Below are 72089 nucleotides of genomic sequence, written 5' to 3'. Positions count from 1 at the left end.
TAACAACTAATTATTACAACATGAACTCATGGGTAGTTAGGTACAATAGAAGAACACCCGCCCTGAGCTTGATTATTGTTGCCACCCAAAGGACATTTTCTACGGTCGTGGCCTGTTTGCGAGCATATACCACATTTGCGTGCATATACGATATCACTAACATCCATTTGGTTCCGTATACGCGTTCTCTTCTGCACCTGTCTTTTACGCAAATAGGACTTGTTACACACCATTTTAAATGGTTCTGGGGGCCAGTAATGCTCAGAACCCACTGGTTGCAACTGACCACTATATGTGTTTAGGTATTTGGAAACACTATATTGTTGATCAATATAGTTGGTCTCTGCATAACCAACACGTTGAAAATACTTGATGGCATGTGAACAAGGCATGTGGTAGATTGACCATTTCCCACATGAGCATAACCTTGTGGATTCATTTACAGTATGTACATTATTACACCGATTATTATGGATAGCGGTGTGAACTTCAAAAATACCTCGTTCGTTATCATATTGCAAAAAGGAATGCCAATGTGCTCGCCATCTGTATTTCTCTAATCTCTTCATAGGCACTGGCATAAATTCAACACCCCTTTCCATCAATTCCATTGCAGCTGCAGACCGTTGTACAAACCTCTCCGCCATCTGCTTGAACGATATACGCACCATGGTTGTGACGGGCAATCCTCTTGCCGACTTTAATAATCCGTTGAAGGATTCTAACACGTTTGTAGTAAGAATTCCCCAGCGTCTGCCACCATCTGCATGCAACGTCCACTTTTCAGGATCATGTCGCGTTAACCAACGATATGCTGCATCGTCTTCTTGCCTGATAGAATCCATATGCCTCCGGAATTTATGTTGTTGGTGGTCTGTTTCTGCCATCCACATCAAATCATGTAGATCTTTTTGGGATGTGCCTTCTTGAAATTGGCCTTAAAGTGCCTCACACAGTAACTGTGGTATGCATAAGGTTCTTGCCAGGCAGGAAGGTTCTCCACAGAACTTAATATACCCCCGTGCCGATCAGATATTAGACAAATACCTGAACGATGTTTGACAACGTGCTCTTTCAAGTGGTTCAAAAACATTGTCCACGTCTCTGTGCTTTCATTTGCACAAATAGCAAAGGCTAGAGGAAATATCTGTCCATTAGCATCCACTGTCACGTTTATCAATAGCTTGATATCGTACTTTCCATAGACATGAGTTCCGTCTATGGATATTACGGGCCGGCAATACGGAAAACCATCAATTGTTGGCTTAAACGCCCAGAACACGTAATTGAATATATATTCCGGTTTACCCGGACTCCGCTCAAGCTTCCATTCAATAACTGTTCCAGGGTTAAAGTGCTGCAGTGCAGCCATGTAGCTAGGTAGATCTGCAAATGACTTATCCCGGTTACCATAGACTATTTCAAACGCTCTTTTGCGCCCAAGATATGTCTTTCTTTTAGTAATTGTGTGGCCATATTCCTGGTAGACTGCTGTAATGCACTCGTTGATTTTATACCTTATGGACGCTTCGATGTGCGGAATAAGTACAAGAGATATCAAGTCAATATCCAAGTTGAAGTGATTCCCGTTGAAAGTGTCCATTTCGCATGTGTGGGTGGGAATGTATTTACCCACTTTCCACATACCTGTTTTCTTCTTCGACGCACGCAACATCCAATTACATGGCCAAAACCACCTGCGGCAAATAGCCTTGTATACCGTCGGACTTGACTCCGATACCTGCATCTCACGACACTCTTTAACATTGTGCATTTTACAAGCCCTGCTTACGCGTGCTTTATCAGGAAAAAGCATCCCCTTTGCAAGCACCGTTGGTCTAGACTCATCCCACATTGTTGTCCGGATTTCATCAATATCCCTTGTGAGAGCTTCCACATCCGGCACGGCTGGCAAGTTATCAATATAAGGAATCTCCCTTGAATGAAACGGCACTTCAGACTCGTTCACTTTTCGTCTATGGGGGGCTCTCTTCAAATCGGGTCCTTCCTCCTCGTCCTCTTCATCACCATCCTCACGAGCAAATGGTGTCTCGTCTCCCGATTCATCGGCATTGTTATCGTAATCGCTGTTCTCTTCCTCACTCTGTTCATCTGCCAGATCCTGATGTAATACGTCATTTTCGGGCAATTGAGTGAGTACGGGTAGTTCAACTTGCTCGTTTTCACTGCACATTTCAACAAAAATATAAGCTACTAAATTAATAAATGCTTTATATATGGCTGTAGCTTTTCACTTACAAGTTGTAATGTGATGACATTCCATGATGGACGTTTTCAGTTAGGTGATGACTACCGGATGGGCCACTTGTAAAATTCATATCCGGCCGGTACCCCCTATTAAATAAATGAGCGTTAAAATTAATTCAATACGCAAAAATATACATAATTAACACAAATGAAAATTGAAGTTTACCACTCTTCTTGTGAATTATGGAAAGCAGGGTATAAATTATTTTCTCGCTGCTCATTCGCCGACGGTGATAAATTTAAATCAAGAAAAAATCTTTCATCTGGAACATGTCCGGCAAAAACTGATCCAGAATAACCACCCGATGACTGGGGGTTATCTCTACTACGCACAACCTCATTTTTTGGAACGTCTTCGACCTTCACGTACATCTCCAACATTGTGATTACAAGAAATTCCCGGCATTCGTCCGGAGTCCTCAAGAAATCACTCAAAGTGTCATCATCGTCGATGTTAAACTCTGAGTAAAAAAGCAACCCCTTGCGGCGTAACGGAATACGGATATCTTCCGGTTACTTTGAGTATCACTGAACATTTTCTCACACTCATTTTTTTGCATAACAACGATATCAATGTTTCGTACTCCATTGAAAGTGACAATTTAACATTACACTTAGCAGGTAAACTGTAGCCCACAGAGTTATTCTCCATCACAACCTCACCCCTCCCCAATATAATGATACTCTTATTCTACGTTTTTCAGACATAATGAAAAAATGCTGGAGAATTTAACAACAATAGAAACCAACAAGAGTTAAAAAAAATTTGTATGAAGTTGTGGCGATTCTACGATGTTTATATAGAAAATGGCTAGCCGGGTTTTTTTTTTTTTGTATATAGCGCCACAAAAAGTGGCTTTATACGCATTTAAATTATTGAACCCAGAAATTATTGGTGGGGTCAGGTAATAAGGCGTATAGCGCCACTATTAATGGCGCTATGTAAGGTGTGTCAGTATAACGCCACAAATAGTGGCGCTATACAGTAACGGTGCAGTTAACGTTACTGTATAGCGCCACTATTTGTGGCGTTATATATAGTTTGGTAACTTCTTTTTTTACACTTATTTGAGTATTTTGAGTAAAAATAAACCACATTTTGGTTCCGCGTATTTGCATTGGTTGTCAGTATATATCCTCCCTCAGATTACCAGCTCCTCATGCCTTACTTCATTTTGTGCAATTTCCTCCAATACCAACTGTCGTCAGAGGGTGGTGAATGAGACTAAACATCAACGTTTTTATCTTCATATACACTCCATGAACACACTTCACCAATAGCACATCATTTTTCCTCACATAAGAGCCAAAATAGTCCCTACTGAAGCCAAATTCCATGATCCACAATCTTTTATGTTTAGTCCCCCAAACGTTTTTAGTAGGCATACCCTTTCCAAGGACACTAGTGCTATTTTCCTCCTCTCTTTTGTACTTCCCTACAAATAGTCCCTACACCTTCTATTCACAACTTTGAGTATGCTCTGTGGCAGTATGAATACAGCTCCCCAAAAATTATGTAAAGAGAACAAAATAGAGTTTTTATCACCTGCACTCTCCCTGCATAGGACAAGTATACAGCAGTGATCTTTTCTGTAATTTTTCTTATTAGTAGGTGACAGTCCATTTTGTTCCACTTTTTTTGTGAGAGTGGAAGCCTCAAGTATCTCAAGACAATAGAGAAGCATGTTATCCTAGGTAATTCAGTTTTAGTATTCTCATCCATCCCTTCTATGTAGATATTTGATTTTTCTATGTTTGCTATCAAACCTGCTGTTTCACTTAAGTGTTGTAATGCTTCCATTGCCCTTCTAATATAGGCTATATTTCCCTTACAAAATATCATTAAATCATCTGCAAAGATAAGAAGAGTTAGTTTCAATCCCTGGCACATAGGATGGAACCTATAGTCAGGCAATTGAGACATCTTGTTTAGCACTCAGTTGATTTGATAACTTCCACATAAAACTTTGTTGATTTGATACTTACCATAACCAACTTGGTAAATTTCCTGGGAAAGAAATACCATTCAATATATCTTCAATAAAATCCTATCTCACCATGTCATATGCTTTCCTCAAATCTATTTTCATCATATATCTTGGGATTGTCTTCTTGTTGTAGTGCCTTAGAAGGTCATGGCACGCCAGAATATTATGGACTAAAGATTTCCCCTTTAACAACTAATGCTGGTAGTATCTCTTTTAGTTTCTTACTCAGTATCTTAGAAATGCACTTGTACATAACAAGAAATTGGTCAAAACTGCCCAAATCAGGGAAACACACACCAATAGTAACACTAATGATAACTTTAAATAAAATATTACAACAAAAAGGATAGCTTTGTACAAGAATAAAGTTCAGATAGAAAATTAAACGATTTAAGGCAATTAGCCAGTTTACAATGCAGTTGCGCCTAGATAAACAAGGAAATTTCATGGTTGCCACTTTACAGTCTTGGTTCCTCTGAATTGTGCACTAACTGCTTCTGCTTAAACACGACTTGCTGAAAAAAAGAACATTTTTGACAAATAAAAAAAACACTTTTGACCAAAAAGATGCTTAGCCAAATAGGCTATTAATACAATCTTTTATGTGTGAAGTAATTAATGCCTCTGAAAATCTTTACTTTCTCTTTATCTTTTACAGTAAATATTGTGGCATGGGATGGGAGGTTAACCCATCTTCACAGCCAAATCAAATGCTTGATCTGTGTAAATGGGTAATAAATAGAGTGCTTAAACAAGCTTTGCTTCACCTCTATAGTCGTCACAGACAGCAACAAGCCAGGCATTCCACTAGACCAGCTCCTGTAATCTTGAGCCAAATTTCGACAGACTGACGCAAGACAAGGACCACCAATATAATGCATGTAACGTACAGCTGCTCGCAGCTCAGACAGGGAATGCTTGTCCCAGTTGACTCCCCTACAGGCATGTGAGTCACATGACATGATAAGTAACTCTTCCGCCATGCCATGCCATGCTCAATCTTATCTAGAAGAGCTTCTATAAGACCCCTTCAGACTGTTGGGAATAAACCCCGTAAAAATAATATTCACGGTATTAGTGATAAATGCGGAACACTAAATTATGGTTAAATCAACAAGAATAGAAATGCAGCAATAATGACACAAAGATTTTACGTGGAAACCCTTCTGAATAAGGGAAAAAACCACGGCCAAGAAGAGCAACTGATATCACTATAGCGAGGAATTTTACACTGTATAGTAACGAGTACAAATACTCTTAAGACCACTATACCCTCAAAAGAAAAAACACTCTTTTGCTTTTTCCACCTTACTACAATATCTCTCACACTCTATTTTTCTTTACAAACTATTTCCTTATAGTCTATAGAATACCTTGCTCTCTCTCACTGGGCTTGCTAATGTAAGCAGTGACTCAAGCAAGCACAAAATAGTCTATGGAAAGATATTTGGCCGGTTGGCCGTATCTCCAAAACTTTGACAATTTACCAAAAAAGGAAGAAGACATCTTCCTTAAAACATGGGGCCGGACCCCACAAATGTCCCCCTCCAGTCCCATTCGCCTGAAGAAGGTAACACCAGAGATTCTAGTTTGAGCGCATGCCGACAAGTTCTTTGCAAAGATCGAACTTGTCTCTTGTTACTACCTTGGTTAGCATATCCGCAGGATTTTAACTCGTGTGAATCTTTTTGACCTGTAAAGATTCGTTCTCCACCTGCTCACGAATCAAATGATATCTGACGTCGATGTGTTTTGTTCTCGCATGGTACATGGAGTTTTTGCTCATGTCTATTGCACTCTGATTGTCGCAATAGACAACATACTCTATCTGTCACAATACAAGTTCTTGAAGAAATCTCTTGAGCCATATCATCTCTTTTCCAACTTCAGTAGCCGCAATATACTCCGTTTCAGTTGTAGATAGTGCGACATACTTCTGCAACTTCGACTGCCATGATATAGCTCCCCCTGAAAAAGTAAACAAATATCCAGTAGTAGATTTCTGTTATCAAGGTCACCTGCCATATCAGAATCTATATAGCCCTTCAGAATTGGATTTGAACCTCCAAAACATAAGTATTCATGTGAGCTTCCTCTTAGATACCTGAGTATCCACTTTACAGCTTCCCAATGCTTTTCTCCTGAATTTTTGAGAAATCTGCTAACAAATACGACTGCATGAGCAATATTTGGTCGAGTGCATACCATTGTATACATCAAACTTCCGACAGCAGAGGAGTAAGGAATCTTGGCCATTTTCTCTTTTTCCTCCGTTGTTGTAGGACACATCTTCTTACTCAACTTCAGATGACCACGAAGGGGTGTGCAAACCAACTTAGCACTTTTCATATTGAAGTGCTCCAGTACACGTTCTATGTACTTCTCTTGTGACAAGTAAAACTTTCTTTCGTTTCTCGAACGAGTAATTCTCATGCCCAAAATCTGCTTAGCATGACCCAAGTCTTTCATTGCAAAAGACTTATTCAATTGTTTCTTCAACTCGTCAATCTTGGAAGCATTCCTACCCACAATCAACATATCATCCACATATAGTAAGAGGATGATAAAGTCATCATCAGAAAATCTTTGTACAAACACACAATGAAATGAAGAAGTTTTCTTGTAGCCTTGCTCCCCCATAACAGACTCAAACTTCTTGTACCGCTATCTGGGACCTTGCTTCAATCCATATAGACTCTTTTTAAGTTTGCATACAAGATTTTCTTTACCTTTTACCTTGAAGCCCTCAGGTTGTTCCATATAAATCTCCTCTTCTAAGTCACCATGAAGAAAAGCAGTCTTCACATCCATCTGCTCAATCTCCAAATCAAGACTAGCAGTCAAACCAAGAACTATCCAAATAGAGGACATTTTCACGACAGGAGAAAATATTTCGTCAAAGTCAATACCTTTCCTTTGACCAAATCCCTTGACAACCAATCTAGCTTTGTATCTGGGCTTCAAACTATGTTCTTCAGCTTTAACTTTGAACACCCACTTGTTCTTCAAAGCTCTCATGCCCTTAGGCAATTTCACCAACTCATAAGTATGGTTCTCATGCAGAGATTTCATCTCATCTTGCATGGCTTAAATCTATTGATCTTTGTGCTCATATTCTATGGCCTCCGCATAACATTCAGGTTCTCCACCATCAGTGAGTAATACATACTCATTGGGTGAATAACGAGAGGAAGGAGTATGAGGTCTAGATAACCTCCTGAGTGGAATATCTAACTCGTCCACAGCTTCATGAGTAGGAGCATCTGCCTCATCAGCATTAGCATTGTTATCACCATCACTATCAATATGTTGATCTGGAATATGGTTCTGGGCATCACCATCATCATTGAGTCCACCAACGTCATCCGCATTTGTATGAGGAATTTGATCAAGATTGACTAAACATTCAGAACTTGGAGATTTTTGCTTCTTCGCTTTGTTAATATCTTCAATGGTTTGATCCTCCACGAAGATAACATCACGGCTTCTTACGAACTTCTTCTCAATTGGATCATATAGCCTGTAACCAAACTCATCAAGGCCATAACCAATGAAGATGTACTATCTTGTCTTGGCAGTTAATTTTGACCTCTCATCTTTAGGCACATATACAAAAGCTTTGCAACCAAACACTTTCAAGTGGTCATAGGAAATATCCTTGCCATACCAAACTCTGTCTGGAACATCACTTTGCAAAGCAACTGCAGGGGATAGATTAATAACATGTGCGGCGATCAACAAAGTCTCACCCCAAAAGGAATTCGGCAACTTTGCTTCAGAAAGCAAACATCTGACTCTTTCCATCAAGGTCTTGTTCATCCTTTCTGCTAAACCATTAAGCTGAGAAGTCTTAGGAGGAGTCTTTTGGTGTCTGATACCCTGTTTCTTGCAATATTCGTCAAACGGTCCACAATATTCATCATCGTTATCAGTACAAATACACTTCAGCTTATTTCCAGTTTCTCTTTCAACTGAAGCCTGAAACTGCTTAAAGACACCCAACACTTGGTCTTTAATCTTCAAGATGTAGGCCCAAAGTTTCCTTGAGCAATCATCAATAAAGGTAACAAAATAAAGTGCACCACTCAAAGTCATTGTCTTCATTGGACCACATAAGTCTGAATGCACTAACTCAAACAACTCTGTCTTTCTTGAAGGAGGATGAGATTGGAAAGAAACTTTTTTTTGTTTTCCAGCCAAGCAGTGCTCACATTTTTCTAATTTTGCACATTCACAATTTGAAAACAATTTCCTCTTGGTCAGAACATTTAGTCATTTCTCGCGAATGTGGCTAAGTCTCTTATGCCATAACATTGAAGAGTTATGGCTCTCAACGGCATTCACCACATCAACACAGGTAAAGGTCGTAGTCTAGTATAGACCACGACGTTTTTCCCCACGAGCCACAATCATGGAACCCTTAGTGAGCTTCCACTTTCCAGCACCATTGGTACTGACATATCCCTCATCATCCAAAACACCAACAGAGATCAAGTGCAAACGAACATCAGGTGTATGTTTTACATTGTTTAAAACTAGTTTAGTTCCAATACTAGTTTCCAAACAAATCGTTCCAACACCAGCCACCCTAGATATAGTCTCATTACCCATACTCAAAGTTCTAAAGTCATCCTGAGTATAGGATGAGAAAAATTCCTTCCTTGATGTCACATGAGATGCGGCACCACTGTCCACAACCCAGTTTGACTCATCACAAGCAATATTTATCAGATCCATATCAAGGACGGTAACAAGATCTTCTATAGTGACGATGGCCATATGATTGTCATCTTCTTTTTGTTCTTCCTTGTCTATATTCTCCTTTTTCAAAATCCGGCAGAACTTCTTTGTGTGCCCTTTCTTCCCGCAATGATAGCACTCAATATCTTTAAGTCTACTTTTGGATTTGCTTCTATTATGTTCTCTATTTTGAGAACCATGATTCTTGCTTCTCCCCCTAGAGTCAGTCACCAAGACAATTGATGAGGAGGAACCTTGAGATTTTCTTCTCATCTCTTCATTTAAAAGGCTGCTCTTGGCAAGATCCATAGAGATCACACCATCCGGAACAAAATTTGATAATGAAGTTCTAAGAATTCCCAAGAATCTGGTAGGGAACCAAGTAGAAATAGGCCTTGAATTTCTTCATCAAATTTAATGCCCATAGCAGATAACTGGTTCATGATCCCTAAAAATTATTCAGATGATCTGTCATTGCGGAACCATCATGGTATTTTAAACCCAATATTTGCTTTATCAGAAACATCTTGTTGTTTCCAGTTTTCCGAGCATACAAACTTTTAAGGTGCTCCCATAGGGTCCGAGCATGTGTCTCCCCAGAAATATGGTTCAAAACATTATCGTCAACCCACTGTCTAATAAAGCTGCAAACCTGACTGTGTAACAGATTCCACTCTTCATCTGATTTATTATCAGGCTTTAAGTGGCGAAGACAGGTTGATGAAAATTCTTGACATAGAGCAAATCTTCCATTTTGCCCTTCCAAATGACATAGTTTGTGCCATTCAAAATAACCATTCTACTCGTGTTGGCTTCCATCATTTATCACAAATACAAATACTATTTATTATGAGACCAAAGTAATTCTTTTCTGATGTGGAAGTTCAAATTGTGCTGCAACCACAGAGCATACTCAGACAGAACCTTAGCTCTGATATCATTTGTTGGGAATAAACCCCAGTTTTAGTGATAAACGCAAAACACTAAATTATGGTTAAATCAGCAAGAATAGAAATGTAGCAATAATGACACTAAGATTTTACGTGGAAACCCTTCTGAATAAGGGAAAAAACTACAGCCAAGAAGAGCAACTGATATCACTATAGCGAGGAATTTTACACTATGTAGTAACGAGTACAAATACTCCTAAGACCACTACACTCTCAAAAGAAAAAACACTCTTTTGCTTTTTTCACCTCACTACAATATCTCTCACACTCTATTTTTCTTCATAGACTATTTTTTTATAATCTATGGAATACCCTGCTCTCTCTCACTCAGATGTATTGTCTGAGATTTTTTTGGTGTATCTACAACTAAAAATATGCATCCCTATTTATAGGGGAAAATGGGCTCGTTGATGTAAGCTGTGACTCAAGCAAGCACAAAATAGTCTATGGAAAGATATTTGGCCGGTTGGCCATATCTTCAAAACTTTGACAATTTACCAAAAAATGAATAAGACATCTTCCTTAAAACATGGGGCTGGGCCCACACTGACTTCATAAAAGTTACTATCAGTTTCTAGATCCAAAAACAGGAAAACACTATTTCTCAAGATTTTCATGTAGATCAAAAAGCTATAGTGATTATAGATCCAAAATATTAATATTCCACCTTACATTGTTACCTTCTAAGTTAAAATTATTTATTAAAGAAAAGAAAGTAAACAACCACCATCACTCAATAAAGGGGACTCGAGGAACAAGAAAACTAATGTCAACAAGTTGGATCCTAGCTTTAAAATGCTATCATCACAGATTGAGCAAGGAACCTAGTATAAGTACAACATACATAAGATGACCAAAATGAAAGAAACGAACCTAATACGTAAAATAGAGTTGTGATCCTATAGAGCATTAGGAGAGATTTGTAATTTCTAATATTTTGCTACTCATTCCATTCTTTTCCATACAGTACCAAACTTCCCAATCTTGCATCTCATTAATAGCTGATAACGCCCAACTATGCCTTATAAAAAGGACTAAGCGGTTGCTGCAAATATAATCCCATTTTAAGTCCGGAATCGAATCCTCGGGGAACTAACCTATCTATTACACTCTTCGGCAATGTTATTATCAACTCAATCAATCTCTAGATGCAAGATTTTTGATCAATAAATATTGGGTTCTTCTTTAATTACTTCAACTACTATTAAAAACAACAGTAAGCTAAAACATATAATTCAATGGTAAGAAGGTCTAGGGCAGTGATTTCCCCAATTATTTGTTTAGGTCTTGACTCATCCACTATAATCTCGCCGTAATACTCTATGAGGATTAAGAGTTATGGGTTATCGTAATTATCTCTCGACCAACTATGATAATTTACTAGAGCATTCTCTCGAACTACTCTAGCTGACAATAGTTATGCAACTCTAAATTATCCCACCAAAGTTTTGTTATCTCTAAACCCACTTTTAAGTTCAAGTAATGAATCTCTTCAATTACCCAAAAGTGGTGTTGTTCAACAGCTATCTAACCTAATATTCTTTCTCAAGCAATATAAGGTAATTAGATACGATTAATCAAGGGCCCATTCAATTAATCACCATACAAAACATAGTTGAATAATTATATCATAAATCCGGCTCGATTATAACAACTTGAATCAAAATTTCAACCAACAATTGGTTCCATCAACTCTAGATAAGTATTTAGCTACTCATAACAAAATAAGAGAAAACTACTAAATTGTTCATAATGTAAAATTTGCAAGAATTAAAAGGAGATAGAAAAACTCTAATGTTTGGTTGATCTTCTCACTCTTGTTCTTGCCTCCAAAAGTAGTCTAAAATCAGCTTAGCTTAATCTTGGGCGAGTTTCTAAAGCATATAAGGGTTTTACAAAAGTTTCCCCGATTTTACACTTTGGTCCTCAAACTTTCCAGCAGCGTGAATAGTGCACCGCGGTCGCGGTCGACGCGGTGAATGCTGACCTTTCTGCCTCACGTTGTTAAAATACCGCGGTCGCGGTGGCCTTCTTGCCCAGGCCATTTATGATTTTTTGTGTTCGGGTACTTCTCGAGTGGGCGTTTTTCTTCACATTATCGCCTCCAAAACACTCCATGTTGCTTCCTCTCATATAATATTCCCTGCTAAACAAAAAAAACACTATTTAGAGCATTTTGTTGGCAATTTATCTATAAAACAACAACAAATTATGGTCATATTAAGGTGTAAATATCAACTATATAGCCTACTATAAACACCCCACACTTAAGTTATTGTTAGTCCTCGAGCAATCCACCACACTCCATCAAAATTCCTTCCCTAAGCTTTCCCTTACGACTCACACCATGAACATTTTACAAAAGTTGTACCTAGTAGTGAACAACCTTTACCTCAAGAGTCAAACCTTTTATGCCATGCAACATCAACACTTACTCAAACCACTCTATATAAGAGTCAAGACTTACCTTTCCTTCGTGAATCACATGCCCTCACATTACACAAGAGAGTAGTTCCACATATGATGATAATTAGAACAAGTTGGAACTAAGATAGACAAAATTCGCTCACTCTCAAAGAGAACGTTCACATGCCACAAAGATGCACCATAGGCTTGCCCGTAGTGTAATACTTTACTAATTGAGCTCATTCAGTCTAAGATCAATAGGACTTTACTTGGTTGTAATGTAGGCTAAGGGACGGGTAGAATATATTTAGATATAGTGACTAACCTTCCTGAGCACTTTTAATACAATTACATTAAACTTAAAGATCATAGTTGTGCCAACCAAACACTCCACCTCATTTGTTTAAAACATCCCCATCCATTAGGTGCAATTTGTACAAGTCACCACTTATCAACCATTATAATTATTTATAACCCATATTTTTTTTACTTTTCTTTTTTTTTCGTGGTGTTTTTTCTTTTATGCTTCAAAATTCCACACATTTTCTCTATCTCAATGGTTCCACTCAAAAACCAAACTACCACCCCACACTTTTGCTTTTGCATATTTTCACTATCATTCAAGTGCTTATTGGGAGGTAAAAGGGTTCAAACGGCAAGCTATTCAAACAACTGGGTGAGTTTCGCAATGTGGTTGCCAAAGAAATAGGCTTATACTCTCAACAGGGTTAACTAAGATGCATTGCATTCAGGTGGGTTTACTTTATATGTTTGGTTCAACAAAGAAATGCCTATATCACTTCTAAAACTGAAAGAAACTACTATTTCGCTTTACAGTTCTAGGCATCAAATATGAAACATGGAACACAGTAAAACTCACACACATATGGCACATGACTCACTCCGAATTGGTTTATCAAGATATTCTCTTTTGAGTGTTCAAGTTAGATACAAACGTACAATTTTAAGGCACTCTAACAGGATTCAACCAATGAAGCTAGGCGTTATACTCTAGTGTCTATTGTGCTCAGGTGTATCAACACTAAGTGTTTTCCTTCGAATTTAGCTCGTAGCCCATTAGTCCTACTCTAAAAACTAAAAAAAACAAAAATAAATAAAAACTACCTATACCCGGTTCAAGCTAAACCCTTGGAAAAGAACTGTGGCCTAAAGAAAAACCAAGGGGGAGTTACTACACTACCTAACAATAAAATTAAAAAAATCTTTTTGGTCTTTTCTCTAGGCTAACTTCCCTCAAGAAAATTGTCTAAAGGATCCGTCGTAAGGAAGAGTCTCCATATTCCAAAAAACAAATTCTCTCGACTTAGTCCCTCAAGAACCCCGCCGAAAGAGATTCGTCGTCGGGACAAGTCACTTACTATTTTAACTTTCCTAATGAACTATTACTCTAATATCAAAACAATCAAAGCAAGACAAAATAAAGAAAATCAAACAGTCAATTGTTACAATTGCAAACATACAATGAAGTATCCCCCACCCCACACTTAAAATGAAGACATGTCCCCATGGCTTACATATTTAAAGAACGGTAAGGTTAAGGAACTTCCCTGAAGGCTCACTCCTGATCGGAGACAGTATCTGGGTTCACGTTGCACGCACGTCCCACAGCTCTCAACCAGCCCAAGAATTTCTTCTCCAACTTCACTTGCCTCTCAGCCACCGTATCAACACGGGCACCCAAATCAGTGACTGAGGTACGCAACCCAGCCATATCCTGCTCCAAAGCTGTCATATGGGTGCTCCGGCGTGGCCGTAATGGGCCTGCCACATCATCTCTCGGAGGAGGAGGAACCGCAGCTACCTCAGCAGCAGCAGCATCATCAGCTGAATCATCATCAGAGTCATCAACATTCACCATCGGCTCTCGTCCAATTCCAATTTTTCTTGCCCGGAACGGGGCTTTTAGTGGCGATCTCCCATCAACCCGAGGGTCTTCAGGGACTCGAGCATTACAGCACAGCCGGGTGATCAGTGAAGGGAAGTAGTGGCCCTTGGTTAGCTCAGGTGATCTAATGAACATCTCTTCATGGATGAGCCGGCCACATCAAAATCACTGTGGGACATGAAACAGTGGATTGCGGACGCCCATGGTAGATTAACATCTGTCGTGTTGCTGGATGGAAACAATCGACTGTTGACAATGGTGAGCCAATACTTAGCCTCCCAATTCAGACAGTGGGAGTTGAGAGTAATCCTGTGCTTAATCCATCGGTGTTCTCCGTCCGGCACACAGATAGTATCTAGAAGAGTTCCCCACAAGGCCCATGTACCGCTAAAAGTACGATAAGGATCAAATTCACCCCTAAATACTGGCAGCCTGTATACTCTGCGGATGGTGTTGAGGGATGCATTTACCAGGGTGTTGCGCACCGTCATAACCCCATTCTCATGCTCTGGCAAGTTCGCATAGAACTCCTTTACTAGTTGAACATTAGCCTTCTCTGGTACCTCGAAGAAGATGTCCAGCTGACACCGCCTCAGCTCATTAAACATATTGGGCATTCCACCTCCAAAGTTGTTCGATCAATTTGCACCTTAGGTTGCAACTTCTTAGCGTTTTTCTGGTTGTACCTATCCTCCGCTGATTTGGATACAAACCGAGTGTTATCGAACTGAGGTGCACTGGCTTGGATCCTAGCCTGTGAGGAGCCTCCCGGTCCGCTAGTGGAGGGTCCGGTGTTTCGTCTCTTCCTGGAAGAACTCATTGTACCTGTCATACAACGAAACGCTTATTAGTGAGTGCGCAAAAATATGTGACTATGGATGGTTACTCAGACTTCACCATAACCATGTCACAATAGCTATTTATATCTCCATTGGGGCAATTTCCCAAACACCTTGTGAGCAAGGCACTATCCAAGCATATATAGCCCTCATGGGTACATCAAAGCTCCTCCCCAATCAAGTATACTACCACACCAACACACCCCACACTCGTATCATTCAATCACCCACCAACAAATACCGTTCCAAACATTAATTGCACAGCCCCTTCACCAATCATGGTCAAAAACGAAATTTAATATAAAAACAAAAAGAAACTACAAAAATCTACCAACAATTACAACACCATATCAACATAAAACTACATAAACTACAATACAATACCAAAGAAAAGAGAGGAAATAGGTGAGGAACATACTGTAGTTGAAGAATGGGTGAGAGGAATGGAGGTGGGGGATGTTAGTATGAGGGAAGAAGAAGAAGAGAGAGAGTATTTGGGTGGTTAGGTTTTAGAGAGAGGGAGATATTGAAAATTTGAGGGAGGGGATCGGGTATTTTGGGTTTAAGAGGGGGGTTTTGGGTTTTGAAATTAAAAGAGGAAGAAAAGAGAAAAGAAAAACGCAAAAAAAAAATTAAAATACCTGGTACCCATCGCGGTGGGTTTAAAATCTTGAGGCAGAAAGTTTACGCCTCACTGCGGTTTATCGCGGTCCACCGCAGTCGCGGTGAGATGAAAAATTCGAGGCAGAATGTTTGCCTTCCACCGCGGTCGCGGTGCTGATGCTTTTTTTTAACACACTAATAACAACACTCGTGTGTTTCCTCCCACGCAGCGCCTGAGTTAACATCGCGGCACGACGCACGCATTTGATCATCACTCCTCATTCGCGTACTGGGGCTCTTCCAAAGTGATTACTACTCTATCCCTTTTTTCTTCAGCTATTCCAAGGTAATGTTTCAACATTTGCCCATTTACTGTGAACCTATTTGTACCATCTTCTGATTCAATCTCTACAGCTCTACTTAAGAACAATTGCACCACTCTGAAAGGTCCTGACCATTGGGACTTTAACTTACCTGGGAACAATCACAATCTCGAGTTGTATAACAACACTAAATCTTCGGGTTTGAAGTTTTGATCCAAGATGTGCTTATCATGTATTAATTTCATCCTTTGTTTATATAATCTAGCAATCTCAAAGGCCTGGAACCTGAATTCCTCGAGTTCATGTAACCCAATGATTTTGTTAGTCCCTGTTGTCTCCATGTCTAAGTTTAACTGCCGCAATACCCAAAGTGCTTTATGCTCTAGCTCAACTGGGAGGTGGCATGCCTTGCCAAACACCAACTTGTACGGTGACATACCAATTGGAGTTTTGAAGGCTGTGCGGTACGCCCATAATGCATCATCCAATTTCTTTGCCCAGTCAGTCCTTGTTGCATTCACTATTTTTGTGAGGACACTTTTAATCTCCCTATTGGACACTTCAACTTGCCCGCTCGATTGTGGGTGGTACGGGGTGGTCACTTTATGACGAACTCCATATTTTTTCAACAGCCGTGCAGAAAGCTCTATTGCAGAAATTGGTTCCGCCATCACTGAGTATAGCTCTTGGGGTACCAAAACGTGTGAAAATGTTCTTCTTTAGAAAGTCTAGTACCCCTTTAGCATCATTGGTTGGAAGAGTCACTGCTTCGACCCACTTGGAGACATAGTCAACTGCTACCAATATGTACTTGTTACCATACGAGCTGACGAATGGCCCCATGAAGTCAATCCCCCCCATGTCAAAAATCTCCACCTCCTGAATTGTGGTCATTGGCATTTCATGTCTACGAGATATGTTGCCAGTTCTTTGGCATTCATCGTAGCTTTTAACCCAAGCATGGGCATTCTTGAACAGAGTAGGCTAGTACAAGCCTGACTCTAACACCTTAGCTGCTGTCCGAATTCCTCCAAAGTGTCCACCATATGGTGAAGCATGGCAAGCCTACAAAACAAAATGTTGATCGTTCTCGAGGATACACCGCCGGATCATGTTATCTACACATATTTTAAACAACAGAGATTCATCCCAATAATAATACCGATAATCACGAAAGAACTTTTTCTTTTGTATTGAGGAGAGTTCATAAGGTACTATACCACTTGCTAAATAATTAGCAATATCAGCATACCATGGTGCCTCCTCCATTGTCATTGCCAGTAACTGTTCATCCGGGAATGTCTCTATTATATCCTCAACCTCTACCTTCTTTTCATCTCTTTCTAACCTTAAGAGGTGGTCAGCTACTTGGTTCTCTGTCCCTTTTCGGTCACGTATTTCCAAATCGAATTCTTGTAACAGAAGAACTCAGCGAATCAAGCGTGGCTTTGACTCCTTATTTTCTATTAGGTACCTAATTGCTGCATGGTCAGTATAAACAATAACTTTCGAGCCAATCAAGTATGACCTGAATTTGTCGAATGCAAAAACAACAGCCAACATTTCCTTTTCCGTCACGGTGTAATTGAGTTGTGCACCGCTTAGCATTTTGCTTGCATAGTAAATCGGGTGCATCGGTTTATCCTTTCGCTGCCCCAAGACTGCTCCTATGGCATAGTCACTTGCGTCGCATATGAGCTCAAATGGCTGCTCCCAGTTAGGTGTAACAATGATGGGTGCAGTCGTCAATCGCTTCTTCAGCTCCTCAAATGCCAACATGCAATCATTAGAAAACACAAAGGGGTGATCCTTTTCAAGGAGTTTGCATAATGGGTTAGCAATTTTGGAGAAATCTTTTATGAATCGCATGTACAACCCGGCGTGCCCAAGGAAACTTCTCACCGCCTTGACTGAAGTGGGCGGTGGTAGTTTTTCAATCACGTCAACCTTAGCATGGTCGACCTCAATTCCTTTACTGGACACTCGATGCCCCAGGACTATCCCTTCCTGTACCATAAAATGGCACTTCTCTCAGTTCAACACTAAATTTGTCTCCACACATCTTTTGAGAACTCTTCTTAAGTTGTGAAGACAGTCCTCGAATGAATCTCCCACCACAGAGAAATCATCCATAAAGACCTCCATAATATCCTCCACCATGTCTGTGAAAATGGCTAACATGCACTGTTGAAATGTCGTCGGTGCATTGCAAAGCCCAAAAGGCATTCTTCGAAAGGCGAAGATGCCATAAGGACAAGTAAAGGATATTTTCTCTCTATCTTAGGGATCTGATTGTACCCCGAATATCCATCCAAGAAACAGAAGTGCAATCACTCGGCCAGCCTGTCCAATATTTGGTCAATGAAAGGCAAGGGGAAGTGGTTCTTCTGGGTGGCTGTGTTCAATTTTCGGTAATCCATGCAAATCCGCCATCCCGTAACTGTACGAGTTGAGATCAACTCATTGTTCTCATTTTGCACAACAGTCATTCCCCCCTTTTTTGGCACACATTGGACAGGGCTGACCCAATTACTATCAGAGATGGGGAAGATGATTCTCGCATCTAACCATTTGATTACTTCCTTCTTTACTACCTCTTTCATGTTCGGGTTCAGCCTTCGTTGATGTTTTCTGGAAGGTTTGTGCTCTTCTTCCAAGAGAATTTTGTGCATACAGAAGGCTGGGCTGATACACTTTATGTCTGCCATGGTCCAGCCAATGGCAGTCTTACTTTCATGCAGTACCTATAAGAGTTGTTCTACTTGCACATCTAGCAAACCGGATGATATAATAACAGGCAAAGTAGAATCAGGGCCTAAGAAAATGTACCTGAGGTGAGCTGGGAGTGGCTTCAGCTCCAACTTGGGTGGTTCCTCTACTGATGGCTTTGCTGGAGGTGTAGCCCTTTTTTCTAACTCAAGGGACTCGAACTGAGGTTCGCTTTCCAGAATCCTTGGCCTTCAAGTTCCATGACCCATTCAGCTAATCCTTTACTATCCATTTCTTCTAAATTTGTCAGACATGCCTCCAATAGATCTTTAGCAGTCAGGGTCACACCATCTTCTTGCAGGATCACATCCACTGCCTCCACTAGAGAGCAGTTAGCATATTCACTGGGTCTCCTCATAGATTGCTGAACATTGAATATGACTTCTTCATCATTCAATCTCATTTTTAATTCCCCAGTTTCACAATCGATCAGTGCTCTCCCAGTGGCCAAAAATGGCCTACCTAAAATAATAGGTATCTCCTCATCTACCTGACAGTCCAGAATAACAAAGTCTACAGGGAACACGAACTTCCCCACTTGTACCAACACATCATCAAGAATCCCAGTAGGCCTTTTTACCGTGCGGTCAGCCAGCTGCAGCAGCATCAAAGTCGGTCTAGCTCTACCAATGCTCAGTTTGGTGTATACATCCAGAGGCATCAAATTTATGTTGGCTCCCAAATCACATAATGTCTTTGCAAAGGCATAACTCCCAATTGTGCATGGAATAGTGAAGCTACCTGGGTCTGACATCTTTTGAGCCATCGGTTTGGTCACTACTGCGCTGCAGGTCTGCATCAGAGTTACTGTGGATAGGTCTTGAAAATCAAACTTCCGTGAAATTAGGTCTTTCATCATCTTCGCATAACCTGGCATCTCCCTCAAGGCATCCATCAAAGGAATATTCAACTGAATTTGACGCAGCATCTTCATAAATTTCTTATATTGATCTTCCTTCTTTTGTTTTACCAGTCTCTGAGGGAATGGTGCAGGTATCACCCTTTGTGCATTGTTTGTTGGCTTCTCTCTATTGGGGTTCTATGACACAAGAGGCACCACCTGTTCTGCAGTTTTTTCATTTACCTTGGCCTTACCCTTTCATCTTGACCCTGTTCAACCACCACTTTAGTCAGATTTGATAGTTCATCTACCTCTGGTGAAATTGGAGTGGCTGGCGTAGTCTTTTTGTTGTCTTGTGCAACCTCCTGCTCTTTGTCTAAATCTCTCTCATTTCGGAGACTTACTGCCATCAGCTTATTCGGGTTTTGCTCCTTGGGGTTAATATTTGTGCCCGCTGGCAATGTTCCCTGGGGCGGTTGTTTAAAGCCATAGACAACTGCCCCAACTGAGTTTCAATGTTCTTTATAGCTGAATCATGTACTGCCAACTTTTCTTGCATCTTACCATTTGTCCCAATGAGTTGCTGGAGCATCCCTCTGATCTCTACCATGTTGTTATCTTGCTGATATGTCAATTGTTGTTGGTTATGTTGTGGGTAGCACTGTTGTCTCTGGTGGTATGGCACCATTTGGCCTTGAACTTGCATGCCCCCAGGCTGAGGCATATTGGGTCTGTATTGTTGATTTGGTGCCGGTCTCCACTGTTGTCCTCCTTGTCTCTGACCCCCAAAGTTGTTAACATAATTCATATATTCCCTTACCCCTTGATTTTCACCTTCTTCGCTCCATGAACACACATAAGACTAATTAAAACAGGGTGTGCACAATCCTCCATTTGTCGTGTCAACAATATGCACCTGTTTGGTACCCATCTCATCTATCTTCTTTGTCAAAATATTCATCTGAGTCATGAGTGTGGTCATGTTGTCTGCATGCGAATTATTTGGGTCAAGAGGAACTGAATGTACTATGGGTTCCAGTGTTGTACCTCTAGTCATCCACCCCGAATTCTAGGACATCTTGTCAAGAAGGACTTTGCACTCGGTGAATGTCTTACTCAAAAATGCACCTCCAGCTAAATCATCCACATTGGCCTTTAGATTGTCGGCTAACCCTATATAGAATCTCTGGCCAAGTATCTGGTCTGGAATGCCATGGTGAGGACACGTCACCAGTATCCCTTTAAATCTTTCCCAAATTTCTTGCAAGGTCTCAGTTGGCTGCTACTTGTACTGCAATATTTCATCAATCTGCCTTGCAGTCTTGTCGGGCGGGTAGAACTTATTCAGGAACTGCTTTACTAATTCCTCCCATGTGACAATGGAATTGATTGGCAGCGAATTCAGCCAAGTTTGAGCTTCCCCAGCCACAGAGAACGGGAACAGTAATAGCTTGATAGCTTCTGGGGTCACATTTGGCTACCTTTGAGTCACACAAATTGACAGAAAGTTTTTCAAATGTTGCTGAGGGTCTTCAATGTGTGATCCGGAGAACAATCCTTTATTATGTAGCAGATGCAGCATGTTGTTGGTGATCTGGAATGTCTTCGCTTGAATTGCGGGCACAGCTATGGCAGCTGCCAGGTTGTCAGCTGTGGGTTGAGCCCAATCATAAAGTGCAGCTTCTAGCACAAAATGTGCCATCACTCTGACGTTTGGGTAAACTGGCTCATCCCTGATGTTTCCATTGACGTTCTCTACGTCACCCATGTCAATTTTAAGCTGGTGTAGTTGTTGTGATTGTTGGATCCTCTTGTTGGCACGGTTCAATGCCCTGAATATTTTCTCGGGGTCTGAAAGTCCTTCAAGCAGTTCTCCAGTCCTCGAAGAATTTCTAGGCATACACCTGAATTCCACAAGAGTTCAAACGTTAGAATTTCAATGAAAATTGTTTAACACCTTTGGAAATTGATTTGAACTAATAATTTTAACACTACTTCTAAGTTATAATAAATAACATCGTTAATTCCTCAGCAACGGCGCCAAAAATTGATAATGCCCAACTATGCCTTATAAAAAGAACTAAGCGGTCGCTGCAAATATAATCCGGTTTTAAGTCCGGAATCGAATCCTCAGGGAACTAACCTATCTATTATACTCTTCGGCAATGTTATTATCAACTCAATCAATCTCTAGATGCAAGATTTTTGATCAATAAAGATTGGGTTTTTGTTTAATTACTTCAACTACTATTAAAAACAACAATAAGCTAAAACAAAGATAATTCAATGGTAAGGAGGTCTATGGCAGTGATTTCTCCAATTGCTAGTTTAGGTCTTGACTCTTCCTCTATAATCTCGCCGTAATACTCTATGAGGATTAAGAGTTATGGGTTATCGTAATTATCTCTCGATCAACTACGATAATTTACTAGAGCATTCTCTCGAACTACTCTAGCTGACAATAGTTATGCAACTCTAAATTATCCCACCAAAGTTTTGTTATCTCTAAACCCACTTTTAAGTTCAAGTAATGAATCTCTTCAATTACCCAAAAGTGGTGTTGTTCAACAGCTATCTAACCTAATATTCTTTCTCAAGCAATATAAGGTAATTAGATACGATTAATCAAGGGCCCATTCAATTAATCACCATACAAAATGTAGTTGAACAATCATATCATAAGTCCGGCTCGATTATAACAACTTGAGTCAAAACTTCAACCAACAATTGGTTCTATCAACCCTAGATAAGTATTTAGCTACTCATAACAAAATAAGAGAAAACTACTAAATTGTTCATAATGTAAAATTTGCAAGAATTAAAAGGAGATAGAAAAATTCTAATGTTTGGTTGATCTTATCACTCTTGTTCTTGCCTCCAAAAGTAGTCTAAAATCAGCTTAGCTTAATCTTGGGCGAGTTTCTAAAGCATATAAGGGTTTTACAAAAGTTTCCCCGATTTTACACTTTGGTCCTCAAACTTTCTAGCAGCGTGAACAGTGCACCGCGGTCGCGGTCGACCGCGGTGAATGCTGACCTTTCTGCCTCACGTTGTTAATCTACTGCGGTGCCACCGCAGTCGCGGTGGCCTTCTTGCCCAGGCCATTTATGCTTCTTTGTGTTCGGGTACTTCTCGAGTGGGCGTTTTTCTTCACATTATCGCCTCCAAAACACTCCATGTTGCTTCCTCTCATATAATATTCCCTGCTAAACAAAAGAAAACTATTTAGAATATTTTGTTGGCAATTTATCTATAAAACAACAATAAAGTATGGTCATATTAAGGTGTAAACATCAACTATATAGCCTACTATCAATAGCCAAAATGTTTTCTCCCTCAGATAATAGAGTTGGATTTTTCATCATTATATCCTCATCTGAAAATATAATATTTCTTCAAATTTGTCACTTAATTTCCAAACACAGACATTGAATAATGCTCTTCTCGTGGGCATTCTCAACCATAATTATATAAACAAATCCATCATCTACAAGTCTACAACCATTTTTCCACTGAAGTAATGGCACCGAGGTAGGGTTGGTAATTTGAGCCCAAACATATTCGATCCGCTTAAGGTTGGACTGATTATTGACCCGCCCATTTGTTAAACTTAATCTCTTTTTGACCCAACTTATTTCAACGCATCAAAAGTTGGGATGATTTTTAGCCCAGATTGATTCAAGAGTAATTTGGCTAAAACATTTTTTAAATATTTTTTGTTTTTGTTTGATATGTTATATATTACCATAAAAAAAATATGTTATTTGATAATTAAACAATTCATAAGAAAATCACCCACATTAATTAAAGTTTGGTAAGAGTTGAGCAGGTTGGGCTATGACCCAAATTTTAGCCCAACTTCACACAACACATCTCAACCCAAGCTATTTTTGAGCGGGTTAATTGACTTAGCCCATTTTGACTCGCTCAAAATCAGCACGCCCCTTTGACACCTCTAGTAGCAGGCAAGGAAACGCGGAGACTTACAATATAGAGTATGTGTTATTATGAATACAGAAAGTTGCAGAAATATTCAATCAATACTAGTACATCACAACTCCAAATTAGTCGAGATCCATTATTATTCAATCAACTCTGGATAAAAGAGTCATAACATTCTGGCTAGTACAATACATCAGTAAACTGACATCCTAAGCAGACACGCCAAGAGTCCTTAAGGTAAAAACTGTAAAAACTGTAATAGTACTTTAAGCAGGTGTTTGGACATAAGAATTGTAAAATTCTAGAAAAAAGTGGGGGGATCAAGTGAAAATGGTATTTGAAAATTAGAGTTGTGTTTGGACATGAATACAATTTTCGGTTATTTTTGAATTTTTCTGAGTGATCTAAGTGAAATTTTTTGGAAAAAAAAAACTTTTTTGGAGTTTTTCAAATTTTCGAAAAATTCTGAAATATATCTTCAAGTGAAAATTGAAAAATTATGGTCAAACATTGATTTTGAAAAAAAATAATTTTTTCATTTGCACTCTAAAATAGGAAGAAAACTGCTACAAACTGATTCCCATACTTAAACTCCTTAAATTAGACTGTTCAATCGCTTACAATGTTCTCTGGCATTGTTGGTTAATCAAAGGGCCACTATATTCACTATACAAATTCCATACTTTAACTAAGCTTAGTGCAAACTACCAGCATTATACAATGAAAAAATTTGATCAAATAAGTTAAAACAAAATTTTCTACAGAAGCTACTGCATTTGAAGATGCTCAATTCTTCACACCTAACAATGGCTTTGTACCTCTATAGTCCACAGTCTAACTACATCCATCTTCCCATCTTCATTGACATCATTTTCCCTTTTTTTTTGACGACCGAGAAATCCGTCTGGAGCCGATCCTCGGTAGATAATGGGTCCGCCCCTCTGTCCTTCTCCACTTAAATACCAGGCTTTGCTTTGCATGGTGTGGGGGCTTGAACCTGTGACCTAAGACACAAATCAACCACCCTTTGCCACTTGAGCTAGGCCCCAGGGGCGACATCATTTTCCTTTTCTTGTGTGCTTTATGCTTTTCGGCGATCCTCAGCTTTCTCTTGGCATTTCTCATTGGATTAACCACAGCAATGACCTTCTCTTCTTGTTTCCTCTTATCCCTCTTGGATTTGAGAGTCTTCCTTATATGACACTCTGCACTCCTATAACATTGTTTATGCTTCTGCGCACTTCTTCAGCCGGTTGTTTCGCGTCATCTGTGGAGTAGATACAAACGTAATCAGTATTTTCATCTTAGCTTTTTTACTTTCGTATTTTTGAAACCTGTTTTGAAAATGCTTTTCTTGAGCGGAATTATATCTCAAATAGCCTCTCTACCTCACATAAGATAGGGGTAAGATCTGTGTACACTTACCTTTCCCAGACCCCACATATGAGATCAAACTGGGTATATTGTTGTTTGTTGTTTATTACCTTTAAGGTTGTCTTGACCGCTAAGGTCAGACACAAGAGATAAATAATGTTTTTCCCTTTCCTTGAATCAAGTTGTTGAAAAGCCTTAAGTAGAAGACCTTGCTCAGTGCTCATCATGTTCAATGGTGGACCAGAACTTGTTTTGATGCTTACATTCATTTTTTCCTAAGAATGAATACTGGCGCAAATTGAAAAGATAAGGAGTGTGTTTGGTATAACGGAAAATGTTTTCCGTGGAAAATATTTTTCAAAAAAATATTCTCTTGAAAAACAAGTAGTAATCTTATTCATTTTTCGGTGTTTAGTACGCAAATTAAGGAAAATGACTTCTGAAGAGTATTCATAAATAATTTAGATATAATAAACATGAAGCTATAAACTTTCAAACCAATAACCTTCCGAACCCACAAATTTCATAAACTTTTGAACAGCTAAACTTTCGAAATCGCGGAATTTCGAATCTGTAAACTTTATAATTTCTAAACCCGTAAACTTCCAAACACATAAACCTCTGAACTCATAATTTTGGAACTTCTAAAATTTTAAACCTTTAATCCGATAAATAAACAATTAAAACTAAAAAATATATTTAAAAAATATTTTTTTTGGGAGTGGGGAGGGGCAGGGGCCGGGGGGGTTGACAGTAAAACGAAAAAAAATAGAAATCTAAATTACAAAAAAAAAGTAAATATTTTTTGTGCAGGTGGGGGGAGGGCAGGTGGGGGGTGGGTGGTGCCGAAAAACGAAAAAATAGAAATTTGAAATTGCAAAAAAAAAGGTAAAAAAATAATTTTTTTTGCGGGAGGGGGTGGGGGTGGAGGGGTAGGGTGGGTGGTAATGGAAAAAACTGAAATTTGAAGGAAAAAAACCCTTTTTTTAAGAGAGGGGGTGGGTGGGTTGGTGAGGGTGGAGAAGGTTGACAATAAGTTTTGGAAAATGTTTTCCCTTCTCTTGGTACGGAAAATATTTTCTTCCAATTGGAGAAAAACATGAGAAAACTGAAAAACATTTTCCAAAAAATATTTTCCTTCCTACCAAACACACCCAAGATTTCGAGTAATGAGATCACTGGCAACATTATCAGTCTGCAGCACCTTCGGTTGACAACAAAGAGAAGTAGCTATAAAGAAAAGTCTACTTGGCCTCATCAAAAAGTAAGTTCCTTGAAAGTTTTTGGGTTCTGAATTTGGCATCGAATCCATAGCATATTTTAGTTACTGGGTTCACAATTACATATTAATATAAACTTAATACATTTTCTAATATAAATACAAGGGTCTATGCAAAAAGTTACTGGGTTCGGCCAAACCCACAAACTGTATCCTGCCTCCGCCCCTGCACCACGTACATGTAATAAGTTGGACATATTATGGATGACTTGGTTTAGCTCTCCCACATTTTAGGACTATAGCTAAAATAACAAAGTACAACAGCAATAGTGCATCTGATACCCAATGAGTACAGCAGCAACAACAGCACTAATAAAGCATAGAGACGTAAAATATTGCATCTTTTTTCATTCTACAGAGACAAACATCCATTCTATAGAGGATAGATACTGTATCTTTTTACATTCTACAGAGACAAATGTACAAAGAAAAATTTTCAAAATGCCCTCAACCAGTTATGAATATCCATTAGCTCCATGTAATTCCAGTAGAATAGGTCCGGATGGCAGGCAAATTTTATGATCGCTCATATTTACAGAAGTAATCACTTAGTATAGTAATCAGTACAATAGTAACTTATAGTTTCAAATAGAAGACTAAAAGAAAAGGAAAAATACCTCAAGATGAAGTCGTTGCATCATTTGTAAGAACACTAACAGCAGATAGCAAGATGTTTCTCAAAACAGGCAAGAGACTATCAATATACTTTTGGAAACCATCCTTCACCACTTCAATGAGTAACCCCAAAACCTGTAGAAGAAATGATTAAGCCTTGAAACATTATTTTTCTATTTTTGATGAGGAAGAAGTTATATCTCATATTCATGAAAACCAAAAAAAAAATTAGAGGTCAACTCGTCCATCTTCCTCTCGTCTAATTCAATGTTCATACATAAATGAAAATGAAAAAGTGAAAGACATATGGAACTTCTATTCCTCAGTTTTCCCAACTTGCTCCTCTATGATAACACACCCAAACCAAGTTGATCCAACATAATGTACTTGAAATAAAAGAACAGTTTGGGACTTTCACCCCTTCACCTGTGCTGCAGTACTCCACAAATGTGGTTTATCTCCCAGGTACTAAGACCGACTAAACTCAAGAATACCTAAGGATTGGCTCAAGGGATAGTCTCCCTTTCATGTCTAATCTTGAAAGTGTGGCAATATTTTAAACCATCGTTGACAAATGTTGTAACGATCCGACCGATCGTTTTGAGCTTTTAGATTTCGCTCGCCAGTTCTCGGGCATGACTAGCCCCGTGTGATGTATTATGACTTATGTAAATCGTTGGTTTTGGTTTTCAGGGTAATCATAAAGAATTTGGAAGAACAGTTATCAGTTTGAAGCTTAAAATTTGAAAGGTATGATCAAGTTTTGACTTGTTAGTATATGATCTCGGATTAGAATTTTTATGACTTGGTTAGCTCCGTTAGGTAATTAAGGACTTAGGAGCGTGATCAGAATGTATTTTTGATGTCCGTGGAAGGTTTAAGCTTAAATTGGCGAAATTGGGATTTTTGGCGTTTTTCGGTTGATAGGTGAGATTTTGATATAGGGGTCGGAATGGAATTCTGGAAGTTGGAGTAGGTTCATTGTGTCATTTATGATGTGTGTATAAAATTTCAGGTCATTCGGATGAGGTTTGATAGACTTTTAGATCGAAAGCGGAATTTGGAAGTTTTTGGAATTTTTAGGCTTGAATCCGATGCAAATTTAGTGTTTTAATGTTGTTTTGAGTGTTACGAAGGTTGGAACAAGTTTGAATGATGTTATGGGATATGTTGGCATGTTTGGTTGAGATCCCGAGGGCCTCGGGTGAGTTTCGGATGGTTAACGGATCAATTTTTGGACTTTGGACTTGGCAGATTTTCTGGTATTTTGTTGCAGAGAAATCCTTCTTCACGTTCGCGAGAGGGTTCTCGCGCTCGTGAAGGGTTATTGAGAGGGTTAGTCAAGTTGTTCTCTACGTTAGCGATGTAGGTCTCGCGTTCGCAAGGTGTATGAGTTTAAGGCTATGCATTCGCGACCTGGGCCTCGCGTTCGCGTAGAGTCTACGGTCATGTGGAGTTCAAGCAATTAAGCCTACGCGTTCGCATTTGGTGTTACACGTTCGCGTAGGGTCGAGTTATGTGGTCATCGCATTCGCGTGTGGGCCCTCGCGTTCGCTAAGGAGAGAATTTGGTCAGTGAAGCTTTGAGCTTTGCGAACGCGAGGGTGATGTCGCGTTCGCGCTAAAGAATACATGGGCAGTCACTTTATATTATTAAAATCGAGGGTTTGATCCATAATTTCGAAATTCCATTAGAGAGTTTGGGAGAAGGTGAACTTTGAGGAGATTTTCAAGTGGAGCTATTGGGGTAAGTATTCTTCACTCATATTTGGTTTAATTCCATGATTTAGTCTTGAATTTCATTATTTAATTTGAAAGATTAAAGTGAAAATTGGGGGGGGAAATGGAAGAAAAGTTTGAGAATTCTTTTTGGGATTTGAGGGGCCATTTGATGTCAAATTTTGATAATTTTGGTATGTATAGACTCGTGAGAGGATAAGGATTCTATTGATGTGACTTTTATCGGATTCCAAGACGTAGGGCCGGGTTTGGCCAATTTCGGGATTTTTGGTATAAATTGAATATTTTCGAATGGGCTTTGTAACCTTAGCATATTTTGATGGTGTGAATCTGCTTTTGGCTATATTTGAAGCATTCGGAGGCCGAGTCGAGAGACAAAGGCATCGCGGGCTAGAGTTTGGACCGGATTGAGGTGAGTAATGATTGTAAATGTTGTCCTGAGGGTATGAAACCCCGAATTTCACATTATTGTGCTATATGGAGGTGACGCACATGCTAGATGACGAGCGTGGGGTCGTGCACTGTGGGGACTGATACTTAGTCCATCCCGAATGACTGTTTTACTGCGTATTTGATTGAAAACTCTTTGTTATCATCATGTTTTAGGCTGAATGCTATATTTGGGCATGGTGCCAACTATTTTGGACCCTTAGGATATTTTTACTATTATTCCCCACTGTTTTGACTTTACACTTGTACTCAGTCATGCTATATTTTACTCTTTTCATACTCAGTCATGTTTACTCTGTTTTGACATATTAAATGATAATTTGGGTTGAGCATCATATTTTACTGTGCTCGAGTGTCTTTTAGAGATTTCTGACTGAGTAGGGCCGAGGGCCTGTGTTATGAGGATTATTATGGGATCGGGCTGCACGTCACAGTAGTGTTGTACTGATTATGATTATGAGGCCGAGGGCCTGAGTTGTACGCCATAAGGTGGCTTGGTATGAGGCCGAGAGCCTATTGATTATGTCACGAGATGACTTGATATTGTGCTTGGGCCGTAAGGGGCCCCTCCCGGAGTCGGTACACCCCTAGTGAGCGTGGACACCTAGTGTGTTATGTGATATAGACCGAGGGGCTGATGTTATTCCATGTTAGTGCCCGAGGGGCGGTTCTTGATTTATGTTATGCCCGAGGGGCTGATTGCGAGTGATTGTGAGGTAGCCTGATAGGCTGGTTCTGTTGATATTATGCCAGAGGGGCGGTTTATGGTACATATTTTGCCTGAGGGGATGTTTACATTTCTATCATGTTTATTCACTATTTTATCACTCGTTTGAAACTATTGAAAATTATTTTTAAGAGGTTTTTACGGAAACTGAGCATGATTTACGAAGTAAATAATTTCTGTACTATGTTGGGAATATCATGTATTTGTTGTAGCTTTTTTACATGGTTTACGTGTTTTCTTACTGCTCAGCTTTCATTTACCTTTATTACTCACTGAGTTGGAGTACTCACATTACTCCCTACACCTTGTGTGCAGATTCAGGTATTTCTAAACCCGGTAGTGGGTGTTGATTGCTTGGAGGCAGAGTCATCAGAGTTTAGCAAGGTAGTTGCCCGACGTTCGCAGCACTGCTTTTCTCCCTCTTGTCTTCCTTAGACTATATTTAGTACATTCTTAGACTCTTGTTGTATTCAGACCTGAGTAGATGCTTGTGACTTTTGATACCCCGATGTCGGGCTTGTATATTATTTCTGCACTGTTCATTTAGACTTACATTATGAGATATTTGATTAATTAAAAAGCTTAGAAATGAATTATCATTGATTAAATGGTTAACTCGGGAGTTGTGTCAGCTGGCCTAGTTTCACGATATGTGATATCACGAACGGGTCGGTTTAGGGTCGTGACAAGTTGGTATCAAAGCCTGGGTTATATAGGTCTCGCGAGTCATGAGCAGGTTTAATAAAGTCTTGCGGATCGATACGGGGATGTCTGTACTCATCCTCGGGAGGCTGCAAAACCTTTAGGAAATCCCACATTCTTGAATTCTTATCGTGCGTCCTTGATTCAGCTTGAAATGTAACTCTTGAGATTCTTTCCACGCATTCATGTGCGTGCATGAGCACTCAGTATCATATGTGCATCGACGGCTTGTGATTCCCTGATCGAGGGGCGAGATGAGATCTCTATATGTTAATGTTGGACCAGTCTGAAGGACTTGAGGTCGGGTTTTGCCGATAGCTTGAGCAATGAGGTGTTGATTGTGTAAGCACGTGCTTTTTGAATTTATATGTTCGGTAGCGTCCCTATTAGTGGAAGTAATGGCTGGATGACTATGACCGCGAGATGTGTTCATATGATTTGGAAGCGACGAGAAGGGTATGCTTGGGGATAGAAGAACTATTTGGTACTTGATTTTCATCTTGATTTGATGTATAGCCCCAAGTTATGGGAGTGTGAAAAATCTTTTCATGTTTTCTAGTTGGGGAGTGAAGTAAGTTTCATGTTGCGATATGAGTTCAAACTTAGGAAGATTAAGTGACTGCGTAATGTTTATGATGGTGGAAGGGTATAAAGAGATGTTAGTTTGAGGCGAAGCAGGTGGGTTATCTCCTGCGGGTGTTTTGAAGTTTGTGTGATCCTTATGTGGTTTGTTGGAAAACCTCTTTTACCAGTAAAATGTATGTGTTGCAATTTGAATTTGGGTTGCGTAAGAGAGTGGGCTTGACTGCTACGAGGGCGAATGCGAGATTTGTGGGAGATTTGAGGGACTAGATGGTTTGTGTTGTACAAGCTTATGAAGGATTGAGTTTAATCTCACTATGGTATTATGACAGTAATAGAGTATATGCATTATGAGTTATTGTGTGTTTTGATCTATGGCTTTGAGCCAAGTGGGGGAGTCTGCTATTGATTAGTTGATTGCACGGTTATGGGCTATGTTGGTTCCAGTATGAGGCGTACTAGTGAATCAATTGTGGCTTGCGAGGGTCGAGATTGAGAATGGTTCGAGTATAGGAAATTTTAATAAAGGTTATGTTATGCTTTATGGGTGTATGAGAACCATGGAATGACTTGGGTTGTTATTGGTAAAGGATGTACGGTGCATAGAGCAGGAAGTTGCTTGGTTGTAGGTGAGGTTACATTCTGTAGTGTCGGAGTGATAATGGAGCACAGGTTATTCGGTTCTTTTGATCAGTCTAATTGTAGTTTGAGTAGAGAGGATGACTCTCGAGAATGGTTCTAACGGATTCAAGATTTTACATGTAATAATTGTAGATTTTCAGGTTGTATGTTTGGCTAGAAACTGAGGTTTGCATTGGAGGGTGTCAAGACTTGTGGCATTTCTATACCAATTATGGGATTCTATATATTAGTATCAGAAAGGTGAAGGTAACGACTTTGGATTCGCAGGAAGTCCCTTCAGGGTAGGTATTTTTGAATATAGTGCTTTTGGGGAATATTTAAGAGAGTATTCAGCGGCTTATGAACCTTAAATGGTGTGGTTTTATGCTTGGGTCTCGTATAGTGAGTCTGGATTGAGGAATTATGGTATTATAGCAAGAAGAAGTATCAAGTTGAAGGTAAATCAGAAGGAACTTGGATAGATGGGATAGCTTGGTAGTAGGCCGGATCGACATGGTAAGGATATAATTAGTTCTTTGGATGCTTATGAGGTAATAAGTTTATACAAGTGTTTCACGGCAATGCTCTTGGGTTTTAGTGGCCTGCGTAGCTTGGTTGAGTTAGAAGGATTCAGTCCTGACATGTTTGGTGTTGTGCAAAGGGGATTTGGGGAGTTCTTAATGATTTCTGCCACGGTTTGGAGGTGTATATTTCCTACTGGCATGAGGAGCATGGGATGTATAGTAATTTTCTCATAGATGTGATTAAATGGGAGAGTTTTTGGCTAGTTGAGTATGTAGTTTCTTGCGGCTCGGAATGGGTATGTAGTTCTCATGTTTATCCTAGGATGGTATGGTATATGTGGTATGTTGCGTAGGATTGAGATTTGCATGTGTAAGGTCACGATTCATTTTGAAAAGAAGGTCACAAATTCTTAGGTAGTGTCACACCTCCTTTTTCCCACCCGAGGGTATATAAGGGAGTTTTTCCAATTAAAGTGATAATAACCGAAACGGAATTATTTATTCAAATTCAGAGTCGTCACTTGGGATAATTTATAGTGTCCCAAGTCACCAGTTTAAAATCCCGAATCGAGGAAGATTGACTCTATTTACGGTCTGAGAACACAAAAATCCAGGTAAGGAATTTTATTAATCCGGGAGAAGGTGTTAGACATTCCCGGGTTTCGTGGTTTTAGCATTGTCGCTGAACTATTAATAATTGATCTAATTATCTGATTTAGTACATGTTTTAAACCTACGTGCATTTTTAACTTTCTAACTGCTTTCAATATTTTTAGGAAAATTCATGATCATCATACACTTGCTTATTTTTGAAAACACATCGTAAACCACGCTACATGAAATGCACCCGCTGTTCACGACATGTTTAATTATTAAACGTTATTGAAAATTAAAGTCGGGTCACATGAAATGTATACCCGGATTTGGAAATTATATATTGTAATTATGTCACGGGAACCGTACCCGTAGCCGTGATGATTCATTTACGCGCCTAGAGCAGACTACGAAAATTCATAAATTATTTTCCTAAGACTAGTTTGAAACTATTGTGAGGCTATAGACTATTGACCCAGTTGTGAAAGAATATACATAATAAACACTCAAGTGCAATTCTTCCACCTTATTCACATCCACATAAGGAACAGATACATTTACACATAAGAATTACTAAGTATATGTCTTCCTTCAGGAAAATACTAGGTCCAAACATATATTAATCATGTAAGGCCAAGAGGTAAAATTGCATTAAATTTATCAAAACCAGCTGGCGTGACTAGATACAAAAACGTAAGAACACACAAAAAGAAAAGGGAGGAAATTAACCTCAATAACTGATAGGATCGATAATGAAATGAACTAAAAGAAGACTTTTGAACCAAAAGCCCAAACTCGAGCCACTGATCACAGACCTCGAACAGAACCTCCACAAGAAGCTCCATCAAATTTCGACGGAGTTTTGTTGCTCGGCTCGACTATCCTGACTCGAACTCTTCTTGTTTAGATGGGTTTTCGAGATTGTTTTTCATGGTTGTGTTGCTGCGTTTTCCAGCAAGAAGAAGCTGAAGAGTTCGAGATCCGTCTATGGTTGCTTCCTTGTTTGTAGAAGAAGGTCTAAAATGGTTATTTGTGTTCAAGCAGAATATCGACGTGGGGGTCCTTTTTGTATTGTTGCGGCTGCTTTGAAGAAGAAGGCAACCCTGAAGGTTTTCTCTTTGGTTGTATATCAAAATCAGAAGGAAACAGCTGCTTTCCAAAAGTCTAAAGGTCTTTCTTTTGTGTATTCACGGTTGTGTTCCCTCTATTGTGTTAGAATGCTAATGAAGTTAGGGTGTGTGTGTGAGGAAGAAGTTGTTCGCTGGGGGGTCTTGGTGTAAACGGCGGATCTGAGGTCTTTAGGTTTTCTAGTGTGTCCTCATGAAAAAGATGACATTTTTTTGGGGTCCCAAATGGCTGAAGGCCTTCCTTTTGTTAGGTTTTTTTAGGTTAATTTATGTGTATTCTGCTAAAGGGGTGTCTAGGTTTGGGCTTTTTAATTAATGGGCTAAGAGATTGACTTAATTGGGCTAAGAGCAAGACAAAAATTAGTCCAAAAAAATTTAATTATATTCCCTCCTCCCTTTTTGTATGTAAAAATAATATAGCAAACAAGATAAACTATTTAAAATACTAATTAATCCTACTTAAGAAAATAACTATTAAAATAATACTAACTATTAGAACAAACCTATTTTTGGTATTTTTTTCAAGATTAAAAATTACTACAAATCATTAATGAAACTATTTTTTGTAATTTTTATTTTTTGTGATAAAATAAAGTAAAAGAGTCAAAATTAGTTGAAATAACTATATTAGACCTAAACTAAGTATTTAAATGCTAAAATACATAAAATCTTGGGGAGGGTCAAAAATCACATGTCTACAGCTGCTCCTCTTTGACTGGAAATACAAAGTATTTTCAGACAAAAAACGACTAGACAGGCTTTTTGACCCAACCCTTATTTAGGGAGACCAAAAAGTAAGAGAAAAGAGAATGTGAACGAGCCATGGTATCTGAGCTGCCTACATATACTTGGCTATAAAGGAATCAGGCCACGTGTAGTTCAAAAGTGAATGAAGTGATGGAGTATACTAAGGTGGAGAGCCGGTCGAGGTGCCGTTCTATCGAGGTTCCGGTCTGCGGTCCTATTATTACATCAAAATCAAAAAAAATGAAGAAAACTAACTAAGCCTGTCAACTATGAGTTACAAGATTCCTATCTATAAGTCTTCTGAAGCTTAATCTTGAGTCTTGAATGCCTCTTCGTGCACACTTTAGATTTGAACCTTGACGCTTGCTAGCTGCAGGTGCTAGTTCATTCTTCTTCGGGTCAAGACCGGACATGCAATGCTCGTGATTTCAGCCATGTCTTGAGCAATTTACATCTTTCTCTACTTCTGCATTTTGGATTTACTTCTTCCTTTTTTTTATTCTGGATTGTGACTAACTTCTATTGATCATCTCGGACTGTTGACTCGCATTCTTGCCGTGAACTTCTGCTACTTCTAACTTGAAATGAATTTTGAATGGACTTCCCTTGTTCTTCAGGTGGGTGCTTGATTTCCAAAACTTTAACTATATTCCCTTGTTCTCCAGGTGGGCGCCTGATTGCCAAAAACTTGAACTGTATTCCCTTGTTCTCCAGGTGGGCGTCTGATTGCCAAAACTCGAATTATATTCCCATGTTCTCCAGGTGGGTGCGTGATTGCCAAAACTCGATTTGTATTTCCTTGTTCTCCAGGTGGACGCCTGATTGCCAAAACTTGAACTATATTCCTTTGTTCTCCAGGTGGGCGCCTGATTGCCAAAACTTGAACTGTATTCCCTTGTTCTCCTGGGGGCGCCTGATTGCCAAAACTTTAACTATATTCCCTTGTTCTCCAGGTTGGCGCCTGATTGCCAAAACTTGAATTGTATTCCCTTGTTCTCTATGTGGGCACCTGATTGCTAAAAGTTGAACTGTATTCCCTTATTCTCCAGGTGGGCGCCTGATTGCCCAAAACTTGAACTGTATTCCCTTGTTCTCCAGGTGGGCGCTTGATTGCCAAAACTTGAACTGTATTCCCTTGTTCTATAGGTGGGCGCCTGATTGCCAAAAACTTGAATTGTATTCCCTTGTTCTCCAGGTGGGCGTCTGATTGCTAAAACTTGAACTGTATTTCCTTGTTCTCCAGGTGGGCGCCTGATTGCCAAAACTTGAAGTGTATTCCCTTGTTCTCCAGGTGGGCGCCTGATTGCCAAAACTTGAAGTGTATTCCATTGTTCTCCAAGTGGGCGCCTGATTTCCAAAACTTGAACTGTACTCCCTTGTTCTCCAGGTGGGTGCCTGATTGCCAAAACTTGAACTGTACTCCCTTGTTCTCCAGGTGGGCGCCTGATTGCCAAAACTTGAACTGTATTCCCTTGTTCTCCAGGTGGGTGCCTGATTGCCAAAACACGAATTGTATTCCCTTGTTCTCCAGGTGGCGCCTGATTGCCAAAACTTAGACTGTATTCCTTTGTTCTCTAGGTGGGCGCCTGATTACAACAAAACAAATAAAACAAAAGAAACCTTTCTGCCCTAGTTTGGTATCTTGGCACATCTGTGAGTGTTAACCGAATCATGTTACCTATGAAGAGCTATAAGAATCTGAAAGCTAAATCCCATTATCCAGGAGGGCCCTGAAAATTTTTAAACTAAATCCCATTATCCAGGAGGATCCTAAAGAGCCGAAAATGAACTTACCTGAGCCATGGTCTCTTCCTTGACGATCTCTGCAGAACGAACAAAATTCGTTGCCCCTGAACTATGCTTTCCTCATGGAGTGTTCCTGCAGATCTAACAAATTTTCTTTCCCTTTCTCAAACCGCCTTTGTGCTGACAAAAGGGCACGACACTTGAAAAATTCAAGCTTTGATTTGGACATAGTCTTTGTCCCTGCTTCAAACAAAGAAAACTTGTGAGTGGTTGGTTTGTGGCCTTGACTTTGAGGGCGATTGCTCCTTCACTTCCCATGATAACTTTGATTTCAACTCGAAAGACCTTGCTTGTTTATTGACTGACCACTTTCTCTGTCACCCTTATCATGGAAAATACCTCTGATCCGTTCAAACCCAATACCATTTATTTGTTGTGTTGTGCGCATGCATTAACATATACCGAACCTTTATGTTTCACATGAATCCCAAAGCACGTCGATTGCCACCCACTCAGTGCGCGTACTGTTCTTTCCTGACTTAAACCACTTTGATGTACTAGCCAGACTCCGCTTTGTGCAATTGGAAAGCTGGTAGGAAATTTTGAAGTCATTTCTCACTTGTTCTGACCAAACAGACTCGGGAAGAGGAAGTAAACAAGACAAAAGGAACAGAGTAAGGACAATGGAAAAGAGATGATTCCTAACAAGAAAATTACAAAGTAGAAACTTATCAGATGTGGAAACCAACTCTAATGACCAATGACATGCACCTTTGGATTAAGTGGCCTAATTTGTCAAGCAAGTCTGATGTTCAATTCTTGTTATACCCCTAAACCGTGAAACTGGGCTTCAATGCTCCGATTATCCAATCTGATTCACGATCCTTATTCGACTTATAGTGTCTGAAGGGTTTTCACCATCAAGCCTCTCTCATTTTGTTCTTTCTCTCAACTCATCGTTGCCTTATGGTGCCTGTGAATGTTTTCACTAATAAGACTCTCTCATTTTATTCTTTTCTTCTTATTTCCTCTTATTCTGTAGATGGTAAGGCATCAACCATGGTAAAACCATGTGCTCCTGGCATGGCTAACTCGGCACTCTCAAATTTTATCTGGGAGGTCTTTTTTAGACTGTAATGTGGCTTTTGGACAGGGTTAGAAAGAAAGGATATCATAAAGGCTCAAAATAACTAAGACAACGGGGTTAATTTATTTATAACTTTTGGAATCCATTCTAAAAGCTTTGCCCCAATTTCTAAAACAAGGGAATTTGATTCTTTTTTCTTTTTCTTTTGATGGAGTTACTAAGAAAGACTGCTCCACTCTCGACTTCGTGGGATTATGAAATATTTTATTTGGTATGACCAAACCGTAAGCTTGCCTACGTATCTTGTGGTGACAAGAATCAGGTCAAACGTAGTTCACAAAACTACTTTTGTTACTATTTTCCTTTTTCCCTTTTTTTCTTCTTTTTTCTCTTTTTTTTTCTTTTTCTTTTTTTTTCTTTATATCTATTTCATTTTTGATTAATTCCAAAAGAGGGGAGTCAAAAAAGTTAGCATAGGCTCAAAAGGGATACCGAAGGTTATAAAGTGTTTGGGTAGCTGAAAAGGAGCCTCCCAATCCCTGAAAATGTCAAGTACAACACGTGCAACTTGAGAATGAAAAAGGAATATGATGCACAACATTTCTTTTGCTGCTTCGGTATTGATATCACTGATATGCCTTCCACTTTTTTAGTGCCTTGTCAAGTACAAAACTCTCGTTGGGTAATTCCCTCTTCACAATGGATATCCTCCGTCAATTCGGAGCAAACTCTCTTGACTTTATCTTGTAAATTGAGGTGCACTAGAACTTAAAGTTGCTCGCTTCAAATTGTCCAGAATGCACTCTCCTTTAACGAATTCTTGTCACCCTGTTAACTTACCAAATTATCTGCCCCAGTTTCATATGGTTCGGGCTTCAAATGATCTCGAAATGTCCAAATCTGTACTTATTTCCCTCAAATGTCCCTATCAACTTCAAAATTGCTTTATTGCTTCATGACTAAACTAACTTTTAAGACCAAGCCTAGAATTATGCATGCATGTCATGTCACTAGAACCAGCATGAAAAGAACTATAAAAGGAGAAGAGAACTAAATAAAAAGAATGACTAGAAATAACAGAAAATAGAAAATTGCACTAGACAGACGGTGAAAGGGTTTGAATAACAGAACAAGCAAAATAAACTGGGGTTACAATCCTAAAACAAACCTAGACAACACTAAACGAGTTACTACGACTAAATGAACTAGGCAAAATAAAAGGATAGAAGGGTTTGAGTCACAAGACAATATCCAGATCACAACCCTGAAATAACTCGAACAACAAAAATGACAACAAAATAAACCACCAGAACTCCTCCTTGACTAACCAAGAAGGGAGCGTCTTTCCAATTATCAAGCTCGACATCTTAACCACTGAGTTCCACATCAATATTACCAATATCATTACCAATTTCAATCACATTGACCTCAGCAAATAGCTTTTAGGTCCCTTTTGCCAACTTGTTCTTAAGATCAACTTTTGGAACTAAGAGTGATAACGCTGAAAACTTTGCAACAAGTGGCCCTCCGAGGATCTCGGAAGAATTCTCATATTCCTTTTCAACACAAATCATACCCACCATATGCGTCTCATTATGAACAGGCGATGGACTTTGGCTAGTGTCTACTGCATATAGATTTTGCACGATAATGTCACCTGCATAAATAAGCTTCTGAACTGCTCTTTTCAGATGCCAACACTTTTCTATGCTGTGACTCGGGGCATTAGAACAATATGTGCACCTTTGAGAATAATCAAAATTCTTTAGAAGAGGTTCGGCATTTTTATCTGAATCGCTTCAACATGTCCAATTGCCTCAACTTTTGGAACAAACTGGCATATGATTCTCCAATAGGAGTGAAAGTCTTTTCTTTTTCCTGTTGTCTTTTAATTTTGTACTCTGGCCTCGATTGGAACCTCCTACGGGTAGGTGGTTGACATGCTTGAGGAAGTGGGTATGATATTTGTGGAGGCGGTGCAAGCCATTGCGGGTCTCGTGGGTGTGGAGCATATGGCGGTGCATTGTGGATAGAGTACTGGGAAAGTGAGGCATGACCTTGGTGATTTTGTGGAGGAAAGTAGCACTGGGAAGGATTATCTGGAGTACGAGGATATTCATGGGTCGATATTGAGGCTGAAAGCATTTAGCAGGAATGCCCACTAGATCTTGTCGTTGGCGGGACTCAAACGCATCTTTTCTATCAATCGGAGAACTGACCCGAGCAACTTGTTCGTTCCATCTGAGCCAAAACTCCCTAAAACTTCCCTCGGGTTTCTTTTCCATCTGAGATACGGAAGAGTGGTATGGGATAATGCCTATATTATACTTATAGTGTCGAACAAAATCTTGAGCCATATCACCCCATGTATGCCACTTACTGACATCTTGACGAGTAAGCCAATCCAAGGCTTCCCCACTCAAACTCTCACTGAAATGTGCCATCAACCATTCATCTTTCCCGCAAACACTTCTCATTTCACTGCAATAACCCCTTAGATGGGCTACTGTATCTCTACGTCCATCATACAAATTAAACTTTGGCATCTTAAGCCCTTTTAGCTTTCTGGATATCTCATCTTGCTCCACTGTCTTAGCAGGCTTTGCAGTCTCACCGGGAGGCTCAAAATGAGGAGCATAAGAGTATGGACCTGAGACCTTGAAAATTGGTTCTGAAGCATAGTGTTGGGCATCGGGGATTTTGAACACAGCCTTGCTAGAGGATCGAGGAAAGGTAGCAGATGGATGAGCTACAAAAACATGAGTGGTAAAAGGAGCGGGATATGAGGTGGTTTTGGCGGGTGGAGTGTGAAAAGGTTGTGGGGAGATATTAGCAGCAGTGGGAATTTGGACTTGTGACAATGGCGGAATGGTAACAAGGCTTTTAGGATAGTTAGTGGGAAATAATGGTGGAGGACTCCCACTAATCCAGGCTTGGTATATTTCGGCCATCTGTCATTTCAGCATGTCACGACCAAGATTTTCCACCCTCGGGAGTCGTGATGGCGCCTACTCATAGAAGCCAGGCAAGCCGAATATTATAAAATCATTACCCTTTTTACTAAACATGTTCGACAATTTAAAATAATAAGTGATTAAATAGCGGAATAAATTAAATAACCGGAAATGCGGAAGACGAAAACTTAATAATTCTACCAAACACTGCTACATAATTTGAAGTATAATATTACCCAAAATTTGGTGTCACAAGTCACAGACTGTCTAAGAATACTACAAATAAGATCTGAATGGAATATATAAATTTGTCTCTGAATAAGTAAAAACAGAAAGAGAAAAGATAGGAGGAGACGCCAAGGCACGCAGACACCTGCAGGACTACCTCGGGTCGCCTGAATGGACTGAAGACAGCACCCTCACTACGGTACAAACGCTCTAGTATCGGTATCTACACACAGTGCAGAGTGTAGTATCAGCACAACTGACCTCATATGCTGGTAAGTGCCTAGCCTAACCTTGGCGAAGTAGTGACGAGGCTAGGACTAGACTACCAAATAAACCTGTGCAGTTAAATCATATACAACAGAAATAAAAGAAGATAATTATAGCTAAAATTGGGCGGGAAAACACGTTGCGGGGAGTAACAAATAACAACAGAATAATAGTAAAAAAATATAAGGAACGCCATAAATCAATTACCAGCAAAATATAAGGAAATAGAGAAAACAAGTACACATGTAATACCGTTGCAGGCGTGCAACCCGATCCCATTTAATATAGTACCTTTGCAGGCGTGCAATCCGTTCCCCTTTCATATCTTACCGTTGCAGGCATGCAACCCGCTCCCATTTTATATATTACCGTTGCAGGCGTGCAACCCGCTCCCATTTCATGTATTACCATTGTAGGCATACAACCCTCTCCCATTTCATGTATTACCATTGCAGGCATGCAACCCGCTCCCATTTCACATATTACCATTGCAGACATGCAACCCGCTCCCATTTCACATATTACCGTTGCAGGCGTGCAACCCGCTCCCATTTCATATATTACCGTTGCAGGCATGCAACCCGCTCCCATTTCATTTATCAACACCAATCATAAAAGAATCCCAGCAAGAGAACAATAGTATAACAACAACATCCCGGCAAGAGAACAATAATGTAACAACAACATCCCGACAAGGGAACAATAATATAATAACAACATCCTGGAAAGGGAACAATAATATTACAATAACATCCCAGCAAGGGAATAATAATATCACAACAACATCCCGGTAAGGGAACAATAATATAATTCTCATATGAAGCACGAATAAACCACAATATAGTCATAAAATTTCAATACAAGACTCAGGGGCATGCTTGACACCGACATATAGATACTCATAATCATGCCTATACGCCGTACTCCACAATTAACATGTAGCAAATAAGACACAACTCTTAATTCCTCAAGCTAAGGTTAGACCAAACACTTACCTCGATGCCACGAACACAATTCAAGCCTCAACTATCGCTTTACCTCTTGATTCCACCACCAATTCGCTCGTATCTAGCCACAAGTTACTTAATGATATCAATAAATGCTAAATGAATCAATTCCAATGCATGAAAATAGGTTTTCTAAAAAAGTTCTCAAAAAGTCAAAAGTTGCCCCCGACCCACATGGTCAAAACCCGAGGTTCGAACCAAAACCCGATTACTCATTCCCCCACGAACCCAAATATAAAATTTGTTTTGAAATTGGACCTCAAATCGGGGTCCAAATTTCCAAAATTTGAAAAACCTAGGTTCTACCCAAAACACCCAATTTCCCCATGAAAACTTTTGATTTTGAGTTGAAATCAGGTGAAAAGATGTTAAAGATTGAAGAAAACAAATTAGAATTGACTTACAATCGATTTGGAAGAAGAGTTGCCTTTGAAAAATCGCCCAAAGATGTTTAGGTTTTGAGAACCCAAAGATGTTTAGATTTCAACACTATCCAGTTGGATAAGGACTTGTCCTATGAGGAGGAACCGGTAGCTATTCTAGACCGGCAGGTTTGTCAGTTGAGATCGAAGAGTTTTCCTTATGTTCGTGTTCAGTGGAGAGGTCAGCCTGCTGAGGCATCAACTTGGGAGTCCGAGTCCGATATATGGAGCCGTTATCCCCATCTTTTCCCCGACTCAGGTACTTCCTTCTTATGTCCGTTCGAGGAAGAACAGTTGTTTTAGAGGTGGAGGATGTGATGACCCAGGGTCATCACTTGTTTTAGAAACAAATCCTTTGTTCTGAGGCCTTAAAACCTCCCTTTTTACCTCACCTCGATTTGCGTGCATGGTCCGGACCTATATTCGGAAAGCCTTTTATGTGAAAAATAGGAAAAATAGAAATTTCTAGAGTTAAAATTTGATTATGGTTGACTTTGGTCAACATTTTGAGCAAACGGACCCAGATCTGTGTTCCGACGATCTCGGGAGGTCCACATTAAAATATGTGACTTGGGCGTATGTCCGGAAATGAATTCCGAGGTCCCAAGCCTTAGAAATCAATTTTTGAAAGAAATTATTTGGCTGAATTATTTATGAAATAAAGAAAAGAATTAATATTTGAAATCATTGGTATCGGGTCCGTATTTTGATTTCGGAGCCTCGTACAAACTTGTTAAAATATTTAAATGATAATTGTGAAATTTGGTGAAAAATGGAGTTTATTTGACGTGATTTGGACCTCTGGTTGAAGCGTTATGAACTTTAAGTGTTCTTGATGAAAATGATGAGTTTTGAGGTTTAATTCATAGTTTTACATGTTAATTTCATGATTTTATTACACGAACAAGTCCGTATGATGTTTTTAGGTTGTTGTGCATGTTTGGTTTGGAGCACCGAGGGTTCGGGTGAGTTTTGGATAGGCCACAGAGTGTTTTGAACTTAGGGAAAAACTGTTGTGTGTTGCAGGTCTTGCGAAGCCTGGCTCGCAATTTCGAGCTCGCATTTGCGAAAAACCCATAACATTTGCGAAGACTGGGCTGGGAACGGAACCTTAGCAGGCACCGCATTGCGACCAATGAGTCGCATTTGCGAAGTAAGCAGAGTTAGGCATCCTTCGCAATTGCGAGTTCGCATTTGCAAACATATCATCGCAATTGTGATACCTGCGCATATGTAAATCATAACTTACCCGAAAATTTCTCACTTTTCAAATAAAAGGCTTTCTGGATATAGGTTCGGACTGCGCATACAAATCGAGGTGAGGTAAAAAGGAGGTTTTAAGGCCTCGGAACACACGATTTGTTTCTAAAACAAGTGATGACCTTTTGGGTGAAAAGGTCATCACATAACCTTAAGACCTTTTCTTTCAACTTAGATTCTGATTCAACCATCTCCTTAGACGGATCAGTAATACCCGTGTTCAACTCTTTGCTAGCCATGATTAGCTTGCTCTTTGACCTTGTGTTGTATAGATGAGTTACCTTAAGAACCACAAACCAACCACCCTTCTGCTCAATGAAGATAACAAAAGGGAACAAAATTGGGTCATCCTGTTAGCATTAGGACATTTAACAGCTAAAAATATTACATTGCCTGCAATGCACCTAACAACAATTAACGGTTCTAGAATGACTTCAAGAGTCACCAGTTCACTTGACATCATCTCAATTTTGTTCATTTCAATCTTCTCTTTTCTTTCTTTGCTAGCACTTCTTAGCTTGCTCATTTTCCTTCCTTTTTTTTAATTATCACTCTTTTCTTTCCTCTCATTTCTCACATCCCATAATTTCATCTCTTTTTTTCTTTTCTTTTTTTTTCTTTTTTTTTTCTTCTTTTAATAATAAAAAAAATGATTCGATCAAACCTTATGTAGGTTGCCTACGTATTATGACGCCACATGAATCAGATCTTTGCGACGTTCGGGAAGAACGAGAATAAAGTAAACAAACTAACATTCTCATTTTTTTTCCTTTTTTTACCTTAATGACTACTCTAATGAGAAAAAGGAAAAAAGATCTTTTTTTTAACTTAATGTTCTATAATCTATTCTAAACTCAATCTTAAACGAGAATATATTTTTCTTTTCCTTTTTTTTTGAAACATATACCCTGTGAGAAATTATTAAGGAAAACCCCTATAAGAGAAAAATATTTTTTTGTTTCTTTTTTTAGGAAGGAAATCTAAAGAATAAACCAAAGAAAAATGTTTTGAATTTTCATTTGATACCCTGAAGAAAGATTTCGAAACAAGGAATGAAAAAGATAAAAAATATTTTTGGATTTCAGTTTTTGATTACCTAAGGGAGAAACTCTAAAAATAAACAAAAGATAAAGTATGTTTTTTTTTCTTCTATGTACAGTTTCCTCAAGTTTTAGTGAAAATAAAAGGAATATACATATATATATATTTCGCAAAGAAGAACCTCAAAAGAAAGTCTTTTTTTTGGGATTTTTAGAATTAATATCTTAAGAAAACTTCTAAAGAGGTATTAAAAGAAAATTCTCTTTTTCTTTTTTGAATCTTTTGTCTCAATATACTAAAGGAAATATAAAAATAATTTTTTATTTTGAGTTCTAGCAATTAATTTCCTAAGAAAACCACAAAAGATTTTTTTTTTGAACTTCTAGAGTTAGTATTCTAAAGAAAACATCTAACCGAAATATAAAAAAGCAAAATCTCTTTTTTTCGATTTTTGATTTATAACACATCTTTTTTCAAATACAAAATAGGAAATACAATAACAAAAGACTCGACATTATTGTACAAAACTAGAAGGTAAAAGACGACATAAAAGAAAAACAGACTCAAAACATAAAAAATAAAAAAAATCTCCTTAAGCAACTCCTGAATGAGTGATCCTGACTGGATGGTCCCGGGGTGTCTGTCATGCTCAAACTCCGATAAGTAGATCCATACTTGAATGAGAAAATTAAGACCAAACAAAGTTAAAGACCTAGAACACTATGTGAGACAATAACACTTCCTATTGGACACATGCAAGACATGATTGAGGCTATTTTTGCAAAACTGCTTATGTAGCCAAAAGGTGTCTCAAAGTGCAAACTTGACACAAGTGACCTCTAAGAGATGGAAAAATTACTTTGCAGAAATGACCCATTTTATAGAAATGGTCTATGTGGACAAAAATGGGTAAGCATGCAAATTCAACACAATGGACCTTAGACAGAGAGAACACCTTGTTGTGGACCTAGGACTCTAAAACATGGGTTAATTGAACCACTTTTGCAAAAATGACCCCATTTTGCAAGAACGGCCGATGCAACTAAAAGCGGCTAGACATGCAAATTCGACAAGGACGGACCTTAAAGTAAAGAGACACCTAATTGTGGATTCAAGACTCTCCAAACAATTAAACAAATATCTTTGCAAAAATAGCCATATTTTGCAGAATGACCGATGTGGCCAAAAGTGGCTAGACATGCAAGATTTGGCTATGACCCCCCGAAGCCAAGAACCTAAGACTTACTAGGAAGACTGGACCCTATGTGGGTTGCCTACGTATCCCGTCCCGAGAGACGAGAATCAGGTTCGCGTAGTTCGGGAAGATTGGATACAAGCGAGAATTAAAAAAAAATAACTAATTTAGAGAAAATTAATTTTTTGTCTTTTGTTTTGAAAAAATGATGAAATATGTAAACTATTTTTGTATTTTCTTTTCCTCTTTTTTGATTTTTTTAATTTTTTATTTTTTTGGAAAATGATGGGAAAGTACAAAATCTTTTCGAATTTTTCATGTTTTTTTTTTCTTTTCTTTTTCTTAAAAAAATGTGAAAGAAAACCATAACTGGGCCCTACTTGCTTTATTTTTTGCACTTCACCTTTTTTTTCTCATTTATCCTCAAACCTCATTGGTCCACCAAATGACCCCTTTTACCCTTGAAAATTGCAACATGTAGCACATAGGATGCATCAGGATGGTCTTTTATTTTTTGGGTACACTTGTCCTAGACGGACCCAACCCCTGTGTTGAGTCCCCAAAGTCAAATGCACATGATGCAAACAAGTGTTCCTACTAAGGATCCGGCATGAGGCTATGTTATTCTAAGTTTAAAAACCTGGTGTATTTGTTCTAGACCTGGCTTACTCGAGCGGATAGCCCGAGCCAAGGGGGGCAGCGTACCGGGAATACAGAAGCTTCATTGGCTTTGCAACTTGTCCGAACCTCGTTCTAAAATTGGGATATGACTCTAACAAAAGAGAAGTCACACGAAGTGCACCTTTCCCAAATGATTTAGAAGACTCAAAGAGAGGAGAGTTTCGTAACAATTTATATACAGTCCAAATAATATCAAAGCGGTAAAAAGCGGCAATTAGCACATTAGGCTCAAATATATAAAAATTAGATAATAAATAAAAGTCAACTATAACAGTTATTCTAAGTTCAAATTATTGAACCCTGAACCAGAAGTTCTGGGTTCTTATTCCCAGTGGAGTCGCCAGAGTTGTCACACCTCATTTTTCCTATCCGAGGGTATAAAAGGGAGTTTTTCCAATTAAAGTGATAATAATTGAAACGGGATTATTTATTCAAATTCAGAGTCGCCACTTGAGATAATTTATGGTGTCCCAAGTCACCAGTTTAAAATTCCGAATCGAGGAAAATTGACTCTATTTACGGTCTGCGAATATAGAAATCCGGGTAAAGAATTTTGTTAATCCGGGAGAAGGTGTTAGGCATTCCCGAGTTCCGTGGTTTTAGCACGGTCGCTCAACTATTAATAGTTGGCATAATTATCTGATTTAGTACATGTTTTAAACCTACGTGCATTTTTAACTTTCTAACGACTTTCAATATTTTTAGGAAAATTCATGATCGTCATACACTTACTTATTTTTGAAAACACATCGTAAACCATGCTACATGAAATACGTCTGCGGTTCATGACATGTTTAATTATTAAACATTATTGAAAATTAAAGTCGGGTCACATGAAATATACACCCGAATTTGGAAATTATATATCGCAACTACGTCACGGGAACCGTACCCGTAGCTGTGATGATTCATTTACGCGCCTAGAGCAAACAGCAAAAATTCATAAATTATTTTCCTAAGACTAGTTTGAAACTATTGGGAGGTTATAGACTATTGACCCAACTGTGAAAGAATATACATAATAAACATTCAAGTGCAATTCTTCCACCTTATTCACATCCATGTAAGGAACATATACATTTACACATAAGAATTACTAAGTATATGTCTTCCTTCAGGAAAATACTAGGTCCAAACATATATTAATCATGTAAGGCCAAAAGGTAAAATTGCATTAAATTCATCAAAACCAACTGGCATGACTAGATACAAAAACGTAAGAGCACATAAAAAGAAAAGGGAGGAAATTAACCTCAATAACTGACAGGATCGACAATGAAACAAATTAAAAGAAGACTTTTGAACCAAAAGCCCAAACTCGAACCACCGATCAGAGACCTCGAACAGAACCTCCACAAGAAGATCCACCAGATTTCGACGGAGTTTTGTTACTTGGCTCGACTATACTGACTCGAACTCTGCTTGTTTAGATGGGTTTTCGAGATTGTTTTTCATGGTTATGTTGCTGTGTTTTTCAGCAAGAAGAAAAAGCTGAAGCATTCAAGATCTATCTATGGCTGCTTCCTTGTTTGTAGAAGAAGGTCTAAAATGGATGTTTGTGTTCGAGCAGAAGAACGATGTGGGGGGGGGGTCCCTTTTGTATTGTTGCGGCTTCTTTGTAGAAGAAGGCAGCCCTGAAGGTTTTCTCTTTGGTTATATATCAAAATCAGAAGAAAACGGCTGCTTTCCAAAAGTCTAAAGATCTTTCTTTTGTGTATTCACGACTGTGTTCCCTCTACTAAATTAGAATGCTAATGAAGTTAGGGTGTGTGTATGAGGAAGAAGTTGTTCGTTGGGGTGGGGGGTCTTGGTGTAAACGGCGGATCTGAGGTCTCTAGGTTTTCTATTATGTCCTCATGAAGAAGATGACATTTTTTTTTGTCCCAAACGGCTGAAGGCCTTCCTTTTGTTAGGGATTGTTAGGTTAATTTATGTATATTATGCTAAAGGGGTGTCTATGTTTGGGCTTTTTAGTTAATGGGCTAAGAGATTTGCTTAATTGGGCTAAAAACAAGACAGAAATTAATCCAAAAAAAAATTAATTCTATTTCCTCCTCCCTTTTTGTATGTAAAAATAATATAGCAAACAAGATAAACTATTAAAAACACTAAATAATCTTACTTAAGAAAATCACTATTAAAATAACACTAACTGTTAGAACAAACCTATTTTTGATATTTTTTTCAAGATTAAAAATAACTACAAAATATTAATGAAACTATTTTTTGTAATTTTCATTTTTTGTGATAAAATAAAGTAAAAGAGTCAAAATTAGTTGAAATAACTATATTAAACCTAAACTAAATATTTAAATGCTAAAATATATAAAATCTTGGGGAGGGTAAAAAATCACATGTCTACAAGTAGCATGGATAGTTTCAGATGACTAGATAGATGAGATCACTGATTGGTGTGGCTTGATGAGGGTATACATTTTAGAAAGGGCGATGTGTTTGGGTTGAGGATATTTCATTAGTGTTGTGGCGCTCTCTTGTTGGATCGACTGTTGATATTCGAATTTACTGGGTGGCACAGAAGAATTATAGGAGTACCTCTCGTGGGATGACTGGGTATTAAATGTGTGTTCTATATTCGGATAATGGAGTTGGGATCGGATATGGTGATTCGCGTGCTGTATGGATTTGGAGACTGGGAGTTCTCATAGACAGATTAGATAATGATTGTGGACCGCGTATATTGGTCTTGTGTGGTAACTATGGGAGGTTTGGAGACCCGAGTGGATCTTTTGTTGCTTATTATGGCAGATTTTGATGTGTTATTGGGTACGTATTGGTGGCCTCCGTGTTGTGCTATTGTGGATTGCTGCGCTAAGACAGTGATGTTGGCTATGACGGGGATGCCACGGATTGAGTGGCAAGGTTCGACGGATTATGTTCTCAGTAGGGTGGTTTTATTTTTGAAGACCCAACGGATGGATGGGAAGGGTTGCCTTTCTTATTTGGCCTTCGGGATGGGTGTCAGTGCACAAACTCCTACTATCGATTAAGTTCTAGTGGTGAGGGATTTTTCGGATGTGTTTCCTACTATCGGGCATGTCGCCGGATAGGGTTGTTGATTTCGGTATTGATTTGGTGTCGGGCACTGTATCGTATGGCACAGGTGGAGTTAAAGGAGTTGAAGGAGCAGTTTCAGGAACTGCTTGATAAGGGGTTCATTGGTAGGCCAATATGGATATGTGTTATTCATCGAATCGGCTTGGTTGACTCCGAGTTGTATTGTAGCGAGATGCGTTGATTCAATTGTTATTGAGCTTATTAGTGATCGGGAGAGATCTATGAGTTACCTTTCCGTGTTGCGCGGCATTGGAATTTGTTGGTTGTAGGCACGTGTGGTGCGGTTTTATTGGGGTCTCTCAGCGGAATTTGAGATGGAGGAGTATTGGGTATGGTTCAGCGGATGGCATATCGGTTGTGTCCTTTCGGGTTTGTGTAATGTTATGTAAATTGCTTCGCAATAGTTATGATGATTGCTTTGGTTCCAGACATCAAATTGCGCGGGGTTGTCGATTTGAGCATAGTGACTTGAGATATTTCATGTGGATCAGTGTTTGGATAGGGTCGTGTATTGCAGCGAAGTTATGTAGAGGTATGACCCTTCGGGTTAGATTCGTGTGTTCTGGTTCTACGGCGTGTGATGGGTTCCAACATTGTGTTGTGGTGGTACTAGTGAGCTTGTGGTACAACTCTCTCATTTGAATCATTTTTAGTGATTTGAGTACGTTCAGATTGTTGCTTATTGGTTTGTGGATTGCACGAGTTGTGGCTTTAGATGGTATTGATGTGTCATGTCACTAGAGTAGTTGTGTTGGATTAGATGAGATCGTTGGGATATAGAATGATTACAAACGGATTCGATTTCAGCATGTTGGAAGGATAATATCGACGTTCGACTTAGAAATTTGCTATAGTCCTTGCCAAAGGAGAAGTGGCTTCACAGATGGTTGATCTGAGGAATGGTTATGACTTTCTATGCGTTTCATTTATCATTGGCAGTATACGGAAGTGTTGGAATGATGCTTTATTTGATTAGAGGTTTATTATCGATATTCGGTTGTTCTGAGCAACTACTGTGATTAGAAGTTATCGCTACGAGAGTTTGAGCTATGTGGTATATCATGTAATTGCATCTGAGGTTGCAGGTATGGTTTGTTACAGCTTGTCTGGACTTATTCAAAGTATAGATGTGAGATTCTAATCTTATAGATGATTTCAGAAGTGGAAATGTGGTTCTAAGATTTATGGGCTAGATTGGATTATGAAATTTCAGTTACATTGTGTTATTGGACCTATATAAGATAGGGTGACGTGGGATAACCCCCAGGTATGTGCTTGGTAAGGTTACACATCGATTTGATGGTTTTCAGAACAACTCTGAGCACGTTCGAGGACGAACGTATGTTTAAGTGGGGGAGGATGTAACGACCCGACCAGTCGTTTTGAGCTTTTGTATTTTGCTCGCCAGTTCTCGGGCATGACTAGCCCCGTGTGATGTATTATGACTTATGTAAATCATTGGTTTTGGTTTTCAGGGTAATCAGAATGAATTTGGACGAGGTTTGATAGACTTTTTGATCGAAAGCGGAATTTGGAAGTTTTTGGAATTCTTAAGCTTGAATCCGATGCAATTTTGGTGTTTTAATGTTGTTTTGAGTGTTACGAAGGTTGGAACAAATTTGAATGATGTTATGGGATATGTTGGCATATTTGATTGAGATCCCGAGGGCCTCGGGTGAGTTTCGGATGGTTAACGGATCAATTTTTGGACTTTGGACTTGGTAGATTTTCTGGTATTTTGTTGCAGAGAAATCCTTCTTCGCGTTCGCGAGAGGGTTCTCGTGTTCACGAAGGGTTATTGAGAGGGGCAGTCAAGTTGTTCTCCATGTTCGCGATGTAGGTCTCGCATTCACGAAGGTGTATGAGTTTAAGGCTACGCGTTCGAGACCTAGGCCTCGCGTTCGCGTAGAGTCTACGGCTATGTAGAGTTCAGGAAATTAAGCATGCGCGTTCGCGGTTGGTGTTACGCGTTTGTGTAGGGTCGAACTGTGTGGTCATCGCATTCGCATGTAGGCCCTCACGTTCGCAAAGGAGAGAATTTGGTCAGTGAAGCTTTGAGCTTCGCGAACGTGAGGGTGATGCCGCGTTCGCGATGAAGAATACCTAGGCAGTCAGTTTATATTTTTAAAATCGAGGGTTTGGTCCATAAATTCGAAATTCCATTAGAGAGCTCGGGAGAAGGTGAACTTTGAGGAGATTTTCAGTGGAGCTATTGGGGAAAGTATTCTTCACTCATATTTGGTTTAATTCCATGATTTAGTCTTGAATTTCATCATTTAATTTGAGAGATTAGAGTGGAAATTGGGAGGGGGGGGAGGAATGGAAGAAAAATTTGAGAATTCTTTTGGGGATTTGAATGGGCATTTGATGTCGGATTTTGATAATTTTGGTATGTATAGACTCGTGAGAGGATAAGGATTCTATTGATATAATTTTTATCGGATTCCGAGATGTGGGGCCGAGTTTGGCCAATTTCGGAATTTTTTGGTATAAATTGAATATTTTCGAATGGGCTTTGTTTCCTTAGCATATTTTGATGGTGTGAATCTGCTTTTGGCTAGATTTGGAGCATTTGGAGGCCGAGTCGAGAGGCAAAGGCATCGAGTAGCTTTTAGAGATTTCTGACTAAGTAGGCCGAAGGCCTGTGTTGTGAGAATTATTATAGGATCGAGTTGTACGTCGCAGCAGTGTTGTACTGATTATGAATATGAGACCAAGGGCCTGAGTTGTATGCCACAAAGTGGTTTGATATGAGGCCGAGAGCCTATTGATTATGCCACAAGATGGCTTGATATTGCGCTTAGGCCGTAAGGACCCCCTCCCGGAGTCTGTACACCCCCAGTGAGTGCGGGTACCCAGTGTGTTATATGATATAGCCCGAGGGGCTAATGTTGTTCCATGTTAGTGCCCGAGGGGCGGTTCTTGATCTATGTATGCTCGAGGGGCTGATTACGAGTGATTGTGAGGTAGCCCGAGGGGCTGGTTCTGTTGATATTATGCCCGAGTGGCGGTTTATGGTACGTGTTTTGCCCGAGGGGCTGTTTACATTTCTATCATATTTACTCACTGTTTTATCACTCGTTTGAAACTATTGAAAATTATTTTTAAGAGGTTTTTACCGAAACTGAGCATGATTTACGAAGTAAATGATTTCTGTATTGTATTGGAAATATCATGTATTTGTTGTAGCGTTTTGACTTGGTTTACGTGTTTTCTTACTACTCAGCTTTCATTTACCTTTATTACTCACTGAGTTGGAGTACTCACATTACTCTCTGCACCTTGTGTGCAGATTCAGGTATTTCTGAACCTAGTAGCAGGTGTTGATTGCTTGGAGGCAGAGTCATCGGAGTTTAGCAAGGTAGTTGTCCGACGTTCGCAGCACTGCTTTTCTCCCTCTTATCTTTCTTAGATTGTATTTAGTACATTCTTAGACTCTTGTTGTATTCAGACCTTAGTAGATGCTCGTGACTTGTGACACCCCGATGTCGGACTTATATATTATTTTCGCACTGTTCATTTAGACTTACATTATGAGATATTTGATTTATTAAAAAGCTTAAAAACGAATTATCATTGATTAAATGGTCAACTCTGGAGTTGTGTCGGCTGGCCTAGTTTCACGATAGGCGCCATCACAACTGGATCGGTATAGGGTCGTGACAGATGTCTTGAACAAGACCATGTGGAAGCCCTTCTAGAAACCATTAGAAAGATGACAAAATGCATTTGTAAAGTGGCAAAATGCATCAGCCACTTTCTTGCCATGCACAACTAGTCTTCATGCAAATAAGACTATAAATAGCCATTACCAATCACTCCTTTCTAATCAATTATCATTAGCAAGACAAAAAAATGCTTCTACTACTTTCCTTCTAATTTTTGTCTTCATAACCTTTCCTTTGTTGTTTTTCCTTCTCAAAGTTTAGTAGTCTAATTTCTTTTGTTCCCCCCTTTTAAATAGTTGGTTTGTAATATTTAATTTTGTTGATTCCTGTATCCTCTAAATAAATAGAGATGGGCTTGTTTAATCCTGGGGAAACATTTCACATTGCTAAAATAGTTTCTTAGGATAGTGCCCAGCACGACTCAAGCCAATTCGTGTATCTAATTACAAATAATATTATTGCATTATTATTATTGTTATTTTCAGGTATCATTTCCCTATAGAAAGAAGTTTTGCGACTATCTGTTCTTTGTGCAGTATAATTTGTGGTAGCGTCTGTACCAAGGGAAATATTTCCTCGTAAAATAAAATAAAATCCTCGGCAGTGTTTAATTCCTGTTATTTTGTCCAAGAAAGAAAAAGAGAATTAGGAAAATCAAAAAAAGAAGAAAAAAACATCCTTAAAAAGTAGGAATAGCACAACCAGTAGTAGAAAAAACCAACTACAAATTCAAATGGCAAAGCAGTCAAAAGCTATATTGCATAACTCTTCATTTTCTTAGGCATATCTATTTTGAACGGGGTGTGATGCCTATGGGTACTTCTTACATGTCCTTCGAACTAAACTAAAACTTTTCTAATAGTTGAATGTACTTGAACTGGATGCTTGTACATGCTGAAACCATAAACAAATCCACGTACACAGTCCAAAACTTTTGGACAAAGGAGAAACTTATAAACTCTAAACCAACTATTTTCGTGTTTTTGTTTAACAACCTGATAGGGAAAAGAAATCGTGCTTGTACCCTTATGAATTGTTTGAATTTTCTTATACAAAACGTACACATTATCAACTGACCAAAAATATGTAAACACTATCCAAAACCAAATTCTCTAGGTAAACTTTATGAAAAGATAGCCTCTTCCCGTTTCTCAACAAAATTGTTCCGCTAACATTTTCTGACAAACATCAAATTCAAGCCCCTACTAAGAATCTTCAAACAAAAGACATGAATGTCACCCTAACAAAACCAAAAAAGGGAAGTTTTTTTAACAAAGAAACTCTTCCAAAACTACAAGTTAACCAAAAGTTCAACAATTTTAACAAAATGGTATACAAAAGTATCATATAAAATACATACTCTCCATTCCACAAGGCAATCTCGGAAGAAGGAGAAACTTCAGACGACTCAGCTTTTAAAGGGTCAAGACTTCTATACACATCAACGTCAACATCTTCAATCCGCTCCGAAAATGTCTTGACCTGCACCATACATAAAATTCAATAAATTCAATTCTTACAAAAGAAAAACAGCAAGGCGCAACAAAAATGGGTACGAACGGTTCATGTAAAAAATTTAGACAAAGCAAGATGCTTAATTGTTATTCAAACTTTTTGCACCATAGACAAAAAGAATATAATCAGTAATAATACATTTAGTAGGCTTGAATACAAGTGACAGTGCAAAATACAACTAGAATGATACAGAGACAGATTCTTAAGATTGAAGAAGAAGAAGAAGAAGAAGAAGCAGCAAATAAGTTGAGGAGTTCAACTAGTTGACTAGAAAAACAACTACTGGAATAATTTTTTGTTATGAGCTAAAAGCGCAAAATAATAACAATAGAATAATTTCACGAGCTGCAATAAAATACAAAATTTGAGCTTACAGTAAAGCGGAGGCGACCAGGTGAAGAAATTGGCTAATTATAGAGCTCAGCCATGGACGTGAGCTCAAGATCTATGCTAGCTATGGAGAAGAGAGGGAATTCTGATGGAATGTTCTAGAAGAGTGGGAAATGAAAAATGTAATCTATCAACTGTATATTTATAAGTGTAACCAAACACATATATATAGAAGAATGAGGAGGAGGATTAAAAACTAACTACTGCTAACTCAGCTCTAATGCTAACTCTAGTTACACCAACTCTACTCTAGTGTAAGTTAGTTATAACTAACTATAGGAACCTAACCACCACTAGCACTACTAGTCTCAACACTCCCCCTCAAGCTGACGGGTAAGAATAGGTTTTCAATCCCCAGCTTGTTAAATAAATAGTAGTGATGGACCTTGCCTAATCATTTAGTGAGTATATCTTCTAACTGAGCTTTGGTGCTGATATGGTGAGTTTGAATGAGACCCTTCTACAACTTTCCCTCACAAAATGACAATCAATGTCAATATATTTTGTCCAGTCATGAAAAATAGGATTTGCAGCTATTTGAATGGCTGCTTTACTGTCATAATGCAGGGCAATAAGCAGCTGGATGTGGACTCCCAACTCTTTGAACAACCCTACTAACCATAAAACCTCTGCAACTATGGAAGCCATGCTTCTGAACTCTACTTCAGCTGAGCTTCTAGAAACTGTGTTTTGCTTCTTAGATTTCCATGAAATTAAAGAGTTTCCAAACTTGGCTAGATAGCCTGTAATAGACTTCCTGGACTGAAGACAAGAGGCCCAGTCTAAGTCACAAAAGGCTATCAAGTTATCAGACTGTTGTGAAGACATTAATAAGCCTAATTCTGGTGCATTTTTGACATATTTAATCACCCTTAGAGCTGCATCCATATGAGATATTTTAGGCTTATGCATGAACAGACTTAGAACATGAACAACATAAGCTATATCAGGCCTGGTCATAGTTAGATATAATAGCCTGCCTACTAACCTTTGATAAGGTTCAGGATCAGGCAACACACAGTCCTTGACCTTTGCACCTGTGCCATCATCAGAGCACAAGACAGCCTCATCAAATTCTGCTGTAGTTAGCCTTTGATTGCATTCTAATAGGGTAGATATTGGCTTAGCTCCCCTAGCCTAGAGTCAACAATCTACTCAAGAGCATACTTTCTCTGATTCATTAAAATTCCAGACTTGTTGTGAGCAAACTCTGTGCCCAAAAAGAATCTGAGTTCCCCCAAATCTTTCATTTTGAACTTCTTCTGCAAATTGGCTCTAGTAGACTGAATTAGTTGAGGATCATTACCTATGACTAGGAGATCATCTACATAGACTAAAATGACCACCAAGGTTGAACCCCTTTGTTGTGTAAACAATGAGTAATCAAAATGACTTTGAACAAATCCCAGATCTCTAAGAGCTTCAGTCAATTTTAAGTTCCATTATCTGAAGACTTGCTTCAAACCATAAAGTGACTTCTTTAGCTTGCATACTTTGGTCTTAGACTCCTCTTGATGATGTATCCTTCTGGGAGATGCATGTACAGTTCCTCAAATAAGTCATCTTGCAAGAAAGCAATGGGCACATCCATTTGATAAATGTGCCAATGCTTAGAAGCTTCTACTGCTATGACTGATCTAACAGTGACCATCTTGGCCATTGGGGAAAATGTTTCTTTGTAGTCCAAGCCCTCCTTCTAACTGAAACCTTTGGCCACTAACCTGGTTTTAAACCTTTCTACTTCCCCATTAGCTTTATATTTCACTTTATACACCCATTTGCACCCTATAGGAACCTTACCAGCAGGCAAATCAATAATATCCCAAGTGTTATTTTCTTCCAATGCTGTAACTTCTTGTTGCATAGCTGTTATCCACCTTGCATCTTTTGAAGCCTCATGATAATGCTTGGGCTCAACTATGGTGGATTGAGCTGATAGACATTTAACATAGGAATGTGACAAACTATCATAACTTAGATAGTTTGACATAAGATATACACAAGATATAGAGACAAAATCCTGAATCCACTTTGGTGGAGCTGTAATTCTGGTTGGCTTTCTGACTGCAATGGACAATGCATCATTTATATCATGTAAATGTGAAGAATCATATTGGATCGGTGGAACAGCATCAACTTCTTCATCAACTGTATGGAGAAGCATCAAAGAAGGCTTATGTTGCTACAGAAAATGCATCAGTCCCCTACACAACAACAGTGTCATGAGCTGTATCATGTTCTACTGCCTGATCTTGATACAATGCCCGTGTAGTATCTGGTATGCCTCAAGTGCTGAAAAGACTGGAATAGATGACAACTTCATTTGTTTGAAAGGAAATACATGTTACTTAAAGACTACATCCCTGCTGACAATGAACTGCTTAGTCTGCAAGTCATATAGTTTATAGCCTTTCTTAGTTGGGGAGTATCCCATAAACACAACAGGTAATGCTCTAGCTGAGAACTTATTCCTGCAAGAAGAGTGGTGTGCATGTGCAACATCAGAGCAGAGGGTTATACTCGTGTCCTTTTAATAAAATGTAAATACTGAGTAGTTAGCTTGAGAGAGAAATGTATAAAAGAGATTAGGAGGTAGATAAGATATAGAGAGAGTAATTTTTCCAGTAAGGAAGTAGGTTGTGGTAATCTACTGCTTTATAAATATTTACATTGTGGTTAATACAAAGATTTAATTACCAAAAAAAAACTTCAAAAACAACCCAAAATTATATTTATTTTCAAACACAACTCTAATTTTTAAATACCATAATTTTTTTATTTTTTTTAATTTTACAATTCTAATGTCCAAACGCCCACATAGTTTTCAATAGTTTATTTAAGCACTGCTATTTCTTTAAATCCTATACGGTCCAAAAACTTGAGGTTTTTATACATTTGCACCTCTTATTTTTTCTATTTCTCTTAGGCATTTTATGAAAATTCTCTTACCCCGGACATCCCTTACCCGACCCCCTCACAAAATTTAGGGTTAGGACATTTGTGGCTACAGTAGTACATGGCTGATCGAAGCAATTCAACGGCGATTACGGCGGCGACGACGACGACGGCGGTGAAGTCAATATGGGTGAAGCAAGCCGAGGAAGCGAAGCTGAAGAGCGAAGCGGAGAAAGACGCAGCCGCGAAAGCTGCATTCGAAGCCACATTCAAAAACGTCGAAGCTTCAGCCGCGGCGGCGGCGGCGGCCGCCGCATCCGACAGCGACGAAGATGATGAGGAGTACGAGCAGAAGAGGCTCGCCGAGAAGCCGATCGGTCCGGTTGACCCTACGAAATGCACGGCCGCCGGCACCGGAATCGCCGGCGGAACGGCGTGTGCTCCGTCGACGTTCACTGTTGTCACGAAGGACTCCGACGGTCGTAAGATTCCGCATGGTGGGGCCCAAGTTAAGGTTAGAGTTTCACCTGGTGTTGGAGTTGGAGGATCGGATTTGGAAGGGATAGTAAAGGATATGAGTGATGGGACGTACACAGTGAGTTATATTGTTCAGAAGAGAGGGAATTATATGGTGAATGTGGAATGTAATGGGAAGCCCATCATGGGTAGTCCTTTCCCTGTTTTCTTCAGCACAGGTTAATTTTTTTTCTTCACTCAGATTTGTGAAACTCATTTTTGCTTTATACTTGATTCGTTCAGTTTTTTTAAAAAAAATGGAAGCAAAAGATGCTAGTAATTAGTTGGGATAAAGGTTTAGTCACAATAGTAAGCTTATATTTTGTTTAGTATTTGCTAGGAGGAGTTTTTTTTAGTTTGTCTAGAGATTTGTATATTTGTAACTGTTGTAGAGATACTACACCCAATGATAGGGCTTAATGGTCAATGAAGTGCAGGAGAATCATGAGTTCCTACACAGGCTGATTTCTTTCCATCTACCTACATCTTGGTGAGTAGTGTTATTCGGTACCTGTCTTGTGGGTAGCAAGTACTCCGTGGAATAGTCGACACACAAGTTGGTCGGGACACTGCCGTCATAGAAACTATATTGTAGAGATACTCTAGTATTATAAAATCTGAATTATATAACATTGTAATTAAATAGGTTCCAATGGAGAAGAATGGTGGCGGCGATTCATAAATCCAGCCTGAACTAGAGTAGGATTAAGGTGTAGTTGCTGTTCTTGCACCCATTTCTTCGCCTATACGGCCTACAACTTTTTTTAAAAAAGGTGTAAATTTATCTAAAGATACTTTTGACCAAAGTCTAATTAGACTTAAGATTTGGGACGGAGTGAGTTGTAACTGGCTTTTGTTCTATCGTAACTGTGGTTATGAGATAGTTGATTGGGTTGCAAGCTTGCAATAGAAGCTATGATATTTGTTTTAGTAAATGGATTGTAAATTTATAAAGGCTTGTTTGGATTAGTTAACCTAAGTTGATCAATTTCATTGATCAGAATCACTATATGCTATTGTACCACAAAAAAGGTCTTTGCAGCTGATAGCTATAACCTAAATGAAATTGGTCATTGTAGTAAATCATCAAATAGTCAAAATAGTTCTGATAATCCAAACCAAATAGGCCATAAACCAGCTGCTCAAAGACATCACACATCTATAGAATAGAAGCTGAATTATTTGTGATCTTGTATCACTGGAGTTGCTGAGATGAGGTTTCCATTTGATTGAGGATGGTCAATTCAATTGTTGCCTTATATTTAAATGGTTTGTCTTGATAATTCCTGTGTTTACTAGGATGGCTTGTTGAGTTCCCTTAGTTGTTGTATTGGTCTTAGTAAATTGGTAAGTTAATATTTATGGGGCTCCTACTTGTGATGTTTTAAAGTCCACTTCTGCCTTCCAATTTTAGCAAAGTTCTATTTGAAAAAAGACCTGTTTCTCTTTTCCAATTTTAACAAAGCTGTTTGGTGTTAAATTGAGATTTTACTTAGTAAGAACTAAACAAGTAACACCTCAATGTGATTGTGGACTATATGATTTCACCTTGGGGAAAATTTTCATCACCCATCAGTAGTCTCGAATTGTATCCAGTTTACCTCCTCCCCCTAATTATTCTGCTCTGCCCCCAACATAGAATGTTTTCTTCTGTGTGATCATATTTGTCCCTTCCCATGAGTATGTACATCTACTGTTGTATTCTTTTAAAAAGTGAGAGAAGAGTCAAACCTTACAAATAAATCAGAGCATTGGCGAGAAAATGTAGATGCACTGCTATTTGATAGCAGTGAATATTTGAGAAAATAATAAAATATTTGTTTCTCAAGTTAAAGCCTATCCTCCTGTTCAATGAAATAAAAGTAGAGTGATGTGGATACTAGCCGTTCTTGTTCATAGTGGTTGAGAGAGTCTTCTTCATGCCACTAGGTCAAGAGTTCGAGCCTGGTACTGTGTCAAACAAAAACAAAAAAACAGTAGAGTGATGTGGAAGGAAAGGGGGAGTGTTTTGGATTTGATTCTCATGCAGTACGTGTTCACTCTGCTTAAGTGAATGCAGAAAAGTCAACATCGTATTCTAGATGTTGAAAATTTTAATATTTTATTTATATTATGCAGGTAGTACTACTGGTGGAGTATTGGGTGTAGCACCATCAACCAATTTTCCAAATATGGTCAACCAGAACATGCCTAATATGCCAAACTATTCTGGTTCTGTATCTGGGGCTGTCCCAGGATTGCTCGGGATGATACCAGGTATTGTTCCTGGAGCTTCGGGAGGAGTAGTTTTACCTGGAATTGGGGCATCTCTTGGGGAAGTTTGTCGAGAATACCTTTACGGACGGTGTGCAAAAACTGACTGCAAATTCAATCATCCCCCTCACAATCTTCTAATGACTGCTCTAGCTGCGACTACCAGTATGGGAACTCTTAGTCAAGTGCCCATGGCACCTTCTGCGGCTGCAATGGCTGCTGCTCAGGCAATTGTTGCTGCTCAAGCTCTTCAAGCGCATGCACAAGCTCAGTCTGCAAAAGATTCCTCTGGTATTTCTAGCTCCCATCATGGTCAATAAATTCTTCCTATTTGTTGATGAATTATTGTGAGTGATTCTTAAATTTTCTTACTCCACTAAAACATTGATTCTTGAAATTTAACTGCTACTTTTATCTCCCATTATTGTCCAATAAGTAATTCATATTTGGTGGTTACTGGCGGTGATCCATAAACTTTTCTTACTCAAATAATATTCTTCAAAATAGTTTGCTGCATTAACTTAAAAGAGAAGACTGAGATGTACCACTACTTGCTCCTTCCAGATAGTCTCTTACTACTTTTTCTTTGCTACTTCCCTCAACCTACTCATCACAATAGATGATGTGTAGAAAGCATATAACACATTCTCCTAGGTGTCCATAAGAGTGTACCTCATTCTTACTGTTTTTGCTATTTGTGTTCTTTACCTTCAGGAACAGGTGACCAAGATGGAAAGGCCGATTCCCTTAAAAGAACTCTGCAAGTCAGCAATCTCAGCCCACTTCTGACAGTGGATCAGTTGAAACAACTGTTTGGTTTCTATGGTACAATCGTTGATTGTAGCATTACTGAATCCAAACATTTTGCTTACATTGAATACTCAAAACCTGAAGAAGCAACTGCTGCTTTGGCGTTGAACAATATAGAAGTTGGTGGTCGCCCCTTAAATGTTGAAATGGCAAAGCAACTTCCTCCAAAGCCAGCTGTTTTAAATTCATCAATGGGTTCATCTTCTTTGCCCTTGATGATGCAGCAAGCAGTAGCAATGCAGCAGATGCAGTTTCAACAGGCCCTATTAATGCAGCAAGCTATGACTGCGCAGCAAGCAGCTAATCGAGCTGCAACCATGAAGAGTGCCACTGATTTGGCTGCCGCAAGAGCTGCAGAAATAAGCAAGAAGTTGAAAGCTGATGGTCTGCTTTCTGATGATAAGGAAACTGATGACAAGGCCAAGTATGTCACCTGAACTATTTCCGTCATATGTTTATAAATCTATCTTATGTGTTTGGTAATTCATCTAACTGCTGTCAGGATTATCTGGTTAGCGATTAGTAGTAGGACATTTTACACCTGAAGACCATCATCAGGCCTTGCGTTTGTGAAACAGCCCTAAGTGAGTGTAAGCTATGAATACCCATACTTGCAGATACCAAGAATGATGACATATAGTTGGCCATCTTCAATCTGTTGATGATAATTGACTACTTAATAGACATAGTTGTGAGTCATGCGACTCTTTAAGTGTCCCCTTGGATGGCTTTAAACTTTAGGGATAAAGAGGCAACTAGCAACCAAATTCAAGTTTAGGATCTACTTTGCTTAATTAGATTTGAATTTTTCTTTTGCATGATGGCACAATTAAGATAATACGGTTCACCAGCTCTCTTTTTGGGGCCACTGTTATACTGGCTGTATAAGTTATATGCAAATGGGTTCTAGGAGGAGGGGAAGCTAAGTATGAGCCTGGCCTACTGAATCTCCCAAGTATCATATGTCTTACAATGGTGGGCATGGGGGAGGACCAAGCACAAGGCTTCCTTAGTGAAGCTCTCGAGCATAGTTTACATAAAATTTATAAGTTTGAATAACTGTTGCATAATCTATTTCGGTTCCGCAGGAGATGCTTTAATGTATACCTAGTAGTGGTTGTTCCTTATTGTGGAAAAACAAGGGGAAGAGTGTTAATCTGGAGCAATTTTTCTAGAAAGGTGACAATTTCTTTTTCTGGAATTGAATTGTCTCCAGATGTCCGAATGTGTATAGAGTTTGTCCTCATTACCATTATTTGCTGGTTTAACTGTATTTAACTTCTACTAATGATCTGAACTGCCACAGGTCACCATCTGCTGATCGTGCTAGGTCAAGATCCAGGTCACCATCCAAATCAAGATCTAAGTCCAGATCTCCAATAAGTTATAGGCGAAGACCAAGATCCCGCTCTTTCTCTCCTCTGCCGCGGAGAACAAGAGATTATAGATCAAGGTCACCAGTAAGATCCCGTCGTTATTCAGGCATTGAAGATGAAAGGCGGTCATATAGGGATGTTAGATATGCTAGTGACAGAGGAAGAAGGCGGGATTCTGTTAGATTCTATGATCGTCGTTCTCCTGTTTCAAGGAGAAACCGAAGTAGGAGCACAAGTCCTCGAACTAGAAAATCTTACCGTGCTGATTTAGGCTCACCAAAACGCCACCGAGAAAGTAGTCCAGTTCACAAGACAAGTAGAGCTTCTCGCCGTGAGTCATTATCTCCTGAACATGGACGAAGAAGTAGGTCATCCCCAAAAGATGGTGAAAGAAAGTCAAAATATAGCAGGCGATCGAGATCAAAGTCTGCTGAAGGTAGGGACCAGTCTGATGACAAGCTTGAAGGAAGCAGGGATGAAAAAGCCAAGCAGAAGGACCAGGGAAGGTCACCATCACCACAGGTTGTTGAGGATGCACAGAAGAAAATGTCACCGGAAGTCCCAGAAGAAAGCAAGTCAAAGCATGGAAGAACCTCCAGGTCCAGGTCTCCAGAAGAGAAGCATCATTCTAGCAGAAGCAGAGAAGAGAAAAGAAAGCATCATGCTAGAAGGCGCTCCAAGTCAAGGTCCAAATCTCCTGAAGAGAAAGATCAGGGAAGGTCAGCATCACCACAGATTGTTGAGGATGCACAGAAGAAAATGTCACCAGAAGTGCTGGAAGAAAGCAAGTCAAAGCATGGAAGAACCTCCAGGTCCAGGTCTCCAGAAGAGAAGCATCGTTCTGGCAGAAGCAGAGAAGAGAAAAGAAAGCACCATGTTAGAAGGCGCTCCAAGTCAAGGTCCAAATCTCCTGAAGAGAAATATCACTCAAGTAATAAATTAGATAGAGGTAAAGGAGATAAGCCAAAGCATCGAAGTAGAAGGCATTCAAAGCCAAGGTCCAGATCTCCTGAAGAAAAACATCGTTCAAGTGATAAATTGGAAAGGAGCAGAAAAGAGAAGTCAAAGAGTCGTAGTAAAAAGCGGTCCAGGTCAAGATCTGTCGATGATAAGCAGCACAGCAGTAAACAGTCTACAAGGCGTTCCGATGACCGACGATCAAGACACAGGGGACGCTCTAGATCAAAATCTGCTGAAAGTAGGCATGGATCAGGTGAAGATGAAACCATAAAGGATGAAGTGAGAGGTCATAGGGGTCACCAGAAAAGTTCCAGGCGGCATGACAGTAATAATGGAACAAGTGAAGCTAGCTTGATTGGAGAAGATCCTGCTAAGGGAATGTGAACCAGCTACAGATAGCTTCCAATTCGAAGAGTTTCTGAATCTATGGGTTATGGCTTGTGATTGTTGATCTTGTGAACATTTTATTTTATCATTGCAGAAAACATGGAAGGTTTTGAGGAGGCAAGGTGCCTTGGAAGAACGTGACCGCAGGACACAGATTCACTCCTTTTGATGAGCAAGATCTCTAAGTGAATTAGTTGCAGTTTGTATGACAAATACGCATATTTTTGCTTCTTTTGCAGGTCTTTCAATGGAACATATGCAGGAAGTGAAGTAGCATTAGTTGAAAGATTGAATATCAAGCTTGCTTCTGCACCATCTTGGATCAACTATGCTGAGTTTCTTGTGAACTACTTTTTGAGCCTCATGTATGGTGAACTTTTACCTCTATCAGTAGGTAGTAACTTCTTAATTGTATGCCTGTTTAAGGATCTTAATTACTCCTTATCCTTTTAGTAATCTCAGTACTGTGACGGAAGGTGTATCAGATGCCCTTGTTGTAAGGGAATTATGCCTTCCACTTGAAAAATTTGATCGTCCTTGAGCTTTATGACTTCATATGCTGTACTCTTAACTGAAGCGAATTATTGATAAAGGGTTTGAAAAAGCGTTTCTTCTTAAGTAGCTTAGATGTCTTGTGATTTTATTTACTACTTTTGCAATGATGAGTTAGTGATGCTGGTAGTGAGGATCCAATTTTATTTTCATTTAGTGGCTTTGTGGGCCTGTTAAATTCCAAAAAAACATGCAGGTTGTGGGACTGATTCTTGTCGGCGCTTTATCAAATGAATGGGCACAGTTATATCTGATTGTATTTGAAGGTATGCAATTGAAAATTTTTGTTGTTTAAATGGGAGGGCATTGCTGCTGTTGGAACAAATACATTAAGAATGCTGGCTGAAAATTGCTTGGATGAAGAAATATGTTAAAGTTTAAGGTTGTTAATCTTCACATTCATTGCCTCTTTCCTCATCTTTTCTTCGCCCTTCCTTTTTTCATTTTCTTCTTTTTTTTCCCTTCTTTTTTTCCTTTTTTTCCCCTTGAAAATGTTTGGTTAGGCAGGCTGCTATTAAGGCTATTGCAACCAGGTGTTGCTGAGATCAGTAGAATCGTGATGCTCCCTGAATCGAGCATGAACAGATATTCTCATATCTGTTCTTTAATTGGTGAAACTCAATTGTTGTTCCGTAACAGGTAAAATTTTGCTGAATTCACTAGCTTCTAGTTTTTACCCTTGCAAACACAATAGCTGGAAGACTTGGTGGTTATAGCTGAATGCTGTAGTTCACACACTATTAAGTAGCCACAGCAGTCTAAATGACTAACAGGTGGTTTATCTGGGCTCTCTTGCTTGTATTTTAGTTGCTTTGTGTCCCTCGCGGGTTACACTAATAAGGTAATTGAAACCTCGTGCAATTACTTTAAATATTAGGAAAAATTTGACACTTAAAAAAACAGTTGGCTTTAGAAAAACAGAAAATGTGATGCCATTTATTTGGTGGGATGGTTTCTATGAAGTCCATGTTTGCACTGTGTGTTGGAACTTGCTAATAGCATGCTATAACATATAGAAGCTATATTCATTGTATGAAAAACCTAATCTGAACAATTCCTTGATCTGTATCTTGTATGTGATTTTGGAAGTTATACTTTTTTAATAGCTACATTGACTCCTATTCTTTCATGGTGCCTACATTAGTCATTCTGAAGGTACTCTTTGTTAACTGTCTGAAGAATATCTGCCCATCATGTTTTCTGTTTTTTTTTTCTCTTTTTTCGGTTTTCCTTTTTTTTTTTCTAGGTGGTGCTGGATGTATGGGACTGAGAGCTGTATCCTGTTTCTCAAACTAGATGTGGTTGATGTCACACTTCTCATTTCCTTCCCTTTCCTCACTCCCCCTTTTCTCTTTCCTTTCACTTTTACTCTTCCCCATTTTTCCAACTGGCTTATCTTTTCTCTTCCTTGCTTTCCTCCTCTTTCCTTTTTTCTTTTGGCTGGTGGTTGGAGGTTCTGTAAGGATTATATAACTAGCAAAAAGTCACAAGCAGCAAGGCGAGGAAACATCAACTTTGTCTGGTGATTCCACAATGTATTACTGTTAGGATGCTTTAATTGTTTTAACAAGGATTATAGCTCAGAGTAGAGACACTTTCTGTAGGTTAAAGTTTTCAATACAGAAGTTTCACCCACATATTGCTTATAACCTTCTTTCCTGTCAATTACCTGTTCACCAGTGGGCCGTTGTGGTCTTCTTTGTCCTGGTTACAAATGGTGTTGGCTGATAACCATTTTCAATCCCTGATAGTTAGATTAATTTTTAGGTTAAATTGATTCTGACCCTGGAATTTGTGATGTTCCCATCCCGTTGACCATAAAGATGTTTGTGGTGTGTTAGGTTATATGGACTAATTAAATTATCTCTAGAGGTAGCTATACTTTGGCCGTGGTCCAATAGGAGAAATTAATCGATGTTGTATCTCATTGGCTCTGTTTGAAGAACATCAGAAATTGTCAGGTTAGGGTTCATCTTCTTCATGAATTGGGGTTAGAGTGATAACTGTTTTAGTTGAATATTTATTTGTTATACGTGTCGTGCTAGCACCAAGAATACACAATCCTTAAAGAAAATTGTGATTGTGTATCCTATATATATATATATATATATGAATGGCATCAAGACTTTTTTCTAGAACCAACTGCATTCTGGATTTGAGCTGTATGTTATGAGGGATTTTTCTGTTTTTGTTTGTAGTTTCTTATAATAAAGGGCAGTCCGGTGCACAAAGCATCCTGCATTCACTCAGTGTCAGGGAAGGGCCACACTAAATTTCTTCCCGGGCGAGTCTTGGTCTTACTCATTGTGTGGATTTCTGTTTTGGGTGCTAAAGAATTTTTGGGATAGAGAAATCTGGAAGCTGAATGATAAAGCATGATGGCATACGAAATCACCAATTTGTTAGTTCTATTTCTTTCCTTTACTTTCGATGCTAATTGGAACAGAGCCTTAAGCCAAGAGTATTTGCACGCAGACATAGGATTCATTCGATAGAACGGGAGCTTTTAACTTAAAACTGTCCGCTATAAAAAGGGTTGTGTTTACTGTCAAAGCCGTATAGGTAATTTTCGTTCAGCCATCATAGTTGGATTACCAGCACGACTAAAGAAATCATGGCCTGGTTCACTTAAACATCAATCTAAAAGTAACAATGTCTGTTATTAACCTTCTTTTATATAAATAGTTTTCTTGTACATGTTCGTCTAACCAAAAAAACATTTACTAATGGCAACAGAATTTATCCAAGAAAGTTGATCAGTTGTCTCCGTTTAATAAATAATATCCATAATGTTTGGACATCCTTTTCGATTAGTTTGTTAGCACACATACAACTATTATAACCGACGAGATTCGCGAAACTTTTAGCTCTAATTTGGAATAGATTTTGGCTTCATTTTTTCAAAAAAAAATTGAGAACATTGTTTTAAAACCAATTTTTGGTGAAATTTTTTCTTCTACTCATAAAACTTCAACTTTTCTTCAAATAAAATATAGGGGTATTATCATTTTTTAACCCGTGATAGAAACTATTTACATTTGGTAGTCGAAAAAATGTATGAAATTTGTATATATATATACACACATTATTTAAGCTATTATTTTGAGAATGACTATACAGTGTCATTTTCTCTATGCATGTCCAAATACAAGTTCAACTTTCAAAAATTATTTTTCAACACAACTTAAAAAACTCCTTTTTCAAGTTTCAATCAAATCTATGTCCAAACGCTAACTTAGTATTTCCTTCAAAATAAGATACTATTTCACAACTTTCAGCTCCCTTATATATATATATATATACATAAAATAAAAAAATAAAAATTAACTGTCTGCGGTCTTATCCAGACTAAGTGCTCGTTTGGGCATAAAATTTGATGGAAGATTTTCCAAAAAAGAATTTTTTTTTTCGAAATCAGCTTTTGTTTATAAAATTTTTAATTTTCACTTGATGATGCATTTTGGAAATTTTCAAAAATTTGAAAAATTGCAAAAAACAGTTTTTCAAAATTTTTACTCAAATCACTCACAAAACTTCAAAAACAACCCAAATTGAAAGTTATGTCCAAATACAACTCTAAATTTTAAATACCATTTTCAGTTGAAAAAATTTTTCACAATTTTTTCTAATTTTACAATTCTTATGTCCAAACGCCTACTAAGTTGCACACGGACATTTCTTTGTCAACGGGCAGCTTTTATGTTTTGCAATTTGGATAAGTAAAGATCTTATCCATCCACGTAAAAAAGACAGAGAGAGTGTGGCCACTAAGTTTCCTATGTCATAATCATTGTCCAAAAACAAAAGATACAGTACAAGGTACAATTTACTCTCTATTGATATTTAGGTTGGTGCGAAATTTATTAAAATCATAATTTTTTTTTAAGTATAATCATTTGGTATTTAAAATCACTAATTAGCGCTATTAATTATAGTCACACATACCAAATTCACTAACTAGCGCTACTAATTATAGTCACACCTCAAAGGACCTATTAAAGAAAAAAACGCTTCTTATAAGAAATTTCTCTATTAACAAAGTTCGAATCAGAAATTTTGAATAAGGGTGAATCGATCTTTGCTAAGTCATCAATATGGACCAATATTTCCAAACAACATACAAAGTTATCTGTTGACTTTTAAAATACCACAGAAGGCAAAATCAAGCTGATTTTAAATAAATTTAATTGGTCATAAACCATAGTCGGGTTAAAATATGCCTAAACAAGTGAAAACTTTTAAATAATACAAACATGAAGCACAATCATGTTCAAAATTTTGAATTTTGTTTTGCATTTTAGAGGAGTGAGATCTTATCCATCCACGTAGAAAAGACAGAGAGATGTTGTCGGAAATAAAAGGTACAAAACTACAATTGACTTTCTCTTAGTATTTACAGAGAAAATTTATTTTAATAATAACTCTTACCAAGACACCAATATTGACCAACATTTCTAAACGATTTATAAAGTGCTCATACTAAAGTTATCTATTGAATTTTGTTGTTGCAGTCTTGTAGAGGTAAAAATATCACAGGAGTCAAAATCAAGTGATTGGTCATAGATAATTAATACTCCACTTACATCTATTGTCTTACAATTTACTTATTAGGGGAATAGAAATAATAAATTTTAGGTAGGAAAAAAAAAACTGGTTTCTTGTAGTTTTAACACTTCAACTCTAGTAAAAACTGAACTAACAAAAATCTTGCATTTACATAGAGTTTTGACATGATATTTGACATACTTTAGAAAATGTGAATATGCCAGGAAAAAAAAAGCAAAAAGAAAAATGTGTAACTGTATAGAAGTCGTGTTTAGACGGGTTTCAAGAATACTAGAAATTCTACTCTATTCTTCTCCTTACAGTCAAGTGGCTTTCAGTTCCTCTCTCGGACCTATTAATCAGGTAGCACGGAAATGGAGTAAAAGAAAGACGAGTTAGAGAACGAATGTAAGTTAATTCTGACCCTGCTAGGGAAAGGTATAGTTATGGTTGTTGATTCCATATAATTTATCCAAAAGTTCAAACCAAATGATCGGAAGTGAGCGACACATTTTTGTATCTATAATTAGAAGTTTCATGAAACCCGCGACTTCTATTTAGGTCGGTACATTGAGTCAAAGGAGTCCATTCGAGCTTATTGTAGCATCGACTCGAGCCGAGCTCAACGCGCTTGTTATATGAAATTACTTATTGTAGGAAGTGAATAGTGAGTATATGTTCTTATATTTCTATGAAAAGCTAGACATAACTAGTATTCTCTTCGTTTCAATTTAGATGAACTAGTTTGAATCGCACGTACGAAATTTAAAAAGGAAGACTTTTAAAATATATAGTCTTAAAAGCTTAATGGGTAAAAGCTTTGTGGGACCATGACATTTTTGTAGTTATAAAAACTTCTCATTAAGGGTAAAATGAGTAAAATGAATAGTTTAAAGTTGAATATTTCCAATTGTAGAAATGTGTTATTCTTTTTGGAACAGACTAATAAGGAAAGTGTTCCATCTAAATTGAAATCGAGGGAGTAATTCTCAGCGAATACTTGTCGCAACTTGCAATACATCTTATTAAGTGCTTCAAATAAACTATGAAATCGCTTAGCCGTTAATTTATATAAAAAAAAAAAAGTAGTAAAATGACACAAATACCCTTCACTCTTCCTGATATATACACCTCCACACCATCTCAAAAACTTCAATCCATTTTCTCACACACACAGAGTAAAAAAAGATGTATCTAAGAACCCCAATAAACCCAAATCCTAAGCTATTTTTCCCATCAAATCCACATATTCTAAAAACCCAAATTGGTTCTTTAAAAGTGCATTCAAAGCTAAACAATGTGATTGAAATTACTGAACCCAAAAGCTTTTATGAGCTATTGGGTGTTCAAGAAACTGAATCTTTTTCTGAAATTAAACAAGCGTACAAGCAGTTAGCTAGAAAGTACCACCCGGATGTTCACCTCCGGGTCGGGTCGAAGAATATACCCAAAGGTTTTTTCGGGTTCAAGAAGCTTATGAAACATTATCGGATCCTAAGTTAAAGGCTATGTATGATAAAGACATGTCTAAAGGCCTTCACTTTGCTTTCTCATTCTCTGCTCGTAGGAGGAACCAAAATGATGAGGTTGGTTTTTTATATTATTTTATTTTATTTTGCTTGTTATTTTTTTTGGTTAAATTAATTTAATATTTGGTAAAAAGGTTCAAATTTGTTCTTGTACAGTTCTAATTGTTCTATTTTTGCTTCTGCTAAACTATTGGTTCTTTTATACCCTTGTCGTTTAGCAACTCTTTTCGTGCCTACCGCGGCAGGGCCAGAATTTTGGTCAAGAGATATCAAAATATAAATAATTGAATATATCAAAAAATAAAGGGGAATCGACATATAGTAAATATATATAAAATAATAAAAAATTATCTAGCAATAAAGTGTAATTTTTCTGGGAAAGGATGTCTCTATGTGGCTCCGCCACAACATGCAACAACTGAGGTGGACCCATGTGTCCAAATTTTCCAAAAGAAAAGGTCTAAGTTTTTACCATAAAATTACCCTTGGGTTAGGACTTTGACCAGTTACTCCTCTGCGCAACTGAAGGGTATTCCGGTGCATAATGTATTCCGCGTTTACATAGGGTCAGGAGAAGGACTGCATTCCAAGAGATGTGATATAGACAATCTCTATGGAACACTAAAACAATCTCTATGAATAAGTGGAACCGGGGTCAAATAATGTTGAAACATCTCTATGGAACACTAAAACAATACTTGTGATCACTGCGTTTGAAGCAACAGCCTTTGGCCTGGCGAGAAAAGCATAGCATTGAGCCTGATCACCACCTGATCGACCTCCCCTTTTAGGGCAACCATAAGCTGGCTAAGTCCCACCACGAGCTGGCTGAGTTGGTAGTGAAGTAACTGGTGTGGAAGTCACCGTTTGGCCCCTCTACTGAACTACACCTCCCATAAGACGGGGACAATAGTTCCTCACATTCCCCAACTCTCCACACTCGAAGCAATCTCAATCCAATAACAACGTCGGGGACTGAATCGGACCCCGAGAACTAGAATAACCATTAGAAGAACTTGGTATAGACGAACCCTCAACTGATGGAGCATAGGATGAACTCTATGTTGGGAGGGA

General features: G+C 38.6%; 3 protein-coding genes and 1 pseudogene across 11 annotated transcripts; 2 read left to right on the top strand and 2 right to left on the bottom strand.

The window, feature by feature from the left end:
• Positions 1-18934: 18934 nt before the first annotated feature.
• Positions 18935-20243, bottom strand: LOC138890281 (uncharacterized). The gene is made up of 3 exons (XM_070173657.1): positions 20198-20243; positions 19888-20138; positions 18935-19831 (listed from the first exon to the last, which is right to left on the bottom strand). Exons 1-3 carry the CDS (start codon positions 20241-20243, stop codon positions 18935-18937), a joined length of 1194 nt encoding a protein of 397 aa, XP_070029758.1.
• Positions 20244-55586: 35343 nt separating this feature from the next.
• On the bottom strand, positions 55587-56852 carry LOC138890275 (secreted RxLR effector protein 161-like). The gene is made up of 3 exons (XM_070173651.1): positions 56686-56852; positions 55808-56324; positions 55587-55649 (listed from the first exon to the last, which is right to left on the bottom strand). The coding sequence occupies exons 1-3, from the start codon at positions 56850-56852 to the stop codon at positions 55587-55589; spliced, it is 747 nt and encodes a 248-aa protein (XP_070029752.1).
• A 1259-nt stretch (positions 56853-58111) lies between these two features.
• On the top strand, positions 58112-67636 carry LOC104225048 (uncharacterized). 9 transcript variants are annotated; one of them, XR_710497.2, is made up of 7 exons: positions 58112-58782; positions 60722-61147; positions 61571-62090; positions 62973-64754; positions 65138-65207; positions 65449-65580; positions 66188-66576. XR_710497.2 is itself a non-coding variant. In XM_009776810.2 (4 exons), the coding sequence occupies exons 1-4, from the start codon at positions 58209-58211 to the stop codon at positions 64384-64386; spliced, it is 2934 nt and encodes a 977-aa protein (XP_009775112.1). In that variant the 5' UTR covers positions 58112-58208; the 3' UTR covers positions 64387-65010. The 9 variants fall into 9 exon arrangements, 1 of the variants encoding a protein (XP_009775112.1); XR_710495.2 differs by having other exon boundaries at positions 65445-65580; XR_710493.2 differs by having other exon boundaries at positions 65138-65323.
• A 3010-nt stretch (positions 67637-70646) lies between these two features.
• Positions 70647-72089, top strand: part of LOC104225049 (chaperone protein dnaJ 20, chloroplastic-like) — a 2478-nt pseudogene continuing 1035 nt past the window's right edge.

This window comes from Nicotiana sylvestris, chromosome 1 (assembly GCF_000393655.2).
Source record: "Nicotiana sylvestris chromosome 1, ASM39365v2, whole genome shotgun sequence".
In the NCBI taxonomy this organism is placed as follows: Eukaryota; Viridiplantae; Streptophyta; class Magnoliopsida; order Solanales; family Solanaceae; genus Nicotiana; species Nicotiana sylvestris.
This window is presented reverse-complemented; position numbering and strand designations above follow the sequence as displayed.

Coding starts and splice junctions, on each gene's coding strand:
- LOC138890281 (XM_070173657.1), bottom strand. CDS start 20,243: ATGGTAGAGATCAGAGGGATGCTCCAGCAACTCATTGGGACAAATG. Junction 20,139..20,197: donor GCAACTCATTGGGACAAATG/GTAAGATGCAAG, acceptor ATTGAAACTCAG/TTGGGGCAGTTGTCTATGGC. Junction 19,832..19,887: donor AACAGGGTCAAGATGAAAGG/GTAAGGCCAAGG, acceptor CTTGTGTCATAG/AACCCCAATAGAGAGAAGCC.
- LOC138890275 (XM_070173651.1), bottom strand. CDS start 56,852: ATGGCCAAGATGGTCACTGTTAGATCAGTCATAGCAGTAGAAGCTTCT. Junction 56,325..56,685: donor AAGAGGAGTCTAAGACCAAA/GTATGCAAGCTA, acceptor ACTCTAGGCTAG/GGGAGCTAAGCCAATATCTA. Junction 55,650..55,807: donor TTGCAGAGGTTTTATGGTTA/GTAGGGTTGTTC, acceptor AAGTTGTAGAAG/GGTCTCATTCAAACTCACCA.
- LOC104225048 (XM_009776810.2), top strand. CDS start 58,209: ATGGCTGATCGAAGCAATTCAACGGCGATTACGGCGGCGACGACGACG. Junction 58,783..60,721: donor CCCTGTTTTCTTCAGCACAG/GTTAATTTTTTT, acceptor TATATTATGCAG/GTAGTACTACTGGTGGAGTA. Junction 61,148..61,570: donor GTCTGCAAAAGATTCCTCTG/GTATTTCTAGCT, acceptor CTTTACCTTCAG/GAACAGGTGACCAAGATGGA.